The following is a 72,089-nucleotide window of genomic DNA, read 5'->3' on the forward strand; positions in this document are numbered from 1 at the left end:
TCAAAGGACACGAAATCAACGAAAAACCTTCAATAAACCTTCTGTAGTAACCGGCAAGACCTAGAAATTGGCGGATGTGAGTCAGAGTAGTGGGTGTCTCCCACTTGCTGATAGCTTCAACCTTGGCGGGGTCAACTTTGATACCTTGATCACTCACAATATGACCCAGAAATTGGAATTCCTTCAGCCAAAATTCACACTTGGAGAATTTGGCATAAAGCTTCTCTCGTCTCAAGAGTTCAAGCACTAACCGAAGATGTTGCTCATGTTCTTCTTCGCTCTTGGAGTAGATGAGGATATCATATATGAAGACGATAACAAATTTATCCAGATAAGGCTTGCATACACGATTCATGAGGTCCATGAACACGGCTGGTGCATTGGTTAATCCGAACGGCATCACAAGAAACTCGTAATGACCATAGCGGGTTCTAAACGCAGTCTTCATCACATCACACTCTTTCACCCTCAACTGGTGATAACCGGATCGCAAATCGATCTTAGAGTAAATGCTCGATCCTTGTAGCTAATCAAAAAGATCGTCAATTCGGGGAAGAGGATATCGATTCTTGATCGTCAATTTGTTGAGTTCGCGGTAGTCGATACACATGCGGAAGGATCCATCCTTCTTCTTCACGAATAAAACGGGCGCGCCCAAAGGCGACGAGCTTGGTTGGATAATCCCTCGGTCGAGCAATTCATGCAGTTGACTCTGCAACTCTTGCAGTTCGAAAGGTGCTAGTCGATAAGGTGCGCGAGCTACGGGTGCAGCTCCCGGCACTAGATTGATCTGGAACTCCACCGCTCTCGGTGGCGGTAATCCAGGCAACTCTTCCGGAAAGACGTCAGGGAATTCATTCACGATTCGTACGTCATTCACACTCTTCTCCTCTGATTCTAAAGCCTTCACGTGTGCTAAAACAGCAAGTCGTCCTTTCTTCATGATCTTCTGTGCTTTCATACAGCTAATGAGGTTCAGCTTCGAGTTACATCTTTCTCTGTAAATAGTCAGTGGCTCACCGTCTCCTTTTGGTATACGAAGAGCTTTGTCTCCACAGATAATGTCGGCCTTTACTTTGGTCAACCAGTCCATACTGACAATCACGTCAAAACTCCCCAATTTGATAGGTATTAAGTCAATTGCGAAGTCCACACCAGCTATGTTAATAATAGCTCCTCGTCCAATTTGGTCAACTTTCTCAAGTTTCCCATTGGCTACTTCTACTAGCATATTCTCCTCTAAAGGCACTAATGACCAATCTATCTTAGAGCAAAAGTTTCTACAGACATAGCTTCTATCGGCACCAGTATCAAATAGGATAGAGGCTAATAGTTTGTTTATTGTGAATATACCTGTAACCAAGTCGGGGTTCTCACGTGCATCCCTTGCATTAACGTTGAAAGCTCTACCACGCGGTGGTCCGCCGTCCTTCTTTTTATTGGGGCAATCATTCCTAAAGTGGCCCTGCTATCCACACTCATAGCATTTCCTTGGCCCATTTTGGTTTGTCCTCACAGCTGGAATGGGAATCTTGCAGTTCTTGCCAACGTGCCCGATTTTGTTGCATTTCTCACAGACCGCATTACAGTACCCGGTATGGTGCTTGTAGCACCTCTTGCACTGCAGTAGAGTACCCTTGTAGTTGGGGTTCGAGCTGGTATTCGGGTTGGGGTTCCTTCCATTTTTAGGCCTCTTAGCGGGGGTTTGATCATAGGTTCTCCCCTTGTTGTTGTAGTCCCACTTACGCTTCTCACCACTGGCTCCCGATTCAGATTTAGCCTTTTCCGGTTCTTTGCTGATAATTTGGTTCATAAGGGTATGCGCCATTCGCATAGCTGCCGGGACGTTGGGTGGATTAGAAGAGGTGACATTCCATTGAATGGACTTGGGAAGTCCCCACAAGTAGCGTTCCATTCTCTTAAATTCCGGGGTGACCATCGTGGGACACATCAGCGCTAATTCCAGATACCTACGGTTGTAACCATCAAGATCATTGCCCACAACCTTTAACTCCCAGAACTCAGCCTCCATTTTCTGTATCTCCGTCCTGGGGCAGTATTCTTCGATCATGGCCCCCTTGAATTCTTCCCACGGAATGGCATAAGCCTTATCAATACCCTTAGCTTGAGCCAGTGTGTTCCACCAGGTTAGGGCACCGTCTTACAGTGTACATGAGGCATACTTGGTTTTGTTCGCTTCTGAGCAGTTACTGACGCGGAACACAGCTTCCAATTTCTCAAACCACCTAGTCAAACTAACTGGCCCCTCAGTGCCGCTAAAGTTGTGGGGCTTGCAGCTTTGAAACTCTTTGTAAGTGCAACCGTTCTGGACTTTCTGGTTAACCAGTGGGGCTGGGGGAATGACATTTGCTATGGCTGCGGCTACTCGTTTTGCAATCATTTCCTCGATCTGTGCTGCTGTGGGTGCTGCTCGTCCGTTTGCCATTGCTCTTCTAAACAAAAATTTTGACTTAAGTCAAAATCCATCATTTAATAATATAGTATATGGTAAACAGGGGAACAACACAACGCATGCCAAATAAGTAACGCCACCAGGTACAAATACCGCAAAACCAACATACAGTAACGTAAATAGAACACTGTGCAAGAATTAAACAATACAAAGTTCCATTCATTAATAAAGAGTTGCATACATTCGCTTAGGTTCGTACAATACATAAGTAAAACATGAACTACATACGAGATTACATAATGAAATCTACTACAAAGCCCTATGGTGACGGTGGGTAAAGGATGTCCATTACGTGGGACATCTGGTCCTCGAGCTCAGTTACCCGAGCATGGAGGATCTCCACTTCCCTCGCCAGTTCCTCGACAGAGGGAGGGGCTGGCAGAGCAAGCGGTGCTGCTGGTGCAGGTGGTGCCGGTGGTGCAGATGATCCGGCTCCAGAAGTAGAGGCTGCAAAGCGGTAAGGCTTACGCACGAAAGGATCGGGAGGGTAAGGCACAACCCGCTTGCGGGCGGTAACCCTACGACGCTGACCATGTGTGTTAGTGAACGCTCGACCTCCATTGATCCCCAGAATAATGGTGCCATCGAAACGGTACCGCTTCTTCGGCGGGGTGGAGGGTGGCTGTACAGGTGCATCATCAGGGTCCTCCTCGTCGGAGTCATCGTCACTAGAGTCGTCTGTGGATGAGTCGTCGGATGATGAATCGTCGAAAACAGCTGGAGGTGGCGGCGATCGGCGACCGGTAGTCATGATCCGGTATCTGAAGGGTGGGATCGGTATGACACGTCCATCAGGAAGGCGTCGGCACCAATGGTTATGCTCATTACCGAACGGAACGTCCCCGTATTCCCCGGGAATCACAACACCACCGGAGCGGGGCTGTGGCTCCGAGGGTCCTGGGGCAAGTAGAGCTGGAATCTCCGGGGGGTCCTGGGCTCCGCCTGAGGTAACCACTGGGGCAGGCGTATGGCTGCTGGTTCCGGAGGATGAAGCACCGGGGTCACTGGTTAACGGGACCTGTGTGTCAGTAGCAGCAGTAGGTGAGGTGGCTGAAGAGTCTGAATCGCTGTCCAAAATGATGACAGGTGGAATATCCGACATCTGAACAAGGAAAAATAACTTTTCCATGTCAGTAAGTCATAAAGCAAGCATGTATTAGGTACTACAGCAACCTAGCATGGCAGTAATAATAACAGTGCTAAACAAAAATAACATGTGAAAGCAGATAGTAATCATGCAATAGTGGAAATAAGCATACAACAAGTTCGCATGGCAGTGAAGATAAGCAATAGCATGCAGTAACTCTCGCAGAAACAAGTAAACTAGTAAGTTGTAGATTAGTCCTATTAGTAAATCCTACTCGGGTCGGTCTAGACTCACTAATGCAACCTAATTCCCTACAACCAATGCTCTGATACCAAATGTGACGCCCCGTACAAAACCATCGTGTACGGACCATCAATCAACAGGATCATTACATGGTCAAACACTATATGCTGTTTAAAAACCGATTTGCATTCATAAAAAGATAACGTTTTACAAAAGATAGTGCGCATCCTACGAATAGGAGCATAAACATAATTATTTGACCCTAAGGTCGTTACAAAGCCATTGTTTGAAATTAACATAAACTACGAATGCAACAGAAAAGTTCCATGAATGAGACATCTCTAGTAATGCAGCGGATAACTAATACAGCAGGTCCTTAACAACAATTCAATAACAGCATGACATCAAGTCTAACAGCGGAAGCAATAAACCTCTAGGCACCTGAGAAATACACGCTTAAAAGTCAACACGAATGTTGGTGAGCTATAGTTTAAGTTGTAACAGTAACGTAAGGTAGGCCACGAGATTTCAGTATAACAAACAGTATGAAAAGTATATGTATAATCGTGGGCACCCGGTAACTAGATTTAACGTTTATAACCCCCTGAAAGTACACTTGGCGAGTGCGTATGTTCACGAAGTATTAAACACCCATTAAATGCTAGCGCGACTAGCCCGAGTGGGGATGTCAAACCCTATGGATCCATATCTAAGATTCACGTTCACCGGTTCGAAGACCAATGACTAAACGTTACCGTGCTAAAGGGAATGTTTATGCCATTGTATAACCCACACACATATAAAGTTTAAGTACTCGTGCCTAGTATGTAAAACATAAAAAGCGCATGTATTCTCAGTCCCAAAATAATTAAAGTAAAAAGGGATGCTATAACTCACAGTGATAAAAGCGGTAAAGTCGGTAATGAAAGTACGCAAGTAGTAAGTCGGTCCGAAAGGTCGTCAACCTAAATCAAATGTTACTAGGTCAGTAGGTTATCTTTATAAATTCTAATAGTACATAAAATAAGTTTAAGTGTCATCATCATCATCATTCATCATCATAAAAGCTAAGTAAGTTCGACAAGAATAGAGATCGAAACAATAGGCTGACTTCGGTCAGCTGCTACGACCTCTACGTAAATCGAAAAGATGCATAGTCAGTGGCTATGGCTCCGTACATGAGTTCCCTAACAGCTGACCAATGTTCAGAACCTAACTCATCTTCGTTTGACCGTGGCGACAGTTTAAGTGCCAGTAGGTCAGAAATTTCAGCATAACGTTAATAGGGTGTAGTGACTCTCGGAGGGCCATAAATCCTAAACCGTAACTCGGATTAAGACGAGGCCTAAACGGAAAATCATCTAATCGAACCGAACTAACTGAAAATCAACTTTTTAGTAGCTCAGGTGGTCTGATCAGGTACAAAAAACAGTAGGTTAGGTGCTCCGGTGGGGTTCTTGGTACTTGATGCTCATCACGGTTCTCATCCTTGATGCTTGTAGCTTCAAGGGTACAACTCATTGATGGTTTAGCATCACTTTTGACCAAGATTCTACCATCAATACACAATATGTTAAGACCAAGTGGTAACTCAACTCATTTAAGAGTCTTAGATGGATGATGAACCAAGGTTACATCATATACTTAGTCTTAACACCATTTCAAGTCACATTTACAACTAAAGCTACAAACTTTACATCAATCAACCAAGTATAAATACAATCTAAGTCAAATGAGGTGATGGAACCCTAAGCTAGAGAGCTTGGATCCTATTCACACAAGTTACAAGGTTGCAAAGCTAGAAAGCTTGAACCTTTATTGTTCTTGAAGATCTTGAAGCATAAAGCTTGGATCTTTAAGATACATGAAGACCATAAAAACAAGTTTTGATCTTTATAACAAAACAAAAAGATCATAAGCTAGAAAACTTAGATCCAACAACAAGATATGAAGATTCAAGCTAGAAAGCTTGCATCTTAATTGTTCTTGAAGATCTTGAAGCATAAAGCTTGGATCTTGAAGATGCATGAAGATTATAAAGAAAAGTTTGAATCTTTATCACAAAATAACAAGATTAAAGTAAAAGAAAGATGAATCTACAAAGTTGGTGAAGATTCAAAGCTAGAAAGCTTGAATCTTCAATGTTCTTGAAGGATTCATGCTTGAATCAACAAGATATAATCAAGATCAAAGCTAAAAGGAACTTTGATCTCCATAAAATGATGATGATGATCACGAAATTGGAAGGAAAAGAAGAAGAAAAAGAAGACTTACAAGCAATACTAGAAAGGAAAGAAAGAAAGAACAAGTGTGTGTGAAAATCAAATGAGCAAGTGATTGAATGAGAGGCAAATGGCTAGTATTTATAAGCAAGAATTTCACTTGGATTGATGAGGTGGCCAAGGCCATATGGCCGTGATTTTGAGGGAGGGGAAGGGGAGACAAAACTTTGCTTTATGGATAATGGTTGTCTAAAGTGTGTCCTTATGCTAGAATCTCATGTGACAAAGTTGATAATCCTTATCCATTATGCTAGTATGACTCATTAATTAATTATTTATTTATTTATTTATTATTATGGGTCACTAGTAATAATACTTGGGCTAATTAATTGGGTCACTAGCTAGAGTAGGGTGGGCTTGAGCCCAACAAGGTAGAAAGTCCAACAAGACTAATTATTGGGCTTTAGCAATTAAATAAATAAAATTAAGCATCCAAAGGCCCAAGTAATTATTATTATAAAATAATAATTAATATTTCGCTGTCCAAATATTCCGGTTCTGACAAAAGTCAAACGTGCGCGCAGTACGCGGTTTATTCGCAACGGCAAGTAACACTAACGGTTATAAAGCATCCGGTGGACAAATTAAGCATTCTACATACCCCAAGGCACGTTTTAAAGTATATATGAATATAAAACACGTATGTCAAGGTTCCGGTGTAATAAAGTAACACAGTACGCACAAATACGCAGTTTCGCTAAAATACAAGGCACAAAAACAAGTCAAAAAAGTCGGGTCGTTACAGTATTTATATATTTAGTGCTGTAGTTTAGATCGAATAGAAAATAGGTGTAAAACAGAAGCAGATGCAACGATAGCCTTGTAGGTGATTGGGTTGGTTTTATGTGTTTGTTTCGGTTTAAAGTGTAGTAGAGTAACACAAGTAGCAGACCGTAGCTACCGCAATTGCTCGAGATTTGAGTTAAGTTTCTAGTGGAATTCGAATAGTTAATAGTTGCAGGGATGTATCAAGTATCATGGTGATTCATGGTGTTAAGCTTGCGGGGATTTAAGGTGAGGCGGGTGATGAATTTGCAGTAGTCTTGTAGGGGTTTTCGGGGCCTGTTCAAATAACAATTCGAAGGTGGTGATCGAGTGAGCTAAACCAGATAAAGAAATGATAAAGAATGGTTGATACAAAGACAAGGTGATAGATGGTTGTTGATACGGGTTGTGGTTTCACTCAGAAGGTGAGTTAAGGTGAAGGTTGTGAGGTGATCATGGTGGAAGTGAGTTAATAAATGAAGAAGATAGAAACAGGAAAAGAAGTTAAGAGATGGTAGAAAATTCGGAGAAGGGTTAGTTCACCAGAACGTACAAGAAATAAAGAAAGAATAAAGGTTGAGTTGGTGTTAATTTTTGTAAGTATGATTATGTGTATATGTATATATTTATAATCTAGTGATGCTGAGAATGCTAGTCGACAAGAAGGAAAGAAGCAAACAGTGGTTTTAAGTGGTTTAACATCTAGCTAATGTATGTGTATGAAAATATCTATGCAAGTGAATCCATTTGATGCAAAAGCAAACAGTAATAATCAGTTAAATCAATTAGGCATAGTAACCACTTTTTCAATTACAGATATCATTCACTAGATAGAAACAATTAACAGAAGGTAAGAGATGGTGGGTCTCCTAATTCATAATTCACTCAACATGTAAATATATAATATGTGTAGTGGATGGTGTGTTGGTGACTTTGGAAGAAAACAGAAAGCAAAGTAAGAAAAGGATTAAGGTCTTGTTTTGCACAAACCATACAACACATATATATAATCATGCAACTTGTTTTACATAAAATAATGTTATATAATAAAATAATGTTATTAAAATCATGCCAAATGATAAATGCGGGTAATGGATTTAGAAACAGTAATAATCTTGATTGGTACCTTATATTCACATGTATGATTGATAACAGTAGTAATAATTATCATAATATCATATATTTTTATTTTTATTTTACATAGTTAATTGAAGCATGTAATATTTTAAATTATACTTCAAATATATACACATCTATACATATAAAATATATATGTATCTATTTACAAATAGTTGTTCGTGAATCATCGAGAGTAGTCGAAGGTCAATTGAATATATGAAACAGTTCAAACTTTTTGAGACTCAACCTTACAGACTTTGCTTATCGTGTCGGAATCATATTAAGATCAAGTTTAAATTTGTTCAGAAATTTCCGGGTCATCACAGTACCTACCCGTTAAAGAAATTTCGTCCCGAAATTTGATTGAAATCGTCATGGCTGACAATAAGTATGTTTTCATGACGCATATGTGCTAAAAATTAAAGTTTTGTCATCATTGAGTAATATGGATAAAACAATTCGTTTATGTGAAGAGTACGAGTGAAGCTATCACAAAAGAGTGAAATGAGTAAATGTAGAATCGTCATATCTTTTGACGTAGACAGGATTGATTTCCAGAGTTCAAGGGATTTGGAGAAAATCTTTGTAATAAGATTTGATTCTCCAGTAATTAAGGAAATTAAAATCCTCTTTGGTTAAATGCGATGATCTGTCTTGATTGCTAATTTTTCACTATAAATCCACGCTCTTCGTTCTAATTACATTTTGGAGTTCCATTCTTTTGTTTTCTCTTCCCGACTTTAAGTCAAGCGAATAATGGTCCAGAATTCGTAGGTATGGAGTTTCGAATGAACATGACTAATGTTCTAAGAGAGAGATTATAATAGAACGATCTTGATTGGTTAAATTACCAGAATTCAAGAGAGAAGATAGAACTATCAGGAAGATATGTTCTCGATATTTTTGGAGATTAGTTAGAATGTAAGAGTCGTGTAACATGGCACATGATGACGTTAAGGTCTGTGAATCATCACATTCCATTAGAAACTCAGCATGACTTACTGTAATATAATCACGTTGGCCAAGTGTCATTATATTATACTAACTCATGCTCAAATTCTTAACACTTCTCCAGAATTCATTCGTAATTTATATTTAGATTTTACAGAAGTTTTCAATATAATGGATTACAGAAAGCACGAAGAGGTATATAATTTCGGACGAGAATATTTATGAAAATATCCTCAGAAATATCGAAGATATTTATGATGATATTTTGGAATTTCAAAGTTCGAAGGTTGATGAAGAAAGATTTCCGCAAAATTTTAACATGACTTCGGAGCAAGATATTTTCTAAGGATTTCATCGGATCTAGAATTATCTGGATTCTTTGAATATAGGGTTTGGTCCTTGTATTTGTCCTTGGTCTCCTTCATGGTTAACTCAATCCGTTTTTTTTTTAATATCTAAATCTTTGAGCTTTTTCAACACTTCATTCTTTATCATTAAACTTTTGACTGTTAAGGCAGTCTTCAGTTTTCACTGCTTCATCAGCTTTTTCAAAAGTTGAAGTATCGATTCGCAAACTGGGTGCTTTTTAGAATTTCAGAATGGAAGATCATAATTCTAAGAGATAAATGTTATATGTATACATATATCTGTTGTTGTAGAATTGTTGGGAGATTCAAAATACTAATTGCTGATTCCTGGCAATTGGTATGACAATACTTGTTACAAGATGCGGATGAGTATATGATAGGGTTTCAATGAATATAATGATTTTTCGAAAAATCAAAGATCAATGGAGTTGCTGGTACATCTGCTGATAATGTGGTGAAATATAAAAGGTTCCCCGGTAATAATGACGAAAAGGGGAATCGTATATATTAGGGTTATAATAAGGCTACTTCGGATGAAAAGTCGAAGTTGACTTGCTGGAGCTGTGACAAAATTGGCTAATTTGAAAAAGAATTTCAATGTTATTTTCGGTAATAACAATGCCAAAGGAACTAGCACACATATGTGTTAAACGTTTACTCAGGTTCCGAGTATTTTCAGGTGCATAACTATATGCATAAATCTTTCATCTTGTAGATGAAGTGCGATTGGTTCATCCTCTCGATTGAGGTGTTTTTAAGAATCATGAAAGGTTTGAACGCAGATTGTAATCGTCAAGATACAAATGAGGTTTAAGATGAAATCAAGTGACAAACTTGAAGAATTGTTTAGTTTCATATGTTATAATCAATATTTTAATTCATTTTAATTGTTCAATGTCGGCAGTCCACAGTTGATAGTCCACAGTTAACAGTCCAATAATTCATATATAGCTTAATATATAATATTCGAAGTAATTAATACGTATCGTGACCCGTATACATGTCTCAGACTCGATCACAACTCAAAGTATATATATTATTATAGAATCAACCTCAACCCTGTATAACTAACTCAAGCATTACTGCATATAGAGTGTCTATGGTTATTCCAAATAATATATATAGATGCGTCGATATGATATGTCAAAACCTTGTATACGTGTCCCGATATTTAAAGTGCGTAAAATAAATAACAGAAATTAAATTACGATAAATAAAATTGCGATAATTAAATTACGATAAATAAACTACGATAAAAAAAATGTAATCAGTTAGCTGGAAACAGTTAGCGTGGATTCTTAACAAAAATTTTCTCATAGTTAATTCGTTTGTTTCTAACAAATTTTATTTTGTCCATTATTTTTCTTTATTATGCCACTTGTTGGATTCTGATAAATCAAAATCCAAATATGAAATTGGATGAAAATGGTTATTCTGTGGTTAACGGATTTGTATATCGGTGGATGTAAGTAGGATAGTAAACGACTGTTGAATCAGCTTCGAAGAATGTACAGTGTAGCTTATTAATGTGAAATCTGAATATTCCTCGGGTATTACCTACCCGTTAAAATATTTTCACCATTAACAGTTTGTACAAAAAAATTTTTAATTACAATCTTTATAAAAATGTAGTTACATATATATTTTCTTCAGATGTAATCATGGATTTAATGAGTTAAAATGATATTAATCTCATTTGATTTACCGTTAGAACTAGAATATATAATCTCTAAAACATTAGAGATTACATAGTCTCTATGAAAAACGAAGATAATTAATGTAGAACGATACATAGAACGATACGTAGAATGATGATTACACTCGAGGTACAGAATGAGATGTTGAGGCGTGTGATGTTGAAACTTGGGTTGTTGGTGGTACTGTTGGTGCCGGTGATGTTGTTGAAGCTGGTAAGTTTTGCACCATATTCTCCAAATTAATTACTCGAGCGCGAAGTTCGTTGACTTCTTCTATTACTCCGGGATGATTGTCGGTTGGAACGAGCGGATGAATAAGGTTTAGAATTTTAGATAGAATATAATCGTGGTGAGATATTCGGGAAATGAGAGTGAAAATGGTGTTTCGGATTGGTTCGCAGGTGAATGCTTCAGGTTCTTCGCCCAGAGGACAATATGGTGGATGAAAGGGATCGCTTCTTCTTGTCTCCAATGATTAAGTAGACTACGAACCCATCAGATGAATTGGGGATGAATGATTGGTTGATTCATTTTGGTGACACTACTTTCGGAGCTTAGGTGAAACTCCATATCGGAATAGCTGTCGGAATCTGAGGAATTCGAACTGGTTGAGGGATCCATCTCGTACGATCAGATGAAAGATTTTCGATGTGAAATAGATTATAGGATGTATATTAGTACCCTGCTATACATGATTTATATATGCATATATAATACTAAAATCCCATAGGTTACGGGAAAATCTACGGAAGCTTTCAGGCAAAGGTAACAACAACAGATACGCTAAGATATGAATTTATCTATACACTGTCTATGCAATAGAGGCAGTAAGACTTGTCTAGACTTTAAGGATGATAAGCAAATAATTTTCGACACTAAATGATAATCAAAACTTTTGACATGCAGACACGGTCGAAGTCCAGACCCACTAATGCATCTAAACAACTATCAGTTAGACACACTAATGTAAGACCTGGTTTGCTAAGAACACCGCTCTGATACCATCTATAACGACTGGTCCTAATCCATCTGGACGAATACATTACATTTGGTTACATCACGAGGTACTTGATGTTTATATGATACATTTTACAAACATTGCATTCGTTTTTGTAAACACAATCTTTCATTACATCGAAAGTTGACGGCACGCATACCATTTCATAATATATCCAACTATAATTGACTTAATAATAATCTTGATGAACTCAACGACTCGAATGCAACGTCTTTTGAAATATGTCATGAATGACTCCAAGTAATATCTCTAATATGAGCAAATGCACAGCGGAAGATTTCTTTCAGACCTAAGAATAAACATGCTTTCAAGTGTCAACCAAAAGGTTGGTGAGTTCATTAGTTTATCATAATCATTCATTTTCATCATTTTAATAGACCACAAGATTTTTATTTCCATTTCTCATAAATATACGTCCCATGCATAGTGACAAAAATCATTCATATGGATTGAACACCTGATAACCGACATTAACAAGATGCATATAAGAATATCCCCTATCATTCCGGGACATCCATCGGACATGATAAAACAACATCGAAGTACTAAAGCATCCGCTACAACGGATGGGGTTTGTTAGGCCCAATAGATCTATCTTTAGGATTCGCGTCAATTAGTAGTCTGGTTTACTAATTCTTAAGCTAACAAGCAAAAGGGGCATATTCTGTGACGCCCCGTACAAAACCATCGTGTACGATTCGTCAACAACAGGATCTTTACACGGTCAAATACTATATGCTGTTTGAAAACCAGTTTGCATTTATAAAAAGATAGCGTTTTACAAAAGATAACGTGACACAGAGGTCATTACAAAGCCATTATTCAAATAACATAAGTTGCGAATGCAAATTAAAAGTTTCATGATTGAGACATCTCTAAGTTATGCAGCGGATATCTAACACAGCAGGTCCTTAACAGCAAGTCTAAACATCATGATAGCAAGTCTAACAGCGGAAGCAAGATACCTCTAAGCACCTGAGAAAACATGCTTAAAAACGTCAACAATAATGTTGGTAAACTATAATTTAAATTGTAACTGTAATATAAGATTGACCACGAGATTTCAATGTTTCAAAACAGTATGAAAAGTATATGCATAACCGTGGGCACATGGTAACTAGACTTAACGTAAATATAAATATCACCCCCTAAAAGTACACCTGGGAAGTGCGTATGTCCTCGAAGTATTAAACACCCGTTAAATGCTAGCGCGACTAGCCCGAGTGGAGATGTCAAACCCTATGGATCCATATCTAATATTCGCGTTCACCGGTTCAAAAACCAATGATTAAACGTTACCGTGCTAAGGGGAATCTTTATGCCGTTATATAACCCACACATATGTAAAGTTTAAGTACTCGTGTCAAGTAAGTAAAACATAAAAAGCGCATGTATTCTCAGTCCCAAAAATAGTATAAGTAAAAAGGAAAGCTATAACTCACAGTGAATAAGCAATACAAGTCGATACGAAAGTGTGCAAGTAGTAAGTCGGTCCGAAAGATCGTCAACACTTTTTAGAGAGAGAAAGAATTAGAGAGTAAGTGTGTGTGAAATGCAAATGAGAGCAAGTATAAAATGGGTAAAATAAGGCTAGTATTTATAGGGAAATGAGGGTGAGGGGGAAGCCATATGGCCTTTGGAATTAGAGGGGACAAAGGGGACAAAAAGTTTCTTTTTGGTTAATGGTTGTCTAAAGTAGGTGCTTATGCTAGGATCCCATGCAACATTAAAGATAATACTTGACATAAATGCTAGCATGTTCCCTCTAATAAATGGGAATTTGTCTTAATTATTAATGGGTCACTAGCCATTATTTATTGGGCTAATTAAATGGGCCACTAGTTAGAGTAGGGTGGGCTTAAGTCCAACAAGGTAGAAAGTCCAACAAGACTAACTAGTGTGTTCTAGTAAATTATTAATCGTAATTAAGCATCCAAAAACCCAAGTAATTATTATAAAATAATAATTAATATTTCGTAGTCATAATATTCTGATTACGACAAAAGTTAAACGTGTGCGCAGTTCGCGGTTTATTCGAAACGTCAAGTGACACTAACGGTCATAAAGGCTTCCTGTGATCAAGTTAAGTATCCTACGTACTCTAAGGCAGGTTTTAATGTATAAATGAAAGTAAACCATGTATATTAAGATTCCAGAGTATAAAGTAGCGCAGTACGCACAAATACGCAGTTTCGCAAAAACACAAGGCATAAAAGCAAGTCGAAAAAGTCGGGTCGTTACATTACCCACCTGTTAATGGAAATTTCGTCCCGAAATTTGAGGTGTGACTAAAAATGGTACCGTATTTAAATAAGAAGTAGCATATCAAGGTTCCGTGAGACTCGTGGGCTCAGAAGTGAGTTATTTACCTCGAAAGGTACTTGGGCGTATAAAAGTAAGAATATGTATATGACATTAATTAAGTCTCTTGTCCTAAGAGATCAACAAATTGATTTTGTTTCTTGCTAATACGATTATGTCATCCGAATATATATCTACAAAAGGAAAGATGATGTTTTTAGCCCTACAGGCATCTTTAGTAAGCTGGATGCATGGAATACATCATGAAAGTTACCAAACTCATCTAAAACATTGAGCGCTTATGTCGCAAAACCAAGATGACAGGTAGAATGGAAACATGGCGATCACAACCATGCGATTTGATGTCTGGATAGGGTTAGCCATGGATTTTGTACTAATCCCTTAATTTCGGAAGGAGACCATAGGTATGAAGAACCCGATATTTAAGAACGTTTCATTTGACTAAATGAATTGAAATTTTTGCTGAAAGTGACTAATCGGACTTATATGCAATGCAAGCCATAATTATTTATAGTGTATTCAGGATGGTCTGAACGAACAATGAAGGATATAACCCAATTTACCATACTGCAGGTGAACTTATCCTTAGATGGAATGAAAGTACAGTTCCATAATGTAACTTTATCCTTTCAGTTACATGTTAAAGTTAGGGTTAACATTAATTAGAACAACATATAGTTGCAATCAATGAAGGAAGAAATATGTAGAGTATCCACATCAGTGTCTTAAATGTTTTAAGCAGTCCTCTTCTAAGAGGATAACAAGATTCATAGGTTCTTAAAGTATCTTATATTACATTTCTGAAAGAAAATCGCGCGAAAGGTGTGGTCTTTGAATGAGAGTGAATTCTTCGAGCGGGTTGATCTGAATTTATCCTTATACTTAAGGGGATGCGCGGATGAGAAGTTACTTGAACCCTTGGTCCTAAAGAATGGTTTACTCTAAGTGAAAAGAATCTCAAAAACGATTCCTTGTACCTCAACCTACTGATTCATAGAGGTGATGTTTACGAGGGTGTTGCGATTAATCGTGAAACATTGAGAGTAAAAACCCACCTAGTGCTTTTCCTACAATGGGGTAAATACTGAGTGTTCCCCCTTTATCGGCCCGCGTTTTTGCCAAGTCTAACCTTAAAAGGAACATTTTATGAGCGCAAAGACTTCCTAACAATTTTTTATAAAACTGCCATACAAAGTGGCTCGAGAGTTTTTAACAAAGATCTTAATAGTAAGCTTCATCCCTAACGGAGGGCGAGAAAAAGTGTGATCCATACATGGTGTAGTCTAATACGAAAAACCTTTAATAAAATCAACCAAGGAAGTTTTGAAAAAAACCTTTTAACGTTTGATGTAACAACATAAACGAAACGAAGTTCCTAGTAAATTTAGAAGTATGTACAACGTGTACCCTTTTGCGTAATACTAATTGACTTACGTTAAGCAACTCAATAAAGGAGCGACTTTTAAATATCTTGAAGGTATAACTTAGTATGTACTAAACCAAAATAAGTAAGGGTAAATTTATACATATATGATTTTATAAATCGCGTAAGTGATAGAAAAGTTCTTAGTACTTTCATTTGTCCATAAATCTCGCGAGGACCACACAAATAAAACGTGTAAAATCAACGTGTAAAAATTTTGATAAACATAGTTTTTCGTATTTCAGAGGTTACGAGTTGAAAAGGGTCGAGTGAAAAATCTTTGAATCATCGGTTGACATGTTACTAGGTAATGAAAACTAATGAATTAATTGTAGTTTTGATGATTATCAGGGACTTAAGTCTTTGGCCCAAAAATGTTCACGTGCGAAGCCGTTGCTAAAAAGTGAGGTGTGAAGGATAGAGCATGAGGATGAGAAGTTAATCGATTCTTGACTTTGCAAGATGCCAAACAGGTTATGACTAATATTAGAGTCAGAATACTAATGGTGTTAATATCACTAAGTGAGATTCTCTTGAAATAAGTCAGGACTTAGAGTTATGTAAGAAAGAGCATCGTTCCAACAGGCGTGGCAAATAAGATCCTTGGGGTAACGCAATAATTTTGAATGGTTTAAGTGTTAGTGGGTGCCCAAAGGCTCTGCATGACGTGGTAGTAAGTGCCTTCATCACATACACACACACACATGAATCTCTCAATTTTGACGGTTGTAAAGTCTTCATGATGTCTTGGATGCGAATAAGCAACGAAAAAAAAATTATATAATAAGCAACGGGAATTTTATAGAAATCGTTTAAGGTGACAATATAAGAAAAGAAACAAAGTTCTTAGTAAACTAGTGTTATGTACAACATGTACTTATTCTAAGTAAAGTATCTTTTGAATAAAAGAATTGATTTGTAAAAGTGAAAGTAAAATTTCATATGGACTAGTCAAAAATAAGTGATTATTTACTTTATTATATATAACATATACGATTTCAAAAATTTTCACGAATGGCAAATGAAATAAATTTATTTTCGTAAAACTTTGAGAGGATCGCACAGTAAGATAGTGTGTGTAAAATTTTGGCAAACAAAATTTCATATTTCGGAGGTTACAAGTTGGAAAAAGATTGATGAGGATCGAGTAAAAGATTTTTGAAAATTTCGGGTGATATTTGAGGTAATTAAAACTATTGAATTTAAATGCGGTTGATGACTATTAGTAGGGCATAAGTTCTTCGATCAAAAATGCTTAAGTGTGAAGTTGTTGCTTATAAGCGAGATGTATGAGGATGAGAATTAACCTTCCATTGCTTTTGGAAAATTTCGAACTGGTCTGACTAATATCGAAGTAAGAAGGATGATGGCGTGATTATCATCAAATATGAAATCTCTCGGAATAAGTTAGGATTTAGAGTCATGTAAGAATGAGTATCAAATAATATTCTTGGGTAGTCCTTAAGATAGAATTTGAATCGCCGAAGTGACGGGATACAATTTCCTTTATGTATCATCGTGTAAGTTTGTCCATTATATCGGTTTCTTTCATAGCTAGAAAGTGAGCAGACTTGGTGAGATGGTCGGCAATAACCTAGATAGTGTCATAACTGCCTATTGTTTTCGGTAGCTTCGGGATGAAATCCATTGTTATTCCTTCCCATTTCCATTGTGGGATTTTGGGTTGTTGTCATGCAACTAATATAGTTCAGCTTCGGGCTACTTCTCTCCCTGTAATAGTTCACCATTCTCGCGAGGCATACGAATAATCTTCTCACTATAATTAACTTTCGCTTTCATCCTTGAAAGTCAGTCCGTTCCAACTATTTCATCAAAGCTTCCCAACTTGATGAGTATTAGGTTAATCCTAAAGTCCATTCCAACTTTTACATCAAGCTTCTTAACTTGATGGGTGTTAGGTTAATCTTAAGGTTCATTCCAACCAAATCTTATTATACTGCCGTGAAAATTTTTATCAATCTTCTCAAATAACACTAAGGTTCTTAGATATAAGGTTTCTATCGCTCTGGTATTAAACAACCTCGAGACAATAAAACGTTGTGACGAATCGTCCCCTAACTATAATCAGGATCCATGTGAGTTTCCATAACGATCGCTCTACCGCAAGTGAGTCTAAAGTTTTTCCTATTTCAGAACTTTTTCTTTAAGTATCCAGGGTGTCTATATCTATAACAAATTTTCGGGTTATCAATTCTGCAATAAAGGCCTTCCTTGTACAATATCTGAGCTACGTGGTTATTCTTTCCCTACCTCTAACAGACCATAATGCGTATACTCAAGTGGTTCCTACCAAAATTTCCCTTAAATCGCTTCATATTTCTTATATAGTAACATTGGAACTTTTGCATGATTTACTTCAATATAACCACGCTGGCCTGGCGTCATTATATTGTACTAAATCGTACGTTCATTCCAATATCACTCCATATGGTCAATGTAACGTGATCACTCCAAGTTCTACTCAATTTCATCTAACGGTGCTTTATCTATGCTATCTCAGAACCAAATCTACATAATTAATCTCACGGTTTCACAGCGTGGGTGCATAGGTTCCGTAGGTCATGCATCAATGCCTAAATGTCCCGAAATTTCTTCAAAATGTTCGGGTTCAGGTAACGTCGTTAGGTTCCTTTCTAGAAATTCAATGTGGGTCTCGCATCGAGTTGTACATGCAGCAAGTAGTAATACGATATGTTTTGAGGCGACTCCCAAGTCTTTGGGTATGGCTGAGCATCAGTGGAAGACACTATGACCTTGTGAAAGGAGATGTCCTCCCGACTTCTATGATTCCTAAGAGTGTTGGGGACCTAAGTCCAGAAGTGTCGTTAGATCGTCGAGTAGTGGTGTAGAATGAAAGAGATAAGTGACAGTCATGAAAGCGTACGGGATACGAGTCAACTCGTGGAAACTGAACATCCTTCTAATGTTCATACGTTGTACGTGGCTAATTAGAGTGAGCTCGGGGTGCGGTTACTCCGACAAGTCCTCACATATCTCCTCCTCCGAGGATTAACTTTAGTGGGTGTGTAATCTGAGGGGTACTCTTCCGAGATTGCGTGAAGTAATGCTTCGATCTCTAGAACAGTGGAACGGTAGTAACAGGTGGATTACAATACTAATCCTTAGGGTTAGACGTGTGGGAAAAGGGTTCAGAAAAACATCTGAACTAGGAGAGATAAATTTTCCAGGTCTGTACAGCGAAAAGTAGACGGGTAGCAAGCACGTTATCAGGCATAGTAACTACAGCAGCCTAGATCGTCTACAGCAGTGCATAGTATGGTAATAATAACAGTTCTAAACAGAAGTAACATGCAAAAGCAGATAGTAGCATACAGTAGCGTAAAATAAGCAATAACATACAGCAAGTTCGCAAAGCAGTAAAGGTACGCAGTAGCATGCAGTGAGATCATATAGCAGTAAAAGTAAACCATAGCATGCAGTAAGTTCCGCAGAAACAAGTAAACAAGCAATTTGTAGATTAGTCCTATTAGCGAATCCTACTCGGCCCGGTCTAGACTCACTAATGCAACCTAATTCCCTACAACCAATGCTCTGATACCAAATGTGACGCCCCGTACAAAATCATCGTGTACGATTCGTCAACAACGAGATCTTTACACGGTCAAATACTATATGCTGTTTGAAAACCAGTTTGCATTCATAAAAAGATAGCATTTTACAAAAGATAACGTGACACATAGGTCATTACAAAGCCTTTATTCAAATAAAATAAGTTGCGAATGCAAATTAAAAGTTTCATGATTGAGACATCTCTAAGTTATGCAGCGGATATCTAACACAGCAGGTCCTTAACAGCAAGTCTAAACATCATGACAGCAAGTCTAACAGCGGAAGCAAGATACCTCTAAGCACCTGAGAAAACATGCTTGAAAACGTCAACAATAATGTTGGTGAGCTATAGTTTAAATTGTAACAGTAATATAAGATTGACCACGAGATTTCAATGTTTCAAAATAGTATGAAAAGTATATGCATAACCGTGGGCACATGGTAACTAGACTTAACGTAAATTTAAATATCACCCCCTAAAAGTACACCTGGCGAGTGCGTATGTCCTCGAAGTATTAAACACCCGTTAAATGCTAGCGCGACTAGCCCGAGTGGGGATGTCAAACCCTATGGATCCATATCTAATATTCGCGTTCACCGGTTCAAAAACCAATGATTAAACGTTACCGTGCTAAGGGGAATCTTTATGCCGTTATATAACCTACACATATGTAAAGTTTAAGTACTCGTGTCAAGTAAAACATAAAAAGCGCATGTATTCTCAGTCCCAAAAATAGTATAAGTAAAAAGGGAAGCTATAACTCACAGTGAATAAGCAATACAAGTCGATACGAAAGTGTGCAAGTAGTAAGTCGGTCTGAAAGGTCGTCAACACTTTTTAGAGAGAGAAAGACTAGAGAAAGAATTAGAGAGTAAGTGTGTGTGAAATGCAAATGAGAGCAAGTGTAAAATGGGTGAAATAAGGCTAGTATTTATAGGGAAATGAGGGTGAGGGGGAGGCCATATGGCCGTTGGAATTGGAGGGGACAAAGGGGACAAAAAGTTGCTTTTTGGTTAATGGTTGTCTAAAGTAGGTGCTTATGCTAGGATCCCATGCAACATTAAGGATAATACTTGACATAAATGCTAGCATGTTCCCTCTAATAAATGGGAATTTGTCTTACTTATTAATGGGTCACTAGCCATTATTTATTGGGCTAATTAAATGGGCCACTAGTTAGAGTAGGGTGGGCTTAAGTCCAACAAGGTAGAAAGTCCAACAAGACTAACTAGTGTGTTCTAGTAAATTATTAATCGTAATTAAGCATCCAAAAACCCAAGTAATTATTATTATAAAATAATAATTAATATTTCGTAGTCATACTATTCTGATTACGACAAAAGTTAAACGTGTGCGCAGTTCGCGGTTTATTCGAAACGTCAAGTGACACTAACGGTCATAAAGCCTTTCTGTGATCAAGTTAAGTATCCTACGTACTCTAAGGAACGTTTTAATGTATAAATGAAAGTAAACCATGTATATTAAGATTCCAGAGTATAAAGTAGCACAGTACGCACAAATACGCAGTTTCGCAAAAACACAAGGCATAAAAGCAAGTCGAAAAAGTCGGGTCGTTACATATTCAGCTTTGATCATTCAACCATATAATGTAGTTTCGATTACTTGTGTCTATTTCTTAAAACATTTATAAAAGCAGCGCATGTATTCTCAGTCTCAAAAATATATATTGCAAAAGCATTTAAAAAGGGAGCAAATGAAACTCACTATATGATATTTTGTAGTAAAAATATGCATACGACGGAACTGAACAATGCAGGGTTGACCTCGGATTCACGAACCTATATCAATTATATATATTAAAACATATAATGAACATCAAATGATTCCATCTATTAATTATATAGTATTTATATATTTAGTGCTGTAGTTTAGATCGAATAGAAAACATGTGTAAAACAGAAACAGATGCAACGATAGCCTTGTAGGTGATTGGGTTGGTGTTATGTGTTTGTTTCGGTTTAAAGTGTAGTCGAGTAACACAAGTAGCAGACCGTAGCTACCGCAATTGCTCGAGATTTGAGTGGAGTTTCTGGTGGAATTCGAACAGTTAATAGTTGCAGAGATGTAGCAAGTATCATGGTGATTCATGGTGTTGAGCTTGCGGGGATTTAAGGTGAGGTGGGTGATGAATTTGCAGTAGTCTTGTAGGGGTTTTCGGGGGCTGTTCGAATAACAATTCGAAGGTGGTGATCGAGTGAGCTGACCCAGATAAAGAAATGATAAGGAATGGTTGATACAAAGACAAGGTGATAGATGGTTGTTGATACGGGTTGTGGTTTCACGCAGAAGGTGAGTTAAGGTGAAGGTTGTGAGGTGATCATGGTGGAAGTGAGTTAATAAATGAAGAAGATAGAAACGGGAAAAGAAGTTAAGAGATGGTAGAAAATTCGGAGAAGGGTTAGTTCACCAGAACGTACAAGAAAGAAAGAATAAAGGTTGAGTTGGTGTTAATTTTTGTAAGTATGATTATGAGTATATGTATATATTTATAATCTAGTGATGCTGAGAATGCTAGTCGACAAGAAGGAAAGAAGCAAACAGTGGTTTTAAGTGGTTTAACATCTAGCTAATGTATGTGTATGAAAATATCTATGCAAGTGAATCCATTTGATGCAAAAGCAAACAGTAATAATCAGTTAAATCAATTAGGCATAGTAACCACTTTTTCAATTACGGATATCATTCACTAGATAGAAACAATTAACAGAAGGTAAGAGATGGTGGGTCTCCTAATTCATAATTCACTCAACATGTAAATATATAATATGTGTAGTGGATGGTGTGTTGGTGACTTTGGCAGAAAACAGAAAGCAAAGTAAGAAAAGGATTCGGGTTTTGTTTTGCACTAACCATACAACACATATATATAATCATGCAACTTGTTTTACATAAAATAATGTTATATAATAAAATAATGTTATTAAAAGCATGCCAAATGATAAATGCGGGTAATGGATTTAGAAACAGTAATAATCTTGATTGGTACCTTATATTCACAGGTATGATTAATAACAGTAGTAATAATTATCATAATATCATATTTTTTTATATTTTACATAGTTAATTGAAGCATGTAATATTTTAAATTATACTTCAAATATATACATATCTATACATATAAAATATATATGTATCTATTTACAAATAGTTGTTCGTGAATCATCGAGAGCAGTCGAAGGTCAATTGAATATATGAAACAGTTCAAACTTTTTGAGACTCAACCTTACAGACTTTGCTTATCGTGTCAGAATCATATTAAGATCAAGTTTAAATTTGGTCGGAAATTTCTGGGTCGTCACACAATTAGCTTGTACGGTTTACTGTCGAGTAAAGCAACCTAAGTATACGTATATAGGTTGGTCAATATATGTATCAAATACAATAGTGGTTTCATAGATTAAGTTGTCCTATTGCTTAGACTCGACTCTTTTCAAAGTAAAAGTCAACACATAGTCAACTAGTTTATGCAAGTCAACAAAAGTCAAACTTAGTCAAAGTAGTCAACTAAATTCAACACATCAGTAGGTTCATGTCAAATGTTGGTTAAATAGTCAAACTTATTTCATATCATGCATGTCTAGTTTCAATTTCAAGTTTCATTGTTTTCCGACTTTATCGTCATACTGTATGTTAAGTAGTGTACAACTAAGACACGTATAAGCATATGACAAACAAATACCACTTACGACATGCAATTGATCATTAGTTAACTTATAATCATTCATGAGTTCAAACTTATAGTCTTAGCATGAAATAAATAATCGTATTCACAAAAACACGTTGCACGAAATCAGTTTCAATCTGCGCATCAATCTCAAAATGGTCATAACCGGAGCTAGGAACATGCAATCAAATTAAGGTCAGTGGCCATGGTTCAAGGACAAGTTAACACATATAAAAAGATGAGACATTTTTGTTTAGCCATCTGGTACAGTTTATTCATGCATGTTAGACGTTCTGTTTCAGCTCAATTCAGTAATCATCAAATCTATGGCATTATTGTGGATAATGTATCAGGTTTCAAGGTTTGCTATAAACTAGACTTTGGTCACATATAATACAAAGATTAAATAGTCAGAAGATCAAGTTCTCAAACCATGTACAAGTCAACTTATAGAGCTAAAGGTGCATACATAGCAGATTTGGACAGAATACAGGTTACCGTTTTCGCGCGCACATTACGCAAGCTATACAAATCCATATAGCACAAGGCCTAGATGAAAAGTTATCTACCGCATATGAATTTTCCAGATATGCAAAGAATGATTCAATATCCCATTTTAAATTTCCTTTAAAATTTATTTTAAGTTACCAAACAAATCAGTTTTGTAAAGAACACTCATTTAAGCATAACGGGAGCAATACAACTTCAAATAACATGATATCCTAGTCTAACTTGAGTGTTTTTGAATGCTATACACATTTATGATCAGTATATAACTCAATTCCATGCACGTTTTTCCAGAATTCGAATAATTCGCAGATTCATCAACAAAACTTCATTTAATCATAACTTACGCATACGGTAACGAAAATACGCAAATCCAAAACCTAAAATTATTAGTTTTTCGAGAGGATTCCAAATATGTAATAATATTTAACATTCAACAAATTTAAGTTTTTGTAATCATGCAAAACAAATTCGTGATTAACCCTAATCACATCAAATAATCGAATTAACGTAAGCAATTAACGATAACGCATATAGACTTAAGCAATAGACATCTTACACTATCAAAAACTAACAAAATCAGATCTATATCAATTAGGGTTTAGAGAATTATACCTTAGATCACAAAATTGTTTATACCAACGCGTAGATAACGATGTGAATTGCAAGATTCGTGTTGAAGGTTTAATCTAAAAATCAATTTTTGATGGTGATTGTATGGTGGTGATGGGCGACGGTCGTGAGAAGCAAGGAGGGAAAGAAAATCGACTAGCTAGGGTTGTGGGAAGATTATGGTGTTTAATTTAATCACAAGCTATTTAAGTTAGGCTCTAAACACCATACTAGTACCCAATAAGCCCAAATTAGAAATTAAAGGGGAAAGTGGGGCCATTTGGATGAATGGGACCCACTAGGGTGCCCGGGCTCATGTTGTTCATTAACGTGTAATCGTGGTCTGTTTCAAGTGCTGTTTAATCGTACTGAAGGCCCGGAACGCTAAACCGATCGTTAAAACGCAACCAATAAGTTAAATCTATTAAAATACCAATAAATTAAATATTTTACAAAGTTAATAATTATTAAAATAATTAATAAAAACAAACCCGAGCGTTTCGTTATTCGAAAAGTAATTTTGCAGTTATTCAAACCGTTAAGTTTTTAGCGTATTTCATTAACCGAAATAAGTTAGTTAATTAATATTAACTCATATTAATTCACATAACCCGCCAGAGATCAAGTATGGCGATAATACACTTAAACACATATAAATTCAAGTAATCACCGTTGAAACGATTAACAGACAGTTAACGGAAGTGACGGAAAAAGTAGGGTTGTTACAAATGGTGCTTGAGTTGACATGCATTTGTTTGTTTCATTTTCCCGGGGAATTAGTCTTCAACAGTCGGGCTCCCAACGTATCCTTACTTTCAAGTTTGACGGGCTCTTGATTGGTACTTTTGTTGCTTTATGTGCAGTTTGGGTTATTTCGAATCCATATTTTGTTTCATGTTTGCGGTGATGATTGTCGTATGTGGATTCAATCTTTCCTTTGCTGAGATAGGGTTATTGAGGAAAAATGGTATGCAGATTTTAGGTTGAGCTTGGAGTTTGGGGAATTCATTTGAAGCGATTCACAAGATGATATTACTTAGGTCACTCGAGTTGATGTGTCAAGAGTTTACAACAATTATCTGTTTTTATGCAATTTATTTGTTTTCAATGTAATTGGTTATGAGTCGAGTTCAATAGTAGATCGTATGATATTATTAAAGAGAGACGGTTTGATTTGTATGTCGTAACATTTTTTTTTTTATCTAATAAGTAATTTAATTTTTTGTTTTAAGGTCATTAAAATCATTCAACTTTTAAAATATGTCAAAATAAAACAAAAATACAAAGAAGCAATCAGGCACGTCGACAATAAAAATAAAGTGACCACCGACTAGTTTAGTGATCCAAGAAGTCAATAGCCAGTAAACGTCGTCGTATAAGGACCCTTTTCAGCACATACATAAAGCCACATCATCTAACTAATCCGATACCGTGAAATTTGCAACCTTAACCAATCAACTACTCCAATCATGTCTTACTACCCAAAAGGTCACCACTACGAATCCGGCGATGACGTCGACGACTTTGACGACTTCGATCCAACGCCATACGGTGGTGGTTACGACATCGCCCTCACCTATGGCCGCCCTCTTCCACCCTCGGAAGAAATTTGCTATGCTTCCACCTCAACTACCTCCGGCGACTTTGACTATGAGCGTTCTAACTACTCATCATACGCCGAACCATCTGCTTACGGCGAAGAAGCTCAAGATAATGAATATAAAAGCTATGTGAGACGTAAGCCACAAGCTCATGCTTCCAGTTATCCATCCGGTGGTGGTGGCGGATCTGGTTACGGTAGGCATGAACAGCCTACTTCTGAGTACGGATCTGGATATGGCCGTCAGCAGGAAGAGCAGGATTCGGAGTACGGATCTAGTGGTTATGGCCGGAAACATGAGGATTCAACTCCGGAATACGGATCTGGATATGGCCGTCAGCAGGAGGAGCCGCAATCGGAGTACGGATCTAGTGGTTATGGCCGGAAACATGAGGATCAGACTCCGCAATACGGATCTGGATATGGCCGGCAGCAGGAGGAGCCGCAATCGGAGTATGGATCTGGTGGCTACGGCCGGAAACATGATCCGACTCCGGAATATGGATCTGGATATCGCCGTCAGCAGGAGGAGCCTGTTTCGGAATACGGATCCGGTTATGGCCGTCAACAGCAGGAGGAGGAGGAGCCGGTTTCGGAATACGGATCTGGTTATCGTCGTCAGCAGGAGCAGCCTGTTTCGGAATACGGATCTGGTTATGGCCGTCATCAGCAGCAGGAGGAGCCGGTTTCGGAGTACGGATCTGGATATGGGCGTAGGCAAGACCAGGACGAACCGGTTTCAGAATATGGATCTGGATATGGACGTAGGCCAGATCCAACTCCGGAGTATGGATCTGGATATGAGAGGAAGACTACCTATGGTGAAGAGCAGACTGAGGAAAGGTATGGTGGAGGTAGGAGAGATGAAGAACATTCTAGACCTAGCTATGGAAGGCGAGATGATGATGAGGATGAAGGTTATCGTGGCCGTAAGAAATATGTAAGTTCGATTAATTCTTTTGCTCTATTTAGTTGTTCAATGTATTGTTAATTTGTAGTTGATTAATGTGATTATGCTTGAATGATAGTATAACTTGATTATAGTTTTGAACTAGTTTACAAGGTGAGTGAGAATGATACTACGTATAGCCTAATTTTAGCTGTTACTAGTGATAATGCATATTTGTATCTCATTTATATATGAACTTGTTAGTTTCACCCAATGAACTAAAGCATGACCAATTCTTAATAACGGGCACATGTGACTTTGCTTATAGAACTTTGTAGAGTAAAGCACTAAAGGTTGATGATTGTGTATTTATAACCTTTGTGTTTCACTTGTGTTTGCTTGTGCTGAAATAGTTTGATTGTGTGACGTTTGAGAGTGTTGAATACTAATATAGAATCTGTCTAGTGTCTCAAATGGGAAAAGATTGTTTCTTATATGTAAGGCTTGAGGTGTGTTCTGGCATTTATTGTCTGCTAGATATATGCGAATATGTGATCATACGAAATTAAAATGTAGGATAGAATGATAACCCCATGAGACCAAAACAAGGTTTTTGAAATGCTTTTTTAGTGTCTTGTTAAGGAAAATTGAAAATGCGGTTTTTTACTTGTAGATAGATTGGTTAGATTTTGCATTTGCAACTATGTAAGTTAACATTTAGTTTTGGAATATATGGAACAATGGACTGCTGTTAACATCAGCTGAAATAATATTCCAGCACGCTTTTCCTCTCTTTTGCCATTTTCACATTTCCTGTTTATGTCATCTGCAACAATGAGAATCATATCATACTATAATGATCATGACCAATTTAATGCATGAACGTGCAGGGAGATGATGGCTCTGATGAAGATGATGACAAGAAGAAGTATAGGCACCACAACCGCAAGCACTATGATGATTGAGATGAAGTTTGGTTTGTCATTTCATGCCACTCCATATGCTACTAGTATGAATAAAGGGTTGGCATTTTAAGCTTGTGATGATGTAATGTATTGCCATTACAAACAATTGTTTTATGTTTTTCATGTTGCTTTGTGAAAACCTTCCTTGCATTGTATTCAATCAAGGTTATTGTTTGGTAATTGGTATGCTTGTTTGACCTTTGTGGTTTGTACTAATAACCAAAAGTCAACTGTCTTGGTTTCAGTTTCTTCAGGAGTGTGATTTCTTCCCTTTGAATATTCTAAATCTTTTGATTTATATTTTGAATCCATTGAGCTCCTACATTTTTTTTTTTTTTTTTTTTTTATATATATATATATATATATATCCTTGAAAGACACTCATACAGCATTACAGCCTACACGAATATATACATTTTTGTCCCCCACAACCTGTTGTTGTCCCCCACAGGCCACAACCTCAAGGTTGGAGGATAGGCCAAAGGCCATTTGGTTGAGCTCCTAAATCATATACCTGGTCTGCTTTGATCTATGGAATTGAGTCTATGATGTAGGATGAGCTACACGTTTATGATCACAGGTTTATCAAGAGAACACATGTTACCAGCTTGGGAACATTATCATGGCAATTAGTTTGATAGTCACCATAGATCTGAGATCACTGCAGTTAATCTATAGGCATTCAAAGTTATAAAGTGTGAATTACATTACATAAATGTGAATTACATTCAAAGTTATATCATTACAGATATAGCTGCTATAAAGTGTGAATTACATAAATGTGAAATGCAACATTATAAATTTTTTTTTTAACTAAATACAGTTACAGAAGAGAGACTGGTGTACTTTAGTCCCCAATAATTTGGTTTCACAACAGATTCAACTTTCTATTTTATTGCTCGATATCATCCCGTTGGTGGAAACGAAAGTGTCTAGTTTCTTGATAGAGTCCAAAGCACATGTTTCGCACATTAGTAAACTTGGACCCTTTTGGTTGTATTTGCATATGTGGCGACTTGGATAGTTTTATCAAGGGCAAATTTCATAAAAAAAGGTAACCATTTTACTTCGTTTTCCTATTCTAGGTAACCTATTTTACTTTGCAATATTTAAAGGATTATTTTATCAAAAATTATCAAAAAGAGGAGTGTTGCTAACAAATGTTAACTTTCTCAGTTAAGTGCCACAATATCATTCCATGTCATCCCCATGTGAGGGTAAAATTGTCATTTTAGTTGCCTTCTTCATCTTCATTTTATCGCTAAAAATATGAACAAATCCTAACCCTTTTAACCCTAACTTTTTTATATTTTTCAAACAAATTAATTAGAATAACAAACAAACGAATCATTTGCGGGTACCTTATTGAAACATTATCAAAAAGCTAAATCAAATCCAGACACAGACAGATTAGTTGCAGCATTTAAAAATTAAAATACTCCGTAAGAAACAAACAAACGAACAGATCCACAAATCCTTATAAACAAACCTAAACCTAGTAACAAATCATTCAGTTTCATTCTAAACTACCAAGTCATTTAAAACAAATCCTAACCAGATCTAAACGATTTTTGCAAATTTAATGGTTTCTACATAAAACTCAAAACCGTTTAGAAGGAACAAACAAGATCCACCTATGTTAATGATGAATTTGACAGAGGTGGCAGCTGCATCGGGGTCTGGGTCGTATTTATGTAGAAACCCTAATACTATTATACTAACGAGGCAAATCCGCCGGATTATTGTCGAGGGTTCTGTCGGAATGATACCTCGTCATAGAATTGAATCGGCGCCGGAGGATACCTCATCGAAGAATTAAATCGGCTCTAGAGGATACCTAAGATTTTGTTTGTGTTTGATTCTTTTTGGATACCCGTGATTCTGTTTGTGTTTGTTTCTTTTTTTTTTAATTTTGGTTTATGTTTGTGCAGATAAACACAAAAGGAGGAATAAGGTACATGGAAATGATTCTTTATTTGGATTTGTGTTTCCATTTCTAATTCAATTTGTTTTTGATTTTTTATAAGGTACCTGCAAATAATTTTGTTTGTTGTTGTCATTAAGTTGTTTGAAAAAGATAAAAAGGTTAGGGTTAAAAAGATTAGGGTTTGTTCATATTTTTATAGATAAAGATGAAGGTGATGAAAGAGATAATTAAAATAACAATTTTACCCTCACATGGTGATGACATGTAATGTTATTTTGATACTTAACTGAGAAAGTTAACATTTGTTAACAACACTCCTTTTTTTGATAACTTTTGATAAAATAGTCCTTTAAATCTTGCAAAGTAAAATAGGTTATCTAAAATAGGAAAACGAGATAAAATAGTTACCTTTTTATGTAATTTGCCCGTTTTATCAATATTAACAATTCTCGTTCGGCGGCATTTGTGAGAATTTCCCCCTTTTCGGAGTTGGCCACATCTTTTCATCGTTATTCTTGGTTGGGTATTACAGGAGTTCCGGTTACGTGCACCTCTAAAGAAAATGCTTTGAAAGTGGGAGATTTATTTAGAGAAGTTATTGTCGTGTCAGAGTCTTCTTCGACATTAGGATCCGTCGGGTCGCTTTTTGCTTTTGTTAAATCGACAAGTGCGGAGCATATTCACGATGTGGTAGAAGTGGATTTGATGGGCTCGGTATGCTCAAGATGCATTGTTTGGGTGTCGGAAATATAGGATATCAATAGTTTAGCACGGGTTCTGTTCGGCGGGTTTGATAATTCTTTGTTGGAGTCTACTAACCGGTTTATTTTGTCAAGTGGTGTGATGGTAGAAAATGTCTTGGGTCGTCAGGTTGTTCTCTCTTCAGATACACAGAATAAGGGTAACGAGATTGCCACAAAGTCTAATAATTCCGGGTTACAGTTTGGGTCGTTGGATTTTAATGCACCAAAGATAAAGTCCCAAGTTGGTGTTGTAGAGTGTGTTGCACCAAAGACAAAGTCCCAAGTTGGTGTTGTAGAGTGTATTGTACCATCACAGACAAAGTCCAAAGTTGGTGTTGTAGAGTGTAATGAACCATCTCAGGTTGGTTGTCATGAGGACCTAACTAGTTTAGCTACTGGATTAACAAATGGTTTGGTGTCATTTGATGTTTATCAAAAAGAAATTGTGCAACAAAGTTGATCATGATAAGGATGTGCCCTGTTTGGCCCAAGAAGGGCCCGATTCGTTCCATGGTGGTGTCTCTAAAATCATCGGGATTATGGGTTCTGTTAGTAAAGATGCTAATTTTAACGATTTCAAGGAGCCGAATTGTGACGACCCGGGAATTTCTGACCAAATTTAAACTTAATCTTTATATTATTTCGATACGATAAGCAAAGTCTGTAATGTTGAGTCACAAATATTTTAAACTGTTTCATATATTCATTTGACTTTCGACCATTCCCGACGATTCACGAACAACTATTTTTAAATAGATAACATATATATTTAAATAGGTATTTATAATTTGAAATATAATTTAGAATATTATATAATATGATTATTAGGATTTATATTGTAAAATAAATAAAATAAAATGCGATTAATGGAAACTATATTTAAGAATATATAGATATATATAAATATGTATATAAATATTACTTGTAAATATATAAAGTTATAATTATTTGTTTAAAAATATATAATATATTTGGTTTAGTAATTAACTTTGCTATTTTAAAAAATGTTTATATATAGAAAAGGAATATAAATGATTTCGAGCTTAATTAGTAAACGTCAGTAATACTCGGTTGACTTTTCGTTAGCGTTCATATAGATTTAATATAAGTTTATGATGAATTAAAATAAAAGTTGTACTGTAAATCGATTACGAAGATTTTAGATTTATTAAAAGTATTTTTACCTTTTTATGTTTAAATATTAGTACTCCGTACATATAAATCGGAACAGAAAATAAATAATTTTTGAACCTTTTCGATCAGGTTTCAAATAGTTAATGAGTGAAATAATTAATTATATTTAATCTAAAAGTTTGAGATTTTTAGGAACACTTTTATACGACAACTGTTTAGCAATGAACACGATATATTACCTCGTGCAATAGTGTTGGTAGATATTTTAAAAGTGTCGGTAGAATAATTTAAAACTGAGGCTGCTAAGAATTATTATTACACGTTTAAATTAGAAAAGTTAATTATATTATATTTAATTTAATACTGTGTTACTTTTCGTTGTATGTTTCATTCACTAGTGAATTTACTATCTATCCTATCTATTTTATTTAGCTATCTACCTAATACATATACATGATATATATGCTGAGATTTAAAACAACAAAACACACCACCCTTCATGCATCTTTCTGTGTTTCGATTCATGAACGAGAGACACCTACTTAAGCTAGAATCACTACCACCATGATCACCTTATTCGGCAACCCCAAATAACCACCATTGAGTCTCCATGAACAACTACTACGACACCTTCTACCACCATCAAAGCCATCACCACCGGGATTAAGCACCATGAACCACCATCACCATTCGTTATATTATTTTTTATTTTTTTTTACTTTCGAGAACCATAATCAATAACCACCATGTGATCACCTTCATATTCGACACCCACATCCAACTCAAGAAAACTTGTACCACTACTCGTCTATCGTTGTAACTCGAACGCCAACACAAACAATCTAAATCCATTTATTTATGTTTCGTTTTCCACCTGCTTATAATAATTTCTGTTTGCTTCCGATTAAAACAACACCTATCATCATCATCAAAACCGTGGTGTTCATACCGATTAACACCACCGGATCTCCATTATTTTTTTTTATATAAAACCCTCTTTCACTCATCTCCATCATCACCCTCACTACACCGCCACCCACAACGAGCTCTCACCACCTTATCACAACCATGTAACCATCAATATTCATTGCTACTACTTCTACCTGTTTATGTTTTCATTAAATATACAAACAGCCGTATATATTGTAACTCGAGAATACGGTGTATATTGCATCTACATCCAGCCGGTTCTTAGTTTCATTTGGGTACTCAGGTTAAACTATCCATTTCTTTCTTTCTTTCGTATTATGATATTGTCTCGATGCCAGATAAAAACCGCCATCAACAATCAGTTCCTGCTAACTGTTCTGCTACTACTTCTGTCCAGTTTCAACCATCGCTACTGCTATTAAGTTTCTGTTCTAGTTCGAAACCCACACTGTTGGTTCGATCAGCCCCTACACGCACCCATCACCAAACATTTTTTTTTTCTGTTTCCTTTGTCCTTTGGCCGACAAGTACCCAAAAGTGGTTACCACTTGTGCAACTTGATGATTTAAATATTACTATTAGTTGTTTATGATTGTGGTGGAGCCAGACAAGAATATGATACACGCTCACATCCTATGGAGATGGATACCGAATCATTTAAAGTCCTACCATATTTAATTTGGCCGTTATTTTTTTTTGTTATTGGATTGGGCTGAAATCATTTAAGTTCCTGTTTGGCCGTATATGTTTGGGTGGGAACGAGATGCAACAGACCGAGTGGTAATGATACGCTTAATATCGTTAATGATTATGACGTATAGCAAAACGAAATGTTAATGATAAAAATAATCATGTAGATAGTCAATTATTAAGATGGAGATGCATGATGATGATATAGATTATGATGATGATGGTATACAATGAAATAAATAATGGTGATGGGATGATGATATCCAGTATACGAAATAGATGATGAAGGGGTGGCGAGATGATTATGTGATGTATATGATGATGATGTTATATATATGATTGTTGATGGCGTACGATGATTATGATCATCATTATGATAATGAAAATGAAATGATGGTATGATGATGATCGATGGATAGGATGATACTTGATGTTAATAATGTACATGAATGATCATGATGATGATGGAGGGTATAATTCTCTTTATCATTATTATAATTCTTATTATTTTTATAGTTATTATTATTATTATTATTATTATTATTATATTATTATTATTATTATTATTATTATTATTATTATTATTATTATTATTATTATTATTATTATTATTATTATTATTATTATTATCAATATTTTAATTAAATCTAGTTATGAGTATTATTATTATTAATTTAGTATTGTTAAAATTATTATTTTAACAAACAAATGATATTTATATAAAAATATATTACAAGTATACTAATATTACATACTAAAATGTTTTAATATATTAACTAATATATTTATCATATATATTGATTTAACATTACTTAAAATATATATTATATATATTATCACATATTATAAGTATTAATGTAATTATATATATTATGATATTAAACTTAATACATTATAAAATATAATTAAACTTAGTTGATTAAATGTGATATATGTTAATTTATACACTTGATATAGGTTCGTGAATCTAAGGCCAACCCTGCATTGTTCAGTGTCGTCATATGTATTTTTACTACAAAATACAGTATGGTGAGTTTCATATGCTCCCTTTTTACTCTTTACGTTTTTGGGCTGAGAATACATGCAAATGCTTTATTAACTGTTTTACAATATTTATATGCGTGAGTTTCATTTGCTCCCTTTTTACTCATTACATTTTTGGGCTGAGAATACATGCAAATGCTTTATTAACTGTTTTACAATATTTATATGCGTGAGTTTCATTTGCTCCTTTTTTACTCATTACATTTTTGGGCTGAGAATACATGCAAATGCTTTATTAACTGTTTTACAATATTTATATGCGTGACTTTCATTTGCTCCCTTTTTACTCATTACATTTTTGGGCTGAGAATACATGCAAATGCTTTATTAACTGTTTTACAATATTTATATGCGTGAGTTTCATTTGCTCCCTTTTACTCTTTACGTTTTTGGGCTGAGAATACATGCAAATGCTTTATTAACTGTTTTACAATATTTATATGCGTGAGTTTCATTAATCCCTTTTTAAATGTTTTTGCAATATATATTTTTGGATTGAGAATACATGCGCAGCTTTTATAAATGCTTTACGAGATAGACACAAGTAATCGAAATTACATTATATGGTTGGATTATCTAATCGAATATGCCCTTTTTATTAAGTCTGGTAATCTAAGAATTAGGGAACAGAAACCCTAATTGACGCGAACTCTAAAGATAGATCTATCGGGCCCAACAAGCCCCATCCAAAGTACCGGATGCTTTAGTACTTCGAAATTTATATCATGTCCGAAGGAGGATCCCGGAATGATGGGGATATTCTTATATGTATATTGTGAATGTCGATTACCAGGTGTTCAATCCATATGAATGATTATTTTTGTCTCTATGCATGGGACGTATGTTTATGAGAAATGAAAATATGAAATCTTGTGGTCTACTAAAATTATGAAATGATTATTTGATGATAAACTAATGAACTCACCAACCTTTTGGTTGACACTTGAAAGCATGTTTATTCTCAGGTACGAAAGAAATCTTCCGCTGTGCATTTACTCATTTTCAAGATATTACTTGGAGTCATTCATGACATATTTCAAAAGACGTTGCATTCGAGTCATTGAGTACATCAAGATTAGTATTTAGTCAATTATAGTTAGATATATTATGAAATGGTATGCATGTCGTTAACTTTCGATGAAATGAAAGATTGTCTTTTCCAAAAACGAATGCAATGTTTGTAAAATGTATCATATAGAGGTCAAGTACCTCGCGATGTAATCAACTGTTGTGAATCGTTTATAATCGATATGGATTTCGTCCGGATGAATTAGGACGGGTCCTTTCAGTTGGTATCAGAGCGGTGGTCTTAGCGAACCTGGTCTACATTAGTATGCATAACTGATACGTCGTTAGGATGCATTAGTGAGTCTGGACTTCGACCGTGTCTGCATGTCAAAAGTTTTGCTTATCATTTTTGTCGAAAATCATCTGCTTATCATCCTTAGGAAATTACATGCTCATTATTCTTAGTCTAGACACGTTTTACTGCATTGACTGCATAAATAGTGTATAGACAAAAATTCATATCTAAGCATATCTGACAATTCATATCTTAGCGTATCTGTTACTGTAGATCTTGCCTGATGTCTTTCGTAAATTTTTCCGTAATTTAAGGGAACCTGGTACTATATATCTATGCATATTATGCATTGAGAATACCATCCAACTATCAATTGCTGTCACTAAACTCTTCATACAAAAAAAAAAAAAAAAAAATCTTTTCTGAGATCGCGTAAGATGGCCTCTACGAACCAACCAAGTTCATCTGACTCCGAAGATAGCGTGACAGGAGCACACCAACCAATCAACTACCGTGATTACTGGAGAAAATGGGGGTGGGTTCGTGACATACTCACCCTATGGAGAAGGGAAGAAGGTACTCCATATCATGAACCGAATCTACCACCTAACCTTGGAGTACTTGACCCGCTCACCGGCGAACCCGTTCGCAACACTGTTTATACCCTTTTTGCAAGAATTTTTCATCTTGAGGCTACCATTAACGGAAATAGAGGAGATATTCGACCTCTACCTCACACTGATAACCAACCAGGGTTAGTAGAAGAAGTTAGAGAACTCCGAGCTTGAGTATTAACTTTAGAGAGCACGGTACACAATTTACAAGCACCCACAATATCACCAATACCAGTAACGTCACTAGCCTCAGCACTAACGGCACCAGTACCACCAACAACCCAAGTTTCAACAATCCATGCCTCAACATCTCATTCTGTACCTCGAGTATAATCATCGTTCTACGTATCGTTCTACATCAATTACCTTCGTTCTTCATTGCGATTATGTAATCTCTAATGTTTTAGAAATTATGTATTCTTGTTCTAACGGTAAATCAGATGTGTTAATATCATATTAACTCATTAAATCCATGATTACATCTGAAGAAAATATATATGTATATATGTTTTCATAAAGATTGTAATTAAAAATTCTTTTGTACAAACTGTTAATGGTGAAAATATTTTAACGGGTAGGTAATACCCGAGGAAATATTTAACTTTCATATTAACATGTTATACTGTACATTTTCGAATATGATTCAAGTCATTTACTATCCTATTTACATCCACAGATATACGTATCCGTTTACAGCAAAATAACCATTTTCCTTCAATTTCATATTTGAATTTTGACCTATCAGAATCCAACAAGTGGCATAATGAAGAAAACATTGGACAAAATAAAATTTGTTAGAAACAAACAAATTAACTATGAGAAATTCTGTTAATAATCCACGCTAACAAAATCCTAGCTATCTGTTCCTAGCTAACTGATTACATTTTATTTATCGCAGTTTATTTATCGCAATTTAATTATCGCAATTTTATTTATCGTCATTTAATTTCTGTTATTTACTTTACGCACTTTATTTATCGGGACACGTATACAAGGTTTTTACATATCATATCGACGCATCTATATATATTATTTGGAATCACCATAGACACTTTATATGCAGTAATGATCGAGTTCTCTATACAGGGTTGAGGTTGATTCTATAATAATATATATACTTTGAGTTGTGATCGAGTCTGAGACGTATACGGGTCACGACATGTATTAATTAATTCGAATATTATATATTAAACTATATATGAATTATTGGACTGTTAGCTGTGGACTATCGATTGTGGACTAATAACATTAGACAATTAAAATGAATTAAAATATTGTTTATAACATATGAAACTAAACAATTCTTCAAGTTGCCACTTGATTTCACCTTAGACATCATTTGTATCTTCACGATTACATTCTGTGTTCAAACCTTTCATGATTCTTGAAAACACCTCAATCGAGAGGATGAACCAACCACACTTCATTTACGGGAGAAAAGATGGATGCATATAGTTATGCACCTGAAAATACTCGGAACCTGAGTAAACGTTTAACACGTAGCAGTGCTAATTTCTTTAGCGCTTTTATTACCGAAAATAACTTTACAATCCATTTCCAAAATTAGTCAATTTTGTCACAGCTCCAACAAGTCAACTTCGATTTTCATTCGGATTAACCTTATTATAATCTTGATATATGTGCGTGCTCTTTTGTTGTTACCGGGGAACCTTTTATATCCCACCATATTATCAGTAGATGTACCAGCAACCTCGTCGCTCCTTGGCTTAAATCTCTCTGACAAATCATTATATTTATTCATTGAAACCCTATCATATACTCATCCGCATCTTGTAACGAGAACTACCATAACAATTACCGGGAATCAGTAATCAGTACTTTGAAAACTCACAGCATATTTACATCAACAGTTATATGTATAACATTCATCTCTTAGAATTATGATCTTTCATCTGAAATCCTGAAAAGCACTCAGTCTACAAATCAATACTCTGAATGTTGAAAAAGCTGAATGAAGCAGCAGAAACCGTAGACAACCGTAAAAGACCTTAATCATCGGAAGTTGTTGATAAGGAATAGTATGTTGGAAAAGCTCAGAAAAGTTGGAACTGGAAAACAGATTGAGCTAACCATGAAGGAGACTCTGAACAAATCACAAGGACTAAACTTGTACATAAAGAATCCTGATGATTCTGTATCTGATGAAATCTTTAGCGAACGCCTTGCTTCTGAATCTAAACCCTTACGGATAAATCTTCTCTATCATCTTTCGATATTAGAAATTCCAAGATATCATCGTATCTTTCATTATAAATATCCTCAATATTTCTGAAGATATCTTCATAAATATTCTCGTCCGATATTAATTATCTCTTCGTGCTATCAGTGTTACGTCATATAGAAACTGTTAGTTTCTATATTATGTAAACTTTCGAGCTTAAAATATGAATGTTATTGAAGTAATGTTGGAAACTGATGCATGAGTTAGTATAATATAATGACACTTGATCAACGTGATTATATTACAGTAAGTCATGCTGAGTTTCTAATGGGACATGATGATACACAGATCATAACGTCATCATGTGCCATGTTACATAACTCTTTCATTCTAATTAACTTCTGAACATATCAAGAAAATATATTCTTGATAGTTCTATACTCAGTGATTTTGGTAATTTGACAAATCAAGATCGTGCCATTATAATTTCCTTCTTAGAACATTAACTATGTTCATCCTGAAATTCATATCTACGAATACTGGATCCTTGTTCGCTTGACTTGAAGTAGGGAAGATAAAACAAAATCATGAAACTTCAAAATATCAATGGGGGTATAAATCACAGTAAATTGGAGAGAGTATTAACTGTGGATGGTAATGATTACAGAAAGACAGAAGCAGAGGCATCAAAATATAAGAGAAAATATAAAGCCCAATCACAACACGGAGGTTACAAACTGTGCATATTAATACGAATAGTAATAAAAAGACACGGTATATTTAAGAATAGTATCACCCCAAGGTAATTGTAGAAGTAAACAGATTCTTATGATGGAAGATTGAAAAGAAGGATGACAGAAATGATAATTAGGGAAATATCAAGGATTAGGACGGGATTAAGCATTTTCACAATCTTTTTGGATGTATGAACTAAGAAAGAAAGTATAGGAATGGTGAGAATAATGGGACGGAAGAGTTTAATTTATAATGGAAATATCAGACAGGGTAATCGAGGTAGATCATCGTATTTAATTATAGAGATTCTAATCTCCTTATTCACCGAAGAACCATATCTTGTAGATTTTAAAGATTTTCTTTAAATCCCTTGCATTCCGAAAATCAACTGTGACTACGTCAAAAGTTAAATCTCTATATCAATCTGTTGTGACAGCTTCATTCATACTCTTCGAATAATCGAATTGTTTTATCCATATTACTCAATAATGATAAAACTCAATTGATCAACTCATATGCGTCATGAAAGCATATTTATTGTTAACCATGACCACCTCACTCAAATTTCGGGACGAAATTTCTTTAACGGGTAGGTACTGTGACGACCCGGGAATTTCTGACCAAATTTAAACTTAATCTTTATATTATTGCGATACGATAAGCAAAGTCTGTAATGTTGAGTCACAAATATTTTAAACTGTTTCATATATTCATTTGACTTTCGACCATTCCCGACGATTCGCGAACAACTATTTGTAAATAGATAACATATATATTTAAATAGGTATTTATAATTTGAAATATAATTTAGAATATTATATAATATGATTATTAGGATTTATATTGTAAAATAAATAAAATAAAATGCGATTAATGGAAACTATATTTAAGAATATATAGATATATATAAATATGTATATAAATATTACTTGTAAATATATAAAGTTATAATTATTTGTTTAAAAATATATAATATATTTGGTTTAGTAATTAACTTTGCTATTTTAAAAAATGTTTATATATAGAAAAGGAATATAAATGATTTCGAGCTTAATTAGTAAACGTCAGTAATACTCGGTTGACTTTTCGTTAGCGTTCATATAGATTTAATATAAGTTTATGATGAATTAAAATAAAAGTTGTACTGTAAATCGATTACGAAGATTTTAGATTTATTAAAAGTATTTTTACCTTTTTATGTTTAAATATTAGTACTCCGTACATATAAATCGGAACAGAAAATAAATAATTTTTGAACCTTTTCGATCAGGTTTCAAATAGTTAATGAGTGAAATAATTAATTATATTTAATCTAAAAGTTTGAGATTTTTAGGAACACTTTTATACGACAACTGTTTAGCAATGAACACGATATATTACCTCGTGCAATAGTGTTGGTAGATATTTTAAAAGTGTCGGTAGAATAATTTAAAACTGAGGCTGCTAAGAATTATTATTACACGTTTAAATTAGAAAAGTTAATTATATTATATTTAATTTAATACTGTGTTACTTTTCGTTGTATGTTTCATTCATTAGTGAATTTACTATCTATCCTATCTATTTTATTTAGCTATCTACCTAATACATATACATGATATATATGCTGAGATTTAAAACAACAAAACACACCACCCTTCATGCATCTTTCTGTGTTTCGATTCATGAACGAGAGACACCTACTTAAGCTAGAATCACTGCCACCATGATCACCTTATTCGGCAACCCCAAATAACCACCATTGAGTCTCCATGAACAACTACTACGACACCTTCTACCACCATCAAAGCCATCACCACCGGGATTAAGCACCATGAACCACCATCACCATTCGTTATATATTTTTTTTTTTTACTTTCGAGAACCATAATCAATAACCACCATGTGATCACCTTCATATTCGACACCCACATCCAACTCAAGAAAACTTGTACCACTACTCGTCTATCGTTGTAACTCGAATGCCAACACAAACAATCTAAATCCATTTATTTATGTTTCGTTTTCCACCTGCTTATAATAATTTCTGTTTGCTTTCGATTAAAACAACACCTATCATCATCATCAAAACCGTGGTGTTCATACCGATTAACACCACCGGATCTCCATTATTTTTTTTTATATAAAACCCTCTTTCACTCATCTCCATCATCACCCTCACTACACCGCCACCCACAACGAGCTCTCACCACCTTATCACAACCATGTAACCATCAATATTCATTGCTACTACTTCTACCTGTTTATGTTTTCATTAAATATACAAACAGCCGTATATATTGTAACTCAAGAATACGGTGTATATTGCATCTACATCCAGCCGGTTCTTAGTTTCATTTGGGTACTCAGGTTAAACTATCCATTTTTTTCTTTCTTTCGTATTATGATATTGTCTCGATGCCAGATAAAAACTGCCATCAACAATCAGTTCCTGCTAACTGTTCTGCTACTACTTCTGTCCAGTTTCAACCATCGCTACTGCTATTAAGTTTCTGTTCTAGTTCGAAACCCACACTGTTGGTTCGATCAGCCCCTACACGCACCCATCACCAAACATTTTTTTTTCTGTTTCCTTTGTCCTTTGGCAGACAAGTACCCAAAAGTGGTTAGCACTTGTGCAACTTGATGATTTAAATATTACTATTAGTTGTTTATGATTGTGGTGGAGCCAGACAAGAATATGATACACGCTCACATCCTATGGAGATGGATACCGAATCATTTAAAGTCCTACCATATTTAATTTGGCCGTTATTTTTTTTTGTTATTGGATTGGGCTGAAATCATTTAAGTTCCTGTTTGGCCGTATATGTTTGGGTGGGAACGAGATGCAACAAACCGAGTGGTAATGATATGCTTAATATCGTTAATGATTATGACGTATAGCAAAACGAAATGTTAATGATAAAAATGATCACGTAGATAGTCAATGATTAAGATGGAGATGCATGATGATGATATAGATTATGATGATGATGGTATACAATGAAATAAATAATGGTGATGGGATGATGATATCCAGTATACGATATAGATGATGAAGGGGTGGCGAGATGATTATGTGATGTATATGATGATGATGTTATATATATGATTGTTGATGGCGTATGATGATTATGATCATCATTATGATAATGAAAATGAAATGATGGTATGATGATGATCGATGGATAGGATGATACTTGATGTTAATAATGTACATGAATGATCATGATGATGATGGAGGGTATAATTCTCTTTATCATTATTATAATTCTTATTATTTTTATAGTTATTATTATTATTATTATTATATTATTATTATTATTATTATTATTATTATTATTATTATTATCAATATTTTAATTAAATCTAGTTATGAGTATTATTATTATTAATTTAGTATTGTTAAAATTATTATTTTAACAAACAAATGATATTTATATAAAAATATATTACAAGTATACTAATATTACATACTAAAATGTTTTAATATATTAACTAATATATTTATCATATATATTGATATAACATTAATTAAAATATATATTATATATATTATCACATATTATAAGTATTAATGTAATTATATTTATTATGATATTAAACTTAATACATTATAAAATATAATTAAACTTAGTTGATTAAATGTGATATATGTTAATTTATACACTTGATATAGGTTCGTGAATCTAAGGCCAACCCTGCATTGTTCAGTGTCGTCATATGTATTTTTACTACAAAATACAGTATGGTGAGTTTCATATGCTCCCTTTTTACTCTTTACGTTTTTGGGCTGAGAATACATGCAAATGCTTTATTAACTGTTTTACAATATTTATATGCGTGAGTTTCATTTGCTCCCTTTTTACTCATTACATTTTTGGGCTGAGAATACATGCAAATGCTTTATTAACTGTTTTACAATATTTATATGCGTGAGTTTCATTTGCTCCCTTTTTACTCATTACATTTTTGGGCTGAGAATACATGCAAATGCTTTATTAACTGTTTTACAATATTTATATGCGTGAGTTTCATTTGCTCCCTTTTTACTCATTACATTTTTGGGCTGAGAATACATGCAAATGCTTTATTAACTATTTTACAATATTTATATGCGTGAGTTTCATTTGCTCCCTTTTTACTCATTACATTTTTGGGCTGAGAATACATGCAAATGCTTTATTAACTGTTTTACAATATTTATATGCGTGAGTTTCATTTGCTCCCTTTTACTCTTTACGTTTTTGGGCTGAGAATACATGCAAATGCTTTATTAACTGTTTTACAATATTTATATGCGTGAGTTTCATTAATCCCTTTTTAAATGTTTTTGCAATATATATTTTTGGACTGAGAATACATGTGCAGCTTTTATAAATGCTTTACGAGATAGACACAAGTAATCGAAATTACATTATATGGTTGGATTATCTAATCGAATATGCCCTTTTTATTAAGTCTGGTAATCTAAGAATTAGGGAACAGAAACCCTAATTGACGCGAACTCTAAAGATAGATCTATCGGGCCCAACAAGTCCCATCCAAAGTACCGGATGCTTTAGTACTTCGAAATTTATATCATGTCCGAAGGAGGATCCCGGAATGATGGGGATATTCTTATATGTATATTGTGAATGTCGATTACCAGGTGTTCAATCCATATGAATGATTATTTTTGTCTCTATGCATGGGACGTATGTTTATGAGAAATGGAAATATGAAATCTTGTGGTCTACTAAAATTATGAAATGATTATTTGATGATAAACTAATGAACTCACCAACCTTTTGGTTGACACTTGAAAGCATGTTTATTCTCAGGTACGAAAGAAATCTTCCGCTGTGCATTTACTCATTTTCAAGATATTACTTGGAGTCATTCATGACATATTTCAAAAGTCGTTGCATTCGAGTCATTGAGTTCATCAAGATTAGTATTTAGTCAATTATAGTTAGATATATTATGAAATGGTATGCATGTCGTTAACTTTCGATGAAATGAAAGATTGTCTTTTCCAAAAATGAATGCAATGTTTGTAAAATGTATCATATAGAGGTCAAGTACCTCGCGATGTAATCAACTGTTGTGAATCATTTATAATCGATATGGACTTCGTCCGGATGGATTAGGACGGGTCCTTTCACGAATGATGACAACATTACGTTTGCGGTTAGATTTGATCGATTGAAGAAGGAGAAAAAGAAAAAGAAGGAAGAATTGTTGGCAAATAAAAGGTTGGATCGAACGTTGAAAGGCCTAAACCGATTTTGATTGGTCGTAGTAGAAGATGTTATTGTGATTGTGAGGTTCCCTCGTGTGAGGGTTTTTGCAAAACGTGGTATGTTTTGAATAAGGATGTTTCAAGATGTTTACTTAGAGATGTTAACCCTAAGTCAAGAAAGAACGCGAACAAGACTTCCACTTTAGGTGATTTTAAGCTTAAAGATAACATTGACGAGTTGGATTACGAAAACACAATTCAAAACTTGTTTACGGGTCCTCGGGATGGAAGAGATGGCGGTTCATTGACGTTTGGGAGAGAAAATATATCCACGGAGGCTTTCACGGCTTTCGATGTTTTGATGACACGGTTGGCCGCAGAGAGTGCGCCGGTCGATGGATCCGCTAATGTGTTATCATACAAGATTGAGAATCGATCCGGGAATAATTCTTTGAAAGAGACGGTTAATGGAAAATTAAAAAGGGCGGGTCCTGGAGGTTGATTGTTATGGTTCGTCTTGTTCTTTCAGTTGTTTTCAATCCTTGTAGTTATCGGGATGTTAGGGAGGTTCGTTATAGATAGTATTTGTTTGATTGGTTGCTTTATAGGCGCGAGCTTCCCCGTTTCCCCTTGTCCTTTTGTATTTCCTGTTGAGGGCGTTTTCTTTTGAAAAACGAACTTGTTTCTATATGAGTTCTCATTTTTTTGCCAAAAAAAAAGCCAGAAGAGTGGCGAAGATAGTTGAAATATCCCGTTCATATTGATTATAAACGTTCCATATTAATTAATTTCGTTGCGAGGTTTTGACCTCTATATGAGACGTTTTTCAAAGACTGCATTCAATTTTAGAACAAACTATAACCTTTAAAATATTACGACGATTATCAACTAATGATAATCTAAAATATAACGTTTTTCACACGACCATTACATAATGGTTTACAATAATATTACACATCAACATAAGTCTTCGAATGCAGTTTTTAAACAATATTATATAAGCATGGACTCCAAATCTTGTCCTTAATTTAGTATGCAACAGCGGAAGCTCTTAATAATCACCTGAGAATAAACATGCTTAAAACGTCAAAAAAATTGTTGGTGAGTTATAGGTTTAACCTACATATTATCAGATCATAATAATAGACCACAAGATTTCATTTTTATAACACATCTCATATCAGGCATTTCGCAAACTGCATAGAGATAAAAATCATTCATATGTTGAACACCTGGTAACCGACCTTAACAAGATGCATATAGAATATCCCCATCATTTCGGGACTCTCATCGGATATGATAAATCGAAGTACTAAAGCATCTGTAACTCGGATGAGGCTTGTTGGGCCAAATAGATCTATCTTTAGGATTCGCGTCAATTAGGGGCCATTTCCCTAATTCTTAGGCTACCAAGCTAAAAAGGGGCATATTCGGTTCGATAATCCAACATAGAAAGTATTTTCGATTACTTGTGTCTATTTTGTAAAACATCTATAAAATCGCATGTATTCTCATCCATAAAAAAAAATAGATTTTAAAAGTGGGACTATAACTCACTTTCACAGATTTTTACTTCATCGGGAAGTAAGACTTGGCCACTGGTCGATTCACAGACCTATAACAAATATGTACATATATATATCAAAGTATGTTCAAAATATATATACAACATTTTTAATACGTTTTAATGTTTTAAGTATTAAGTCAGCTGTCCTCGTTAGTAACTTACAACTAGTTGTCCATAGTTAGATGTACAGAAATAAATCGATATATATATATATATATATATATATATATATATATATATATATATATATATATATATATATATATATATATATATATATTATCTTGGATCAATTCACGACCCAGTGTATACATGTCTCAGGCTAGATCACAACTCATAGTATATATATTTTTAGAATCAACCTCAACCCTGTATAGCTAACTCCAACATTACTGCATATAGGGTGTCTATGGTTGTTCCAAATAATATATATACATGGGTCGATATGAAATGTCAAAACATTTGCATACGTGTCAATGGTATCCCAAGATTACATAATATATTAGAATACATGTAATACAATATAAGTTAGCTAGGATATGATTAATATAGATTTGTTACCAATTTTCACGTAGCTACAACAAGAAAAATTATCCAATCTTGTTTTACCCATAACTTCTTCGTTTTAAATCCGTTTTGAGTGTTTCAAGTTGCTATGGTTTTATATTGAACTTAAGTTTATGAATCTAAACAGAAAAAGTATAAGTTTATAGTTAGAAATACAGGTTACAAGTCATTTTTGTAAAGGTAGTCATTTCAGTCGAAAGAACGACGTCTAGATGACCATTTTGGAAAACATACTTCCACTTTGAGTTTAATCATGATTTTTGGATATAGTTTTATGTTCATAAGAAAAATAATTTTCCCAGAAGAACAACTTTTAAATCAAAGTTTATCATAGTTTTTAATTAACTAACCCAAAACAGCCCGCGGTGTTACTACGACGGCGTATATCCAGTTTTACGGTGTTTTTCGTGTTTTCAGGTTTTAAATCATTAAGTTAGCATATCATATAGATATAGAACATGTGTTTAGTTGATTTTAAAAGTCAAGTTAGAAGGATTAACTTTTGTTTGCGAACAAGTTTAGAATTAACTAAACTATGTTCTAGTGATTACAAGTTTAAACCTTCGAATAAGGTAGTTTTATATATATGAATCAAATGATGTTATGAACATCATTACTACCTCAGGTTTTGTGGATAAACCTACTGGAAATGAAAAAAATATATCTAGCTTCAAAGGATCCTTGGATGGCTTGAAAGTTCTTGAAGCAGAATCATGACACGAAAACAAGTTCAAGTAAGATTTTCACTCGAAATAAGATTGTTATAGTTATAGAAATTGAATCAAAGTTTGAATATGAGTATTACCTTGTATTAGAAAGATATCTTACTGTAAATAAGAAAGATTTCTTGAGGTTGGATGATCACTTTAGAAGATTGGAAGTAAGCTAGCAAACTTGGAAGTATTCTTGATTTTATGAAACTAGAACTTATAGAATTTATGAAGAACACTTAGAACTTGAAGATAGAACTTGAGAGAGATCAATTTGATGAATAAAATTGATGAATTAAAGTGTTTGTAGGTGTTTTTGGTCGTTGGTATATGGATTAGATATAAAGGATGTGTAATTTTGTTTACATGTAAATAAGTCATGAATGATTACTAATATTTTTGTAATTTTATAAGATATTTCATGCTAGTTGCCAAATGATGGTTCCCACATATGTTAGGTGACTCACATGGGCTATTAAGAGTTGATCATTGGAGTGTATATACCAATAGTACATACATCTAAAAGCTGTGTATTGTACGAGTACGAATACGGGTGCATACGAGTAGAATTGTTGATGAAACTGAACGAGGATGTAATTGTAAGTATTTTTGTTAAGTAGAAGTATTTTGATAAGTGTCTTGAAGTCTTTCAAAAGTGTATGAATACATATTAAAACACTACATGTATATACAGTTTAACTGAGTCGTTAAGTCATCGTTAGTCGTTACATGTAAATGTTGTTTTGAAACCTTTAGGTTCACGATCTTGTTAAATGTTGTTAACCCATTGTTTATTATATCTAAATAGTTGTTAAATTATTAAATTATCATGATATTATGATATATTAATATATCTTAGTATGATATATATACAGTTAAATGTTGTTACAACGATAATCGTTACATATATGCCTCGTTTCGAAATTCTTAAGTTAGTAGTCTTGTTTTACATATGTAGTTCATTGTTAACACACTTAATGATATACTTAATTATCATTTTATCATGTTAAACATAGTGTATTAATATCTTAATATGATTCATATGTATTTAGTAAGACGTTGTTATAACGATAATCGTTATATATATCGTTTCGAGTTTCTTAATTCAATAAACTCATTTTTATGTATATCACTCATTGTTAATATACTTAGTGAGATACTTACTTATCATAATCTCATGTTAACCATATATTTATCCATATATATATCATCATGTAGTTTTTACAAATTTTTAACGTTCGTGAATCGCCGGTCAACTTGGGTGGTCAATTGTCGATATGAAGCACATTTCAAATAATCAAGTCTTAACAAGTTTGATTGCTTAACATGTTGAAAACATTTAATCATATAAATATCAATTTCATTTAATATATAAAAATATGGAAAAGTTCGGGTCACTACAATAGTCTTAAGGCAAAACTAAATGAGCTTCTTTCTCTGAAAAAGAAAGACATCAAATGCCATAGCCTGCAGAGCTGCTGGCAGCTACTGATGCACAAATCAAAAGAGAGAAAAACTGAGTTGCCATCTTCGAGTTAGTTGATCTTATTAAATGTTGCATCATTTATAATGACTATTGTATAATGTTTTCAACTCAAGTAGCATCTGTCAAAAACAAATAATTTTTCATATAAAACTCCTATAAGTAAAACCAAAAGAGAAACTTACTTCAGACTTCCCCTTTTTCGCCACTTTAGACCAAGTCTTTTGCAACCGAGCCTGATTTCCAGTCAAAAACAATAAGAGGGCGCTTGATTCGTGGGATTTCGTGGGATTTGAAGGAATTTGCATTTCAAATCCCATCAAATCCCATAGATGAAGGATTTGAAAATCCTTTGTATATATGAGAGATTTGAAATCACATGTTCTAAGATTTTACGTTTACGATTTTACGTTTCGCGTTCACGTTTCAGATTCGCGTTTCGGGTTGGCTTTCCGCGTCCGCGTTCCGGGTTCGCATTTTGGGTTCGCGTTTTGGGTTCGCGTTTCGGGTTCGCGTTTCGAGTTCTCGTTTCGGGTTCTCGTTTCAGGTTTGCATTTTGGGTTCGCGTTACGGGTTCGCGTTTCGGGTTCGTGTTTCGGGTTTGCGTTCGGGTTCGCGTATCGGGTTCACATTTCGGGTTCACATTTCGAATATGCGATTCGGGTTCGTGTTTCGTGTTCGAGTTTCGGGCTCGCATTTCAGGTTCGAGTTTCGGGCTCACATGTCAGGTTCGAGTTTTCGGCTCGCGTTTCGGGTTCGTGTTATGGGTTCGCGTTTCAGTTTCGTGTTTCATTCGCGTTTCGTGTTCCATTTCAGGTTCGCATTTCGGTTTCGGGTTCGTTTATCACGGTCGCGTTCCCGTTTTGGATTCGCGTGTCATTTTTGGGTTTGCGTTTTGCGATAACGTTCCCGTTTCGCATAACAAATTCTGAGACTTGAAAACCTCGAACCAACGAATTGAAAACCTTGAACCAAACGCCCCTAAGTTTTGTTTGCAGTTTGTTTAACCGCACATAAATTAACAAGCCATGTAATCACCAACTTCACCTGCAAAGAATGCAAAACTACCAGTATCTAATATCTTCACGGTCTGCATAGCCGCATAAGATATGGATAAATGTTCCGTAACGACGAAGTTACCATAATTCATATTACAACAAATGAATCTCCATAATGTGGGCTTGGTCCATTAGGGTTAAGGGGATGTAGTTTGATTCAACATTTACAGCATTGGTTAAGGGGATGTAGTTTGATTCAAAAACAAGCTAGAGCCACAAAATGTATACCGAAGATATTAAACTCACGCATGAGGATTGTAGGCAAGTATAGCATCGTCAACCCTGGCGGTGGTGTTCCATTGTCCAAATAAGATTGCATTAGTGCCATGGTACATTGTTTAAACAACGTTTATTCAATATTCATTGTTAAATTCTTATTTTCGCATTTGATCGACTTTTATATGAAAACTTTAAAACAATATAAGCTACTTGCTAACTGATACTCGGAATAATTAGGATTTATGTGTTAGACAAATAAACTCGTGATGATAGCTTTATTATAACTCGGTATTTATAGATTACAAGGGAACCCTAATCCTCTACTTAACCCTAATGAGACTTGGGCCAAACTAATATGTCTAACAGTAAAAAACTTGAAGCTAATCACAATATCATCACCACCACCACAAATGGTGTTGATAGGTTGATTAAGCTCCACATTTTAGTTGATATATCTAGGGATATTGGTAAGAAACTTAGATTAGGCAAATGCATGGATGGGAGAACATTCATTCACATGTGTATTTTGTGATGTATAATATAATATAATATTGATTAGTGATGTATATAATATATAATATAATTTCACCTAAATAAACAATAATAAGAAAAATTGTACATATATTAACTCATTTTATGCCATGGTTTACCTTTTAAAAAAGCAAATAATAAACTCATTTTATTTAGTAAAATTGGTCAAAATATCTTCATTTTCGAAAGTGTTTAATAAAATGTCCCCAAAAAATTTCAATTGTAAAAAATGCTCCCTGATCACGCATCACGCACCACGCATAATGCGTGTAACTTGGTGTGTGATATATGTTACCGAGATATTCACCGAGACACCCATTTCCCCCGTGAACGCGCACCACACACCAAGTACCACACACATTGTTCGGTGCTTGTAGGGCAAGAACATTGAATGACCGCATATTTTGACTCATACCTCGAAGAGCTTCAATTTTGATGTTTCGTTTATTTTTACTTTTTAACATACTTTGACCGCTCATAACTTGCTATAGAACATTCTAATTTGCGCTTCGTTAAATTTATCATCAATCTTGACTAAAGTACACGATATACCTTAATTAATTTGAAACGTCACATGTCACAAATCGAGCATTTTATAAGTTAATTAATGTCATATCAGGTCTAATTTAAAAATTATTTTTGTTACATTAAATTCGTTCCAACGAATAAATCTCGAAAAATACACATTTCCAAAGAAAAAACGGTGACTAAATTGGTCATAAGTCAAAAGATATGGTGATTCAAAGTTTTTGCCCAACAAGCACAACGCACTGTGCGGGATGCTTGGTGCTTGTTCGCGATGAACAATGTCTGTCTCAATTATTATCTCGATAACAAGCATCAGACATCTAGTTACAAGCATCATGTGTGTTGCATGCCCATAGGGTATTTTTCAATTACAAATATTTGAGGGCATTTTGTTGAACAACTAGTCCGGACCGGCCCGCGCGATGCAAGTTTCGGCCAGCGTATTCATATTTAACGCATTTTTTTTACAGAAGGGAAAACGGGCCATCTGTGACAACCCGAAAATTTCTGATTAAATTTAAACCTAAATTTTATATGATTTCGACACATTAAATTGAGTCTCAAAAATTTTTGAGATGATGCATTTAAACTTCAACAAATTCCGACGATTCACGAACAATTATTCGTAAATAATTATGCATTAATATTAATTCGTTATATTAATATTATTATTAATATAATTTTTAATAATATATCACTAGACATTATCATTTACAAGTATTATTATTACAAATATTATTAATGTTATTATTATTAATAATTATTAATAACATTAATATTATTAGTATTATCACTTTTACTAAAATTATTAAGTTTATTATAAATATCATTATTATTAATACAACTTATTATTAATAATATTATTATTATTATTAATACAACCTATTATTAACATTTTATAATGATTATTATCATTATTATTAATTATAATTAAAATTATCATTTTTATTATTGTCATATTAATATTATTATCATTATTTTTATTATTATTTATCATTAATAATATTATTATTACTATTAATATAATTAATATTATTATTATTAATAATATTATTATTAATATAATTATTAATTATTAATATTAATTAAATAAAATGAAAATGACATATACCTAAATTAGGTTATCAGCTTTTAAATTTTAAATTTTTTAAAAATATCGTAATCTGCTTTATTATTATTTTTTTCCTTCTAATGGTTTCAGTTTTGTATTTAGTCGATCCATTATCATTAAACAACGAAAAATCTCTACTTTACACGTTCGATTAACAACATCATTACTGTTATATAATGGCTGAAGGTTTCTGCTAATGGAAAATCAAACAGAGAAACCATTTAAAAGCTTCGTACCTCTGTTCTTGTTCAATTATTCAAAAATCTCGATTTCGTATTGTTTTTCAAAATCTATTAATGTAGTCCTGTTAGAAATCATCTAAACAAACTTTCTGTAAAGTTTCAACTTTCAATTTTTCGAATTGAGTTTGAATTCCGAAGTCAAAGTTTATTTTTCAAAAGTCAAACTGTTTGTTCATTGAGAAATTCGAAGTTGTTTTGAAGTCTCAGATTAAATTAAGGATTCATAAAGTTTCTAATAATGATTTAGCACCTTTTTCACGAAGGAATCGAAGTTTAAAACGTCCTTAAATTCCCAATCAAGATTTGAGTTCATATGGTTCTTGCGTAACCTGCTGCTGCTTAATTTTTTTTTTCTGTTAAATCAATTCAACAAACAAGGGATTATTTCTGTTTCATTTTCACATCCCAATTAAAACTCTGAACTCGCTATTTTGATTGATAATGGTCTCTGGTCGATATAAAGTTTGAAGAAGAAGAAGAAGAAATAGGAAGAAAATTAAATACGGGTTATATAATTTAGCAGTTACAATAAAACAGAAAAACAGAATGGATTGGATGGTTAAGGGGTGTTTCGTGTTAGTATGCCTGGCAAACGGGTCAGGTTGGGTCGGTTTGGGTAACGGGTCAAAGTGGTTTTGGGTTGAAATGGGTCATAGGTCAAACGGGTCAATTTTTTAAACGGGTCAAAATGGTTCAGGTTGGGTCGGTTTGGGTAACGGGTCGAAACGGGTCAAGGTCAATTGGGTCAAACGGGTTACATCACTTTTTTTTTTACATTTATTACATTATTTTAGTTATTATTATTTATTAAATATTAAATATACATAAGAAACATTAATATACATAATAAATGATATAAACATGAATGCTTTATAAATTTTTGACGGATTAAACTTTTTATGCTTGACTCATTTGACCCATTCACAAAATCCATTAGACCTATTTCTATTTATTGATCTTTGAGTATTGATACCCATTAGACCCGTTCATTCATTTTTTGTATAGGGCTCAATAGGTTGGAGAGAAACTCATTTGAATCTTTTTTTAAGTTTTAATTTACATTGTTAGGCTTAATTTTTCTCAAGACCCAATTGACCCAAAAGCTTGACCCATTTGACCCGAATTTGAGTGTTTGGGTCTCAATTGCCAGGTATACGTGTTAGCGAGAGGTCGCGGGTTTGAGCGCGGGTTGTGGCAAATATTTTTTAAAAGCCTTTACTTTGAGGTAGTTATTCTATTTTTATTGTTATTATTATTATTATTATTATTATTATTATTATTATTATTATTATTATTATTATTATTATTATTATTATTATTATTATTATTATTGTTATTATTATTATTATTATTATTATTATCATTATCATAATATTATTATCATTATTATTAATATCATTATTATTATCATAATTATTATTATTATTAAGTATTATGAATATTATTGTAATTATTATTATTATTATTATTATTATTATTATTATTATTATTATTATTATTATTATTATTATTATTATTATTATTATTATTATTATTATTATTATTATCATTTAAGTTATTATTAAGTATCATTATTATTAATATTACTTCTATTATTAATATTATAACAAGTAATATCATATATATAAAAATATATTTAATACATAACATAACTATATCATTATTTTGACAAATAATCATTTAAAACATATAAAAAATATATATGTTATTAATTTATTAATAAGACATATAATTTATTAATATAACAATTATATCACTAATAATAAAATCTAAATTTGTTTGATTACGATTATATGTTTTAATAGATATACAATTGATATAGGTTCGTGAATCCGAGGTCAACTCTGCACTTGTTCAGTGCCATCATATGCGTAATTACTACGAAATACAGTATCGTGAGTTTTCATAGCTCCCTTTTTATATATATATTTGGGCTGAGAATACATGCACTATTTTTATAATTGATAGACACAAGTACAAACTTATTATGCGATCAACATTAGTATTTTTATTGTGTTCATTTGAAACATACAAATCCCTGCTTTGTAATATCATTAATTGCTAGATGATAAAGTGGCAAACGAAATTATTATAAATAGCGCTATTGGGAGTAACGTCCCGAACCATTGACCTCAGGTCAATTGGTTGTATAATAATGATCTCGACATTTACATATGTATTGTCTCGAGGTACAATCATTTAGTTTGATATTATACGCTCATGGCATACTTTTGATATACATGATATATCGTCTTTTATTAAATCTTGTGATCTATTACTGAAAACATTATTTATGACAAACCTATGAACTCACCAACCTTTTGGTTGACACTTTTAGCATGTTTATTCTCAGGTATTACACAATGCTTCCGCTGTGTATCTGATAATTGAAAACAACAATACAAACGATTCATTCATGGATAATTTGAAAGATTCTGCATTCAAAATCATCACTATGCATCATATAGATGTCAATACCTCGCAATGGGACCAGATGTTGACATATCGCGTCAATGGCGATTTTGGCAGGTTGTTATAGTTGGTATCCGAGCGGTGGTTGTAGGGAACTAGGCAGTCTTAATGTGGATAACCCAGATTAATAAGGTGCATTAAAGTTTAGTCTACAGCCTAACCTATAGCTTTAGAATATTATTACTTGCATCATATATATACATATCTCTTACTCTGTAACTCCGGGAGGAAACTTCCATTGTGATTCAAAATATTCTATAACTCACGCGAGTTATCTTTATAAACCTACCTTGTTAAGAGAACCAAGGGATGTCACTCATGATTTCTGAAATTCTTGACATTCCTATGTCATCTATCATGGTTTTGTGTATTACGTATGTATTACATGAAATGTTATCCATGATTTTTGAAATTTCTATGTTTGTTACTACTCATACTGATAGTACTCCAAATGAACATATATTTAGTCGCAATATCATCCCAATATGTAAAGTTTTTAGTTGTAATTATTCTATTTTTAAGTTGTAATCGTTTAAATAAATAAATGTGAAGACTTGCGCGGATCTTGGGAGTTAAGGAAAATAATTTTTTGTGCAAATTACAAGTTACGAAACATAAAGTACAAGACATTAAAGCGTACGAAAAGACGTTCGAAAATCCAAAACCGAGACATAAACCGAGCATCAACGCGCGAGACAACGGACCTAAAATTACAAGTCAACATTGCACAATAATATAATATAATATATATATATACAATTATATAAAATTATATATATTAAATAATCGAGCCGCCCACGTTTTGGAAGCAAGTTGAGCTGTCACAGCTGGCCATGCGATCGCATGGCCAGGAAGAAGTAAATCCATGCGATCGCATGGAGAAGAAAAGTTGGCCAAGTGCTATAAATTGGAACGATTTCAGCCGAGTTTATACACACACCTCAATTTTCTTTCTTCCTCTGTAAAGAATTATATATATTTATTTTTATAATTTAAAGTTTAAATTAAGTTTAATAATAATTGGGTTAATGTAAGAAATGTTTTAAGGTTTTGTAAGACGAAACTCTGTCCGTGTAACGCTACGCGATTAATCACCAATGTAAGCTATGTTCTTCCTTTTTTAAATTAATGTCTTGTAACTAAGTTATTATTATGCTTATTTGAGCCGAAGTAATCGTGATGTTAGACTAAATATTAAAATGGGGTTATTGGATTTTGTACCATAATTTGGGTTTGGACAAAAGACCGACACTTGTGAACATTGGACTATTGACGATTAATAGGTAGGGGGTATTTTCTAATTGAATAACAACTCATTGGAACCTGTCGAACCTATTTTAAAATTAGTTAATCTAATAATTATTAAATTGATTACGTATGTCCTATTTAGTGACGTTTATACGACATCGTTTACAATCATTTAATTAATCAATTGGATTGGGTAATTTATTATTCATTATGGCCAAGTGAATAAATTAATGTATCATGGACTAATTAAAACAGGGGTGGATTACATACAAGGATAATTGGTGTAATTTTTAACAAAGTATTAAAACCTTGGATTACTGATAATGCTAAAAACGAACACATATTTTATAGCATTATCCTTCAAGAAAGACAATCTTTTAGTTGTAATTATTCTATTTACAAGTGATATTCGTTTAAATAATAAAAGGTGAAGAAAAAAGACAGATTCGACGATTTGAAGACGCAAACGACCAAAAAGCTAAAAAGTACAAAGTACAATCCAGGTGGTTCAAATTATTGCCGAGAAACGTCTAAAAGTTACAAGAGTACGAGCCGCGAAACGCAAAGTACAAGATATTAAATCGTACGAAAGGACGTACAAAAATCCGAAACCGGGACATGAACCAACTATCAACGCGCGACGCAAAGGACCTAGAATTACAAGTCAACTATGCACAAGAATATAATATAATATATATATAATTATTTAAAATTATATTTATTATATTATATATATTAAATAAAACGTCGGCAAACAAGAAAAAAAAATTATGTGAGCTGTCCCAGGCCTCCATGCGATCGCATGGGAATAACACTCCCAGGCCATGCGATTGCATGGCCCTAAATCATTGGTCAGGTGCTATAAATTGCAAGTTTGGGCGACGAGTTATTAACACATATATCATACATCTCACTCTCTCTCAAATATATATATTTATATTTTATAATTATAATTTTAATATTAAGTTAATAATAATAAGGTTATAGTGGCGAATGTTTTAAGTTTGTAAGTCGAATTTCTGTCTTGTAACACTACGCGATAAATACTCATTGTAAGTTATGTTCAACATTTTTAAATTAATGTCTCGTAGCTAAGTTATTATTATGTTTATTTAAGCCGAAGTAATCGTGATGTTGGACTAAATATTAAGACGGGGTTATTGGGCTTTGGACCATAATTGGGGTTTGGAAAAAAGATCGACACTTGTGGAAATTGGACTATGGGCTATTAATTGGCTTTATATTAATTAAATGATATCCCGTTGATGTAATATAGAGATTTATAATTTGACGTGTTTATATATAATCACATACGCTTGACTGGGTATGGTGGGCGGGATATATATAAATACTAAAAATTGTTCATTTGACCGGATACGGGAATGGATTAATAGTCACTAGACTCATTAAAATAGGGGTGGATTACATTCAAGGGTAATTGGTGTAATTATTAACAAAGTATTAAAACCTTGGATTACACGTTGTCGATAACCTGGTTTATTCATTAAACAAAGTATTAAGACCTTGTTACAGTTCGAATCCCCAATTAGTTGGAATATTTGACTTCGAGTATAAGGTTAATTTGGCGAAGACTCTCGCACTTTATAATTATGACCGATGGACTATTATGGACAAAACCAGATGGACATATCGAATAATCCAGGACAAAGGACAATTACCACATGGTAATAAAATAAAATCAACACGTCAAACATCATGATTACGGAAGTTTAAATAAGCATAATTCCTTTAATTTATATCTCTTCGTACTTTTATTTACCGTCATTTTATTTATCGTCATTTTATTTATCGTACTTTAAATTATTGCACTTTTAATTATCATCATTTACTTTACGCTTTAAATTAAGTTATATTTATATTTAATATTTTACATTAGGTTTTAATTGTGATTTAAGACGTAAAATCGATAAACCGGTCATTAAACGGTAAAACCCCCTTTTATAATAATAATAACACTACTATATAACTTATAAATATATTTATATACAAATATAGTTTAAAACAAATATAGCGTTAAACTCAGCTAGCTCCCTGTGGAACGAACCGGACTTACTAAAAACTACACTACTCTACGATTAGGTACACTGCCTATAAGTGTTGTAGCAAGGTTTAGGTATATCCATTCAATAAATAAATAAATAACTTGTGTAAATTGTATCGTATTTAATAGTATTTCGTAATAAAATAATATCTATTTCGTACTACACCTCGCACACATCAAGTATTTTTGGCGCCGCTGCCGGGGACGCCATAAAACGCTATAAAAAAGTATATTTATCTATTTAAGTGTTTAAATTAAAAAGTTTTTTTTTTAGTTACAAAAAGTAATAAGTAATTTTTAAAATATAAGTTTTAATTAAATTATATTTTCTATAAAATAAAAATAGAAAATAGAAAATCAGAAGAAAAAAAAATTTTAATTTTTAAGGTATTTTTGTAAAAATATATTTATATAAGTTTTAAATATTAAAAACAAAAATACATAAAAACATAAAAAAATAAGTAAAATTGAATACGGGCCGTACTGTAGCAGCCCAAACTTCTGGCCTGGTACCCGAAGCCATGCGATAGCATGGCCAAACCAAAGAAACCTCATGCGGTCGCATGAGGTGATTTGACAGGTCCTGATCATTAGTTCGTACGAATTAGGGTTTGTAATAATAATAATTATTATTAATTAATTATAGATTAGGGTTTAGTTAAATTATTAATTAATTTTAGTTTTAATTTAAGTTGTTTTGTAATTTAAGTTTATTTAGTTGTGCAAAACTAATATTTTTATAAAATAAATAATATAAAAATAATATTTTTATAAAAATTGTACTTTTATAAACTTTAAGTTTTATTTTTATATTTCGTATCTTTTTAATCGTTTAATTCATAATTTGTATTTTTATCGTTCGTAATTAGTTTTAAACTTAGTATTTTGCCATAGTATTTTATATTCCTAGATTTTTAGGCTTTGTCGTAAAATCCCTTAAGTGCTTTTTCTTTATATTAAGATTTAGACGCTTTAGAATTTTACGACGTCACTTATCGCTTTAGTTTTAAATAGATTTTAGTGCCTAATTAAGTTATTGCCCTTTTAGATATAGAATTCCTTTTAAGCTTTAATTCCTTTAGACGCAATTTTTAATATTTAGTTTTTAGAATTTTAAGTTTCGACGCTTTACTTTCTTATTATTATTTTTTGACCTTTTATTTTTCGACGTTTTTCGATGCACTCTTTTTCTTCCTCTTATTTCTCGACGCTCTAGTTTTTAAGACATAGATTTTATCTTCAAAATTTCGACAAAAAATTATTTTAAGCGGTTAAATTGATAGACATCCAAAATTTTCTGGTTCGTAGTAACAGTTGGATTTGTTAGTGGCGAGTTGTGGGCTTCCGATTTAAAGGGTCCTGGCTACCTGCTGCATCTACTGGCTATTCGAAACGTGGGCAAAATCAGAAAAGTCTATTAATTTGATAACTTATATAATTTTTTATTTTTTTTATAACTAATAGTATACTCAGTGAATGCGCCAAGCAAAACGTTCACCACCTTTCATACATTCACCACCTGTAACTCGATCAAGACATCTAGCAAATTTTGTTGCCGTTGATTTTTTTTTAGAATCGTCATCTAGTCAACCAAGTACTCCGATTCAAATTTCCGATAATCCATTTTTTGAACCCGAACTCACAATTGAGAACCCGGAGGATATTCAAGGACAATTCAGAGATCCTGAACCACTAATTATTCCTCCTGAACCACAAATCATTCAACCAGAGATTGTCGAAGAAGAAAGCATTAAATCAGAATCCTCTAGTGATTCAGATTCAACAAATTCAATCATGGAAAATCAAGAACCTCTAAGTATGGAAGACCGAATGAGAGCTACACGCACTGGACAAGGACATGCCATTACTCAACCAGACATTAATGCGCAAGATTATGAAATCAAAGGACAAATCCTACACATGGTAACTAATCAATGCCAATTTAGTGGTGCACCAAAAGAAGATCAAAATGAACATCTTCGTACCTTTAATAGGATCTGTACTCTATTCAAAATCAGAGAAGTTGAGGATGAACAGATCTATCTCATGTTATTTTCCTGAACTTTAAAGGGAGAAGCTAAAGATTGGTTAGAATCGTTACCTGAAGGGGCGATTGATACATGGGATGTTTTAGTTGAGAAATTTCTTAAAAGATTCTTTCCGGCATCTAAAGCCATGAGACTTCAAGGAGAAATTGTTACGTTCACGCAGAAGCCAAATGAAACTCTATATGAGGCGTGGACAAGATTTGGAAAGTTGTTGAGAGGATGTCCTCAACATAGTTTAGACACTTATCAAATAGTACAAATATTCTACCAAGGATGCGACATTACTACACGAAAAGACATCGACATAGCAGCTGGTGATTCCATTATGAAGAAAACCGCAACTGAAGCTTATAAAATTATTGATAACACAGCCTCCCACTCACATGAGTGACATCAAGAAAAAGACATCGTTAGATCATCTAAAGCGGCTAGAGCCGATTCTAGCCATGACTTTGATTCCATTTCCGCAAAGTTAGATGCTTTTGAAAGACGAATGGAAAAGATGACTAAAGATATTCACGCAATACGAATTAGTTGTGAGCAGTGTGGAGGACACATTTGACAAAAGATTGTCTCACTATTGAACAAATAATGGAACAAAGAGAGAATGTTTCATACATGAACCAAAGGCCTGGAAATAATTATCAAAATAATTATCAACCGCCAAGACCAAACTACAATCAGAATTATAACCGAAATATTCCATACAACAACCAACAATGTCCTAGCAATCAAAAAGTATCTAATAATACTTACAACCAGCAAAGACCTATTTTTCCAAATAAACCACCACAAACCGATGATAAAAAGCTAAATTTAGAAGATATGATGTCAAAGCTAGTTGAATCTTAAACTCAATTTTTCACATCTCAGAAACAAACTAATGAACAAAATGCTCAAGCATTTAGAAATCAACAAGGTTCAATCCAAAATCTGGAACAAGAAGTGAGCAACCTAGCAAGGTTAATAGGTGAAAGGAAATCGGGGAGTCTACCCAGCGATACAAATGCTAACCCCCGAAATAAAACAGCTAAAGCCATTACCACAAGAAGTGGTATTACACTTAAACTACCTGAAATACCTGTAATTTCTGATGACTCTATTCCTACTACACAGGCACCACAGCCTGAGCAAGATAAGGAAATAGAATCGGTAGTTGAAAAGGTTAATGAAGATAACACAGTTAAGGCAAAGCCTTATGTTAAACCCTACCAACCACCGCTTCCTTACCCGAGTAAAATGAGAAAAGAAAGACTTGAAGTCGAGCAATCCAAATTCTTGGATATGTTTAAACAAATAAATGTCAATCTTCCATTCATTGATGTGATTTCAGGAATGCCAAGGTATGCTAAATTCCTGAAAGATCTAATCACAAATAGAAAGAAAATGGAAGAACTCTCGGCTGTTACAATGAATGCTAATTGTTCTGCAGTGCTGTTGAATAAACTACCAGAAAAATTATCAGATCCAGGAAGTTTCATAATTCCATGTTTTCTGGGTAGTCTTAGTTCAATAGAAGCATTGGCAGACTTAGGTGCTAGTATAAATTTAATGCCATATTCATTATACGCTAAACTAGACCTTGGAAAATTGAAACCAACACGAATAAGCATACAACTAGCCGATAGATCAGTAAAATATCCTAGAGGGATAATGGAGAATATGCTAGTTAAAGTTGGTACTTTAGTATTTCCAGTAGACTTTGTTATTCTGGACATGGAAGAAGATTCTCGAGTTCCTCTCATATTAGGAAGACCATTCTTAAACACGGCTAAAGCAATAATAGACGTGTTTGGTAAGAAACTGTCCCTAAGTATAGAGGACGAGAGTATTACCTTTTTCAGTTGATAGAGCCATGCAACAACCGCAATCTGCAGACGATACATGTTATTATATTCAAACTATAGATTCACATGCAGAATTGTTACAAGAATTTCCAGAATTACAAGGAACAGGAGAATGTTCTTTAGGAGAAGGAACTGAACCAATTGATGAAGCTGAAATGTTAGCTACACTCATGGCTAATGAATACGAACCAACAACAGAAGAACTTCAAATGTTAAAAGAGGAAGACAGATATCGATACAAATCATCGATAGAAGAGCCACCGATATTAGAGTTAAAGCCACTTCCAAACCATTTAGAATATGCTTATTTACATGGTGAATCTGAATTACGTGTAATAATATCTTCTTCTCTTACTGAAAATGAAAAATCTCGACTCATTTTTGTGCTAAAAGCTCATAAATCAGCTATTGCATGGAAGATTCATGACATTAAAGGCATAAGTCCTTCGTATTGCACACATAAAATCCTTATGGAAGAAGGTCATAAAACATATGTGCAACGCCAACGAAGACTAAATCCTAATATGCAAGATGTTGTTAAGAAAGAAATAATTAAACTGCTAGATGCAGGTTTAATTTATCCAATCTCTGATAGTCCATGGGTAAGCCCAGTTCAATGCGTACCTAAGAAGGGTGGCATGACTGTCATCACAAATGAAAAAGATGAGCTTATTCTTACTAGGACTGTAACAGGATGGCGTGTCTATATTGATTATAGAAAATTAAATGATGCCACCAGAAAAGATCACTTTTCCTTACCTTTCATTGATTAATTGTTGGAAAGGTTAGCCGGAAACAGTTACTATTGTTTTCTTGACGATTTCTCCGTATACTTTCAAATTTCAATCGCACCGGAGGATTAAGAGAAAACCACATTCACATGCCCTTATGGTACTTTAGCTTACAAACGCATGCCATTTGGACTTTGCAACGCCCCTGCAACCTTTCAAAGGTGCATGATGGCGATTTTTCACGACATGATAGAAGAATGCATGGAAGTTTTCTTGGATGACTTTTCAGTCTTCGGTGATACTTTTGAAACATGTCTAGTTAATCTTGAACGAATGCTTATTAGATGCGAACAATCAAATCTAGTACTTAATTGGGAGAAATGCCATTTCATGGTTAAAGAAGGCATCGTTCTTGGTCATAAAATTTCAAAGGAAGGAATTGAAGTGGATAGAGCTAAAGTAGATGTAATTGTTAAACTTTCACATCCCACCAATGTTAGAGGAGTTAGGAGTTTTCTTGGGCATGCCGGTTTTTACCGACGTTTCATAAAAGATTTTTCTAAAATTGCCACTCCTATGAATAAACTCCTAGAAAAAGATGCTCCATTCATCTTTTCACATGAATGCATCAAATCTTTTAATATTTTTAAAGAAAAACTCACTAATGCATCGATCGTGATAACTCCAAATTAGAATCTACCATTTGAACTCATGTGCGATGCAAGTGATTTTGCAATGGGAGCCGTTTTAGGACAAAAGATTGAAAAAAGATTTCAACCTATTTATTACGCTAGTAAGACGTTACAAGGAGCACAAACAAATTACACAACTACTGAAAAAGAACTCCTTGCTATTGTCTTTGCTTTTGACAAATTTCGTTCATATCTCGTTCTAGCTAAAACGGTGGTCTATACCGACCATTCTGCTCTTAGATACCTATTTTCGAAACAAGATGTCAAACCACGATTAATCTATTGGATCTTACTCTTATAAGAGTTTGATATTGAAATCCGAGACAAAAAGGGAGCAGAAAATCTCGCCGCTGATCATCTTTCTCGCCTTGAAAATCCTGAATTAGAAGTTCTAAATGAATCGGCTATACAAAACAACTTTCCTGATGAATATCTATTGAAGATCGATTATAATGAAATTCCATGGTTTGCAGACTATGCAAACTACTTAGTATGTGGATTCCTTGAAAAAGAGTTGTCGTACCAAAAACGAAAGAAATTCTTTAGTGATATAAAACACTATTTTTGGGAAGATCCACATTTGTTTAAAAGTTGTCCCGATGGAATATTCGGAGATGAAGCTAATCAAATCTTAAACCATTGTCACACAGGACCAACAGGAGGGCATTATGGGCCTCAACTCACAGCAAGAAAAGTTTATGACACTGGATTCTATTGGCCTACAATTTTCAAAGACGCACACCTTCTTTGTAAATCCTGTGATGCTTGTCAAAGGGCCAGAAAAATAAGTCAACGTGATGAAATGCCACAAAATGTCATTCAAGTATGTGAAGTATTTGACGTTTGGGGTGTTGACTTTATGGGTCCATTTCCAAAATCTCATAATAATCTCTACATTCTCGTTGCCATTGATTATGTATCTAAATGGGCGGAAGCACAAACTCTCCTAACTAACGATGCACGAGTTGTAGTCAACTTCTTAAAACGTCTTTTTGCTAGGTTTGGAACACCGAAAGATTTAATAAGTGATCGGGGGTACTCATTTTTGTAATAATCAACCTGAGAAAGTTCTCAAAAGATATGGAGTAACTTATAAAATCTCAACCGCTTATCATCCACAAACAAGTGTACAAGTTGAAAATACCAACCGAGCTTTAAAACGCATTCTAGAGAAAACCGTAGGATCAAATCCGAAGGAATGGTCCATGAAATTGGAGGATGCACTCTGGGCTTTTAGAACAGCGTACAAAACTCCAATTGGAACCACACCTTTTAAACTGGTTTACGAGAAAGCATGTCACCTTCCAGTAGAAATTGAGCACAAAGCATATTGGGCTTTGAAGACATGTAATCTTGATTTACATGAAGCCGGACGTCTACAGTTAAGTCAACTAAACGAATTAGAAGAATTAAGACATGATGCATATGAAAATTCGTTAATCTATAAGGAAAGAACGAAGAAATGGCATGATAAAAGAATCAGAAGTTCAAAAGAATTTAAGGAAGGAAACAGAGTTCTTCTTTTCAATTCACGATTCAAGCTATTTCCTGGAAAGTTGAAATCAAGATGGTCTGGACCATTTATAGTCAAAAGAGTTTTCCCATACGGAACAATCGAGTTAATAAATTTAAATGAGATTGAATTTATAGTTAATGGTCACATAGTTAAACATTACATACATGATCCGATGAAAATTGACAATGAAGTTGATCATAATTTTACCACCCAAGAAAACCCTCAGAATGAAAACATAAATATGTTGTCAACGACATATGAAAAACCAAAATTGGAAGACGGGGAGGCTCCAAATTGGAGTGATGAAGAAGAATTTCTATATAAACCTCCCATTCCAAGAAACGAAGAAAAATGTGAACAAAAAGTTCAAGTAGAAGTGGAAGAACCAAGAAAAGATCACCTAGAAAAGGTTAACAAACCAACTCTACTTACTAAAGTATGAGACCCAGGTAAATTTATCATTTCTTGCTTGCTTAATGATGGTGCTATGTATAATGAGCTCGCAGATTTAGGAGCGAGTGCGAATGTTATGCCTCTTTCCTTATACAAAAGATTAGGTGTGGGTAAATTAAGACCAACCAGAATAGGTGTTCAATTATTTGATCAAATCATTAAGCACCCGGTTGGAATAGCCAATAATTTACTTGTTAAAGTGGGAAGTTTGACCTTTGCTGCAAATTTCATGGTAATTAATATGGAGGAAGACCTTGATATTCCTCTAATTTTAGGTCGCCCATTTTTAGCAACCACCGAGGCATTCTTTGATGTAAGAGAAGGTAGAATGACACTTAGGGATGGTGATAAATCAGTCACCTTTGTGAATTGAAAGTTTCAATCTTCACCAACCAAAACTGTTGAACCAATAAAAACGCCTAAGTATGGGGAAGATGAAGAAACACCTAATGATGACCCGATAGCAAAGAACCCCGTTATTGATACGAAATTAGATGAACCCATTTTTAACAGTGCAATGAAGAAACTTTATAAACGGATTCAAGATGCTAGGATTAAGGGGAACTTTAAGTTATGTAACTGATTAGTATCCAATTTGTCGCCTAAAGAAAAGGCGATGTTAATTGAATTTGTGAATGCTACAGAGGAAATCAACAAATGGCTTGAAGCAAAAGTCAGAGATATGAAAGTTGTTGATGTTCCAATTGAAATTAATAATGAAGTTAATTACAAGTTTGACACCACAGCTAGCTAAGTGTGGGGAGATTCAAATGTTTTAAAGGATAATATAATGCTGTCTAGGGTTAGATTTTCTGTTTTCATGTAGTTCTCGAGAATGGAATCCGAATGGTCTTTCCCTAGCAGACCCTAAAGAACTAGTCTTCTCCCTCCATTCTGAATTTTTATTTCTTTTAGGTTTTACGAGATGAAGAATTCCTTTAATCTGAACCATGGTCTACTACTACACGCTATGATTACTAAGCGTAATAATAACATCTTCCCGAGTGAACTGGTATCATTCATAAGAGGCAAAATGGACGTAGTAAGGAAAGAACTCAGGAAAGATCATCATAAGACACATTTTGTTTAAGGAAAATAAAAATCCGCAACAAAAAGAAGAGCACGACACCTTGAAAGATGTCATAAATGCGGAAAATGGTCACACGAAGGGAAATGTTCGAACAATCAAACACATTCCAATTCTGAATTCGTTACTCTATGCAGAGAAGGACCGTTCATATGTTTAGAAGAAATGTTATTGAAAATTCGAGGTTACGCTTATATAGCTATGGAAAACCAAATCGAACGACTCTCCTATGAGTCGGCTAAAGCAGGTCTCTGAGAATTCTATCTCACAGGTAAGTATGTACAGTTTCTATTTGTTTTTATTTATTGCTTTTAACCTTTTGATAATAAACGCAGAATCGTTCGCTATAAAGTATTAAATTGATGTTCAATAAAATTAGGTATGCGAAACCGAAATTATTGATATCATACAAAAATTTAATTCATCACTGCGAAATTTACCGTTTATTCATAAGGTATAAATATCTTTAATCAATCAATCCAAAATATTTCAGAAATTCGTCAGGAGTAAAACTAGGTAATTTAGCCGAATTTACTTTACCCAAAAGAGGGACGTATATTTTTGTAAATATTTGATTGATTAAAGTGGGATAAAAGACCAAAAAGATTTTTATTTTTAATTTTACCTTCTTTTTAAAATTAATATATAACTATAATATTTTAAATGTAAGATTGTAAAATTAATGTATATAAATATTAATAATATTTATATAAAATTTTATTGCATTTAAAATTTAAGTTTGGTGTGAATTTAAAAATAAAAATATACTTTATTTCATTAAGTTAAAAAAATGATTTCTAAAATTCTTCGTGAGTTGAAGAAAATGTCGTTGAACCGAAATTGCTTTACCCAAGGGCGGGACGAGATATTTTATTATCATTTAGTTTAATTTTATTGATCTAAAGTATGCCAAAAATATTAAAAAAACACAAAAATCTTTGCTTTCAAAACAAACGCTTTAAAATGACAAATTTTAAATTTTGACAAGGGATGAACTAGGTAAACATACCGAAACGACCTCATTCTAAATATCAAGGAACACAAAATTTTAAAATTAATTAATTAATTGTTTTTATTAGTTAAAGATTTATATAAGAAAAAGATAAAAAATAGACCTCATGCGATCGCATGGGGGTTACCCAGAAAAACCATGCGATCGCATGGACTTAAAAACTTGGACAGGATCAAAAAGAGCAGCTCGCTGCTTCTGCCTCTCACTTCAACACACACATACACGAACACACACTCTAAAACACTCCTCAAATCTTCAATTTTTCACTAAATTCAACGAAATTTCGTGCTATAATCCGCTATAATCATGCCTTTCTTCAGATGGGGAAGCAAAAAGGTAGAAATTTCACCCCTAAACTCCCAAATTTCCTAATTTTTGTGATAATTATAATTAATTGTCCTAATTTAATTTTGATGATTTCTAGCTTAATTAGAGTTAAATTGTTAGTATATTATGCTTGTATAACCTAGATTGATGCTATTTGTCATGATTTGAAGCCTTAAACTTCAAAAATTTTAGAAATATAGGGTTTGTGTTCTTGAGTAATTTGGGGCTTTTTTTTATAAACAGGTTATGGCCGATTTTTGTTATGGATTATTGCTAAATTAAGTAGTGTAACATGTTTAGGTTGCTAAATGATCCAAACTTTGATCCTAAACATGATTTTTGATCATCAAAGTGGACTTTTTAAGTCTAAAATTCATGAACTTGATTAAATTGATGTAGTTGCCATTTGAAACTTGTTTAATTGCTAGTAATGATTATTTTAACATGTTATTTGAGTTGAATGCTTATGAACTTTGCATACCTTTTCATATATGCTTATTTGAAAAATTGTAGAATTGATAAAAGTATGAAAATGAGTATAAGTTTAATATGGATTAAACATGTTATTGTAATTGTTTTAATTTGTTATTTTGCTAACACTAATACATATTTGGATGCACAAATTTTGTGTTTAATGTGTTTTGCAGAGAAATACAGATACGGACAGTGCATCATCGTCTAGACAACATGAATAAGAACCTGAACAAGAACCTGATCAAGAACTACAACCGGAACCACAACCTGAACAACAACAACATTATGATCAACACATGCTATATTATGAGCCGGAACCATTATTTTACGCTCATTATCTTCAATTTCAGCCTCACTCGAGGATTATGCACCCACTTATCGATGACCAACAGTTACATCCCAACCTAAGATTCGATCTTTTTTGGACAGAATACCCAAAATTTCAAAAGAACATGCATATTCTTTACCACAAAAATATTGAAATGCCTCGGGTAATCGATTGGGAGCCTTTGGAAGCGGTTAACCTAGCCGAACCGGTTAGGAATTTACTAGTTCAGAGGTATGGTAACTCTGCATTTAACGATTGGATCCGCTTATTTACTACACGTAGAACTATATATAGAAAATGGTGTGTTGAATTGCTTAGCACTATAGAGTTAAATAATGAAGTTACTATTATAGGAGATAAAAGTTTTATTAGATTTCTTTTAGGAGGTACAATGTACAGAATGTCCATGTTGGACATGGCTAGAGCTTTATTAATCTACACCCCCGCTGAGATTATTACACCTGATTGTAATAGTTTAATTACTGAAGGTGAAAGAGTAGATAGGAATTTTGACGCTAACGCCATATGGAGGCGTATGTCAAGATTTAGGGAATTTACGCGGGGTGAAAGACACTCCTACTTAGATATTGATAGAGCAGAGCTCCGGGTAATACATAGATTCTTAGCAAACTCAATTACACAAAAGGGTAGAAACAAGGAAAAAATGACCCTAAATGATTTATTTTACCTTAAGTGTATTCGAGACCAGAGGAGCTTTGTTAACATTCCTTATTGCGTAGGCCACTATTTATCTAAAGTTGTTGAGGGCATGCAAGCAGGAAGTATTATAGGGGAAGATATTTTTGTTACTCTCATTGGAGAGTACTTAGGTGTAGATAAAGAGCATGGGGGTCCGATGGTAGAGATTTAGGAACAAGCTGAGAGCATAGGCTTGCAGGTTTATCAAGGTGCAAAGGTACTAAAACATAGGCACAATATGCCAATACCATATCAGGGCACCCATCCACAGGTAGAGAGGGGTTCAGATGAGGAGATGGAGGAAGTAGATGACATTAGGGATGTCATTAGGGATAGTTATACTGATGTCTTCCAGCATGTAGATGAGGTGGAAATGAATAACCAGGCTAGGCATCATCAGTATGAGCAGTGGAGAGCCGCGGATGAGTATGAGCACTCCAGGCGACGCCAACACGATAGCTGGCAAGTTCATCATCACCAAATCATGAGCCAGCTATCATATCAGGTACCACATAACTACATCCCGACTCTGCCTGCTTTTTATCCACCACATCAGCCTGACATGCAACCACCCTTTGACCTGTACGACCACAATCAAGCCTACCAGGACACCTATCACCAACCATGGAACCCGATCGATGATATGAACTGGAATTTCTATCCAAATCAATAGTGTTCCATTAGTGATTTCTTATCTTTTATTATTTTTATCTATTTATGTTAAACATTTAACATTTTGATACTTTTATGTAATGTTTAACATTTTTATTATTTTGTACTAATATTTCATTTTTGTAATTTGAAAGTGGAATATTAAGTCCCATTTCAAAATACCATGCATGTTTATATTTGTATTGTATGTATTTTATCTCATGTACACAACAGGGTAAAACAGCGCATTTTCAAAGACTGGCATTAAGTTCAGCAAAACCAACTAATTTTGATGACAAGATGCAAAATATATGTGAAATAACAACTGCAGGAATGAACAAATGATGTGCACCATTTATCATTCAAACAAACAACAATATGTTTGGAAACTTTGGTAAAATTTAATCATTTTTCTACGCTAATCACCCTCAATAATTTAAATTGTTACTGATTTCTTGCAAATGAGGGCATTGCAAGATCTTAAGTGTGGGAAGGGATTAAATTCTTTCGGTTTAAAAAAAAATTGACTTATACACTTGGTTTAATAGCCACCGTTAAACTTTACTAGTAACACAGTAGTTGTATTAGAATCTAGTGCTCTCTGATAATAAAGAACAGCCCTAGTCTTATATACTGACCACCCACTTCTAGTAAAAATTTTAAAAAATTTTCAACTAAATGAACTCAAAATCATGTTTATACATATTTATGAACGATAAAACTAGGTGTTAACACCGAAATTATTGTTACCTCGGAAAGGACATAAATTGAGAAACAACCCAAAACGCTTGAATTCATTTAAAATGGAATAGAAGAGAATAATAAGGCAAAGAAAGAAAAATAAAAGCCAAGTGTGAGAAAAATTTACCAAGTTATTTAGAACATATATCACATATTTTTGTACAAATAATTGAAGATACTTTTGTTTTGGACGATATTAATCAGTTTTACCCAGTTTATTGTAATATAATTAGAATTCAAAAGGAAGTAAAGTCTTCCGAGAAAAAGACACGGGCTTCTTGATTTAGGCCAGGAAGTTGTCGTCCAGACCAGTTGTAGAGTCTACGAAAAACCTTGAAAATTTTTCTCGAAAATCAGCTGGAAATCCACGGACCTCAGCATCAAACAGGGTCGCCATGTGGTCAGACTTATCCTATCCATGAGAGGATCTATCTCGTACAATGGGGGGCACCATGCAAATTAGCTTATAAGACTAATGAATCAGATCCCCAGAAAGGATAATCTCCTTAAAGATCAAAAATCAGCATTTAAGCCTGATATTACTCAATCCTTGAGATTGAACTTAAAGATTGAGAATTCAAACTCATGGAATTCGATGATATCTAAACTCGAGCTTGAACGAGAAAATATTTTGATTAAATTACAAACCGATTTATTTTCTGAAAACCTATTTTCAGTGAGTTCATTACCATTGAACGTAAAATCCTAAGAATTCACCAGAATTCATTAGGTCACCTGAACTAAATCGGGTATCAACCGTAAGAACGGTGGTTGCATAGCATGGTCGAAGACAGGACCTTGTGCCAGACCGAAAAACTATAGGGTGATCTTTACTATTGCTCCTACAAAGGATAGTAATTGCATCTGATACAATATAGACCATGAACATCTGCATGTCATTAGACATTGCCTTAACAGTTGCTTGTTCAACGCTTTCATTTACAACCGGACGGTAGTTTACCGAAAGGTAATATACGGAGCAAGTATACTAGACATGTTGCTTTCCTAATACAAGGTTAGCAAGTGGGTGACACAAAACCATAAGTTTTGAGCTAAATTTTTCAAATCTGAAACTCACAAAACCCACAAAAATATTTTGCAAACACCGGTGAAGGGTTATTCCAGAAAACTTATTTAGGGTAAAATCTAGCATGTATTTTCAAAAGATCAAATGTTTTCATAAAGATCTAATTTCCTAAAAGATCTAAATTTTTATAGTCATGTGAGACTGTAAACCACAATGTTACTATCATTGTTCATACCGCCGTATTAAAATCACTGATGTACAAAGTGTGAAGAATAAAGAAGTGATTCTAGTAAAGTTATATTCAAGTTCTATATTGCTTGAGGACAAGCAAAGCTCAAGTGTGGGAATATTTGATAATGCTAAAAACGAACACATATTTCATAGCATTATCCTTCAAGAAAGACAAGCTTTTAGTTGCAATTGTTCTATTTACAAGTGATATTCGTTTAAATAATAAAAGGTGAAGACAAAAGACAGATTCGACGATTTGAAGATGCAAACGACCAAAAAGTTAAAAAGTACAAAGTACAATCCAAGTGGTTCAAATTATTG

At 34.0% G+C, this 72,089-nt stretch overlaps 1 protein-coding gene across 1 annotated transcript; it reads left to right on the forward strand.

Moving 5' to 3' along the window:
* Window positions 1–25,494: 25,494 nt before the first annotated feature.
* Window positions 25,495–27,875, forward strand: LOC139861385 (uncharacterized). The gene is made up of 2 exons (XM_071849766.1): window positions 25,495–26,684; window positions 27,524–27,875. The coding sequence occupies exons 1-2, from the start codon at window positions 25,614–25,616 to the stop codon at window positions 27,596–27,598; spliced, it is 1,146 nt and encodes a 381-aa protein (XP_071705867.1). The 5' UTR covers window positions 25,495–25,613; the 3' UTR covers window positions 27,599–27,875.
* The last annotated feature ends 44,214 nt before the right edge of the window (window positions 27,876–72,089 follow it).

The sequence above is a fragment of the Rutidosis leptorrhynchoides genome, chromosome 8, assembly GCF_046630445.1.
Source record: "Rutidosis leptorrhynchoides isolate AG116_Rl617_1_P2 chromosome 8, CSIRO_AGI_Rlap_v1, whole genome shotgun sequence".
Lineage (NCBI taxonomy): Eukaryota > Viridiplantae > Streptophyta > Magnoliopsida > Asterales > Asteraceae > Rutidosis > Rutidosis leptorrhynchoides.

What these genes read in the sequence shown, in the direction of transcription:
- LOC139861385 (XM_071849766.1), top strand. Translation starts at nt 25,614, where the DNA reads ATGTCTTACTACCCAAAAGGTCACCACTACGAATCCGGCGATGACGTC. An exon ending in ATCGTGGCCGTAAGAAATAT is followed by an intron (nt 26,685 to 27,523) that starts GTAAGTTCGATT and finishes ATGAACGTGCAG; the next exon opens with GGAGATGATGGCTCTGATGA.